The 71,305-nt window shown below is 40.0% G+C and overlaps 5 protein-coding genes across 7 annotated transcripts in view; all 5 read left to right on the forward strand.

Moving 5' to 3' along the window:
- The first annotated feature begins 7,455 nt into the window (after positions 1 to 7,455).
- kif11 (kinesin family member 11) lies at positions 7,456 to 37,167 on the forward strand. The gene is made up of 27 exons (XM_028603163.1): positions 7,456 to 7,624; positions 7,845 to 7,954; positions 9,593 to 9,722; positions 11,199 to 11,296; positions 11,455 to 11,533; positions 12,469 to 12,654; positions 13,850 to 13,974; positions 15,203 to 15,293; positions 15,686 to 15,831; positions 16,715 to 16,811; positions 16,912 to 17,007; positions 17,146 to 17,234; positions 18,267 to 18,354; positions 19,440 to 19,513; positions 19,624 to 19,738; positions 21,322 to 21,393; positions 23,223 to 23,358; positions 24,451 to 24,623; positions 25,638 to 25,763; positions 26,529 to 26,684; positions 28,338 to 28,477; positions 29,909 to 30,069; positions 32,149 to 32,267; positions 32,449 to 32,671; positions 33,442 to 33,602; positions 34,258 to 34,368; positions 36,863 to 37,167. Exons 2-27 carry the CDS (start codon positions 7,881 to 7,883, stop codon positions 36,971 to 36,973), a joined length of 3,177 nt encoding a protein of 1,058 aa, XP_028458964.1. The 5' UTR covers positions 7,456 to 7,624; positions 7,845 to 7,880; the 3' UTR covers positions 36,974 to 37,167.
- Positions 37,168 to 39,966: 2,799 nt separating this feature from the next.
- LOC114571942 (uncharacterized) lies at positions 39,967 to 41,701 on the forward strand. The gene has a single exon (XM_028603264.1). The coding sequence runs from the start codon at positions 40,113 to 40,115 to the stop codon at positions 41,043 to 41,045; it is 933 nt and encodes a 310-aa protein (XP_028459065.1). The 5' UTR covers positions 39,967 to 40,112; the 3' UTR covers positions 41,046 to 41,701.
- A 5,464-nt stretch (positions 41,702 to 47,165) lies between these two features.
- Positions 47,166 to 50,050, forward strand: LOC114572339 (SLAM family member 9). 2 transcript variants are annotated; one of them, XM_028603932.1, is made up of 2 exons: positions 47,166 to 48,114; positions 49,839 to 50,050. In XM_028603932.1, exon 1 carries the CDS (start codon positions 47,351 to 47,353, stop codon positions 48,104 to 48,106), a length of 756 nt encoding a protein of 251 aa, XP_028459733.1. In that variant the 5' UTR covers positions 47,166 to 47,350; the 3' UTR covers positions 48,107 to 48,114; positions 49,839 to 50,050. The 2 variants fall into 2 exon arrangements, with proteins under 2 accessions (XP_028459733.1, XP_028459732.1); XM_028603931.1 differs by having other exon boundaries at positions 47,167 to 48,114; positions 49,770 to 50,050.
- Positions 50,051 to 52,245: 2,195 nt separating this feature from the next.
- Positions 52,246 to 56,632, forward strand: LOC114572257 (CD48 antigen-like). Its single transcript, XM_028603791.1, has one exon. The coding sequence runs from the start codon at positions 52,402 to 52,404 to the stop codon at positions 53,290 to 53,292; it is 891 nt and encodes a 296-aa protein (XP_028459592.1). The 5' UTR covers positions 52,246 to 52,401; the 3' UTR covers positions 53,293 to 56,632.
- A 491-nt stretch (positions 56,633 to 57,123) lies between these two features.
- slc22a15 (solute carrier family 22 member 15) overlaps positions 57,124 to 71,305 on the forward strand; it is a 24,162-nt gene continuing 9,980 nt past the window's right edge. Inside the window, exons 1-10 of one of the 2 annotated variants that reach the window (XM_028603789.1) lie at positions 57,124 to 57,289; positions 59,052 to 59,204; positions 60,346 to 60,478; positions 61,441 to 61,605; positions 63,773 to 63,902; positions 64,813 to 64,873; positions 67,284 to 67,447; positions 68,529 to 68,669; positions 69,307 to 69,392; positions 70,302 to 70,410. In XM_028603789.1, the coding sequence (XP_028459590.1) occupies positions 57,206 to 57,289; positions 59,052 to 59,204; positions 60,346 to 60,478; positions 61,441 to 61,605; positions 63,773 to 63,902; positions 64,813 to 64,873; positions 67,284 to 67,447; positions 68,529 to 68,669; positions 69,307 to 69,392; positions 70,302 to 70,410 (1,226 nt within the window). In that variant the 5' untranslated portion in view covers positions 57,124 to 57,205. Of the gene's footprint in view, positions 57,290 to 57,338; positions 57,463 to 59,051; positions 59,205 to 60,345; positions 60,479 to 61,440; positions 61,606 to 63,772; positions 63,903 to 64,812; positions 64,874 to 67,283; positions 67,448 to 68,528; positions 68,670 to 69,306; positions 69,393 to 70,301; positions 70,411 to 71,305 lie in introns of those variants that run through there. The other variant, XM_028603790.1, reaches the window with a different exon arrangement.

Raw genomic sequence — 71,305 nt, forward strand, 5'->3', positions numbered from 1 at the left:
GGCTTTTAAAGGGAATGGGAGATGATCTCTGATTGGTTGTCACCCCACCCAATAATCAAAACTGGCCAGCGCAACCCCCCAAGAACCTATCATAAATCCTTTACATAAAAAGACATTTGCACTGTGAATTGTTGCAGAAAAATTCACCAAAATGCAGGAAATGAAGTGTTTAAAATGCTAAAAGTTTTAATTTTGCTCAAAAGTGGAGATGTCACCCCTGTATGTTAAATCCCAAGTTATGCCTTTGTGTGCTTGATATTATCAATTGAGACGCCATGATTGCATAACACACTATTATGTTTATATGACTATCACAATACAATAAATGATCAAATTGTTATGGCGAGGAAACCCTCAGACGGCGAGCCGTCAGTAGAAGCGATGGCATATTCATGGGAAACGTATGGACTGCTGAGTGGGGGATAATAGACAGGCGTGTCGCCGCACTGAAAGGCTCTAACTCTTTCATCTCGGGGACCCAGAGGGGTCCTCAGCTCCTCTCGAGGCCACTCCTAGCCTTCCTGTCGCTATTAGCTTTCTGAAGGGTTTCACTTCCACTGATCACGGAGCCAGAGAAAGAAACAAAGAATAGAAATGTGTTGAGCCTTTAAAACTGACAAACACACGCACACACACACACACACACACACACACACACACACACACACACACACACACACACACACAGACAGACACACACACACACACACACACACACACACACACAGACACACACACACACACACAGACAGACAGACACACACACACACACACACACACACACACACACACACACACACACACACACACACACACAGTCTCTTTTACCTCTACACACACACACACACACACACACACACACACACACACACACACACACACGCACACAGTCTCTTTTACCTCTACACAAAACACACACACACACACACACACACACACACACACACACACACACACACACACACAGACAGACAGACAGACAGACAGACAGACAGACAGACAGACAGACAGACAGACAGACAGACAGACAGACAGACAGACAGACACACACACACACACACGCGCACACAGTCTCTTTTACCTCTGAACACACACACACACAGTCTCTTTTACCTCTACACACAAACACACACATACACGTGTCCATAGTTACTCTCGGAGTTGACTCGTATCATAATTAGCACACACGCACACACACACACACACACACACACACACATACACACAAGCACCCGCACACACACACACACACACACACACACACACACACACACATTCTCTCTCACACATCATTTCCGTTTTTTTTATTCTTTTATTTAACCTTTATTTACACATTAACACCCACACACACACACACACACACACACACATTCTCTCTCACACATCATAATAAGTTAAGGTTTCTTTTCAATAGAGATTTGAGGAATTTCAAAAAGCAAACGTCAATGTTTCAGCTTTAGCGCCAAATGATCTCTCCTCACATCGCTGTAGAAATAATGTGGATGTCACTACGCGGAAAGCTGAGTTTGTTCTGAACATTTTGATATGAAACACACGGGGATCAGTTATATGAAAATGCCTTAAAAATATGAATCTAGGAAGAAATGTGAAGATGCCCTTAGACCTCAGAGGGTTAAAAAACTGAAATGTTTAACATGGCTGCTCTCAGAAATAAGATTCAATCGGAAGAAATGCACTCAATTTGAGCTATTAATTGACACAAAATCTCCAAATTTAGGTTCTTCATCCAACCATCAAATTAGGGACGCAACTGATGATAATTTTAATTCATTTTAAGGGCCAATTACTTGATTCTTTTCTCGATTAATCAATTCATCTTTTGCGTATAAAGTAAACATCAAAAGGTGGAGCTTGAGCTTGTTTTTTTTCTAAAAGATATTTAGTGGACTTCAACAAATCCTCACATTTAAGAAGCCGGAACCAGAGGATTTTTGTCAGTTTTGCTAGAAAAAAAATGGACTAAAATGATTAAAATAGATGCAGAATGAACGAGGATCGCCTCATGGACTTATCGTTTTTAGCTCGGCAGTAAATTAAATGTCTAGAACAGTGGTCTTCAACGTTTTTAGGCCAAGGACCCCTCGGCTGAAAAAAGAGACGGAGCAAGGACCCATTTACTAAATATAATGTATATAATTGAGTTGCATATTAAACTGGACCTACAGTAACGTGTAGGGTGGCCTAGAGCCTTTTTATACCTTTCTATGGTGCATAAAATACTAAGCTATTAACATAATTGTCATAATGCATCATGTTTTAACGTTAAAATGCTGAACAGTGAATCCATGAGCTTAACTCTCTATCTGTGGATGGCTACCTTACCTACAGGCCAGTAAGCCTATCATCAATGTTGTGTAAATTAAACAAAAAATGTAGCTTGACATATATGTTGGATTCATGTTAATGTATATTTTCAAACAACGATTTGCCCAGATATTTCAGCTGTTATTTGGACGTATTTAGATCTTTTTTTTTTTTTATCTTTAATCACACACAAACACATAAATCCTCTGACACTAATTGATTTCAACAGAACGCCCGTTGAGGATCAGGAGACACGTTTAAACAGCTATTTTGCATATATTTTGTTTCTGTTTCTGTATATATTTATTCTTGTTAATGTTTAATATGTGTGTCTGTGTATGTATGCAACAATCCCAGAGGCAAATCCCACGTATGGGGAACTTAGTGTGGCCATAAAATAGGGTTGTGCAATTAATCGAAATGTAATCGTGATTATGATTTTGGCTCCCAACGATCACAAAACCAGAATAATCGAGAATATTTAGCTCATTACGTTTTGCAAGTAAACTCTTCTTTTCTTTTGTGTTTTGAATGAAAAAATAAAGTTTAAATTGGAAAAGTGTTAAGGCAAATTTCACAGATGTGTGTTTTTTTTTACTGTTGATTTATTTGACTTTTTGACTTTTGTTTAAGTTCAGTAATTGCAACATCTTTCCTGAAGTTTACGAGTAATCGTGTCAAATTATCGTGATTTCAATATTGACCGAAATAATCGTGATTATGTTTTTTTCCCATAATCGAGCAGCCCTACCATAAAGTCCTTTCTGATTCACAGGACGACCGATATGGACAGATAATTAAACTCTAGAAGGAAGTTTTAGCGCTCGTGTGTCTCTATTTTCCTTCTTTTTTGATGCCGAATCGATATAAATTGTGCCAGAAATCCATTTCATAAAGCTGTGTATCAGCAAAGTCCCCCTAAATGTGGAGTAACGATCTCCCTGCTTCTACACCCGCACGTGACAAAGGAAGAAACTCACTTTAAAAGGTGCCGTGAGGGAGAAAATCCTCCGTCAGGGTGTCCTGGCGAGACGGCGTCCAGCGGGCGTCCTCCTGAGAGACGGTACGGACGGACTGGTGGAGAAAGAAAGAGAAAGAGAGAGAGAGAGAGAGAGAGAGGAAGAGGAAGAGAGAGGGATCAGCTTCTTGGGAGTGAATGAAGTCCAAATGTTTGTCGTTTCCTCGCTCCGACAAAAGTTAGCCGCTCTGGATTTCTGGCTCGCCCCCGCCGGAGAGGGTCATCATCACCCGGGGTCTGAGTGGGCTGCAAATGACAAAAAGACAGAGAGAGAGAGAGAGAGAGAGAGAGAGAGAGTGTGTAGGGGGGGTAGAAACAATGTGATTGTTCCCACCTCACTTTGCTTCCACCCTCGCAGTTAAAATTGTTATGCTAATTAAGTGGATTTGTTTTTTTGCCGGACAGCCGATTGTAACGGAGAGAAGTTTTCTGTGACTGGATGTGGAGGCCAGAGGAGTCTGAGGAGCAAAGCTGCTGCTCCCAACCATAGACAGTATATGGAGAGTCTTTTATCAACTCCTACATTAGGCCAATATGGTGGGATCGGGGGAGAACTTGCTCAGACGACGCGTGTTCTCCGTGCCAATAATCAATGTCGACAATTTGTCTGTATTTCGGTGTTGTGACCTATTTATTTTCAGTATAACGGCCTGCTTACCGTTGCACAAGCATAGAGTCCATTTCATTTCATTTCTGGTTCAGTTTCCTTGTCAAACAACTGAAACACTGCCCAAACTGACACGACTGACACGGTAAAAAGCTGTCTGCTTTCCCCGTTTTCCACACACCTGTGTACCTGTGGTTGATTAGCTTAATGCTAAGGCCATGCTCCACCCAGTGCTCAAACATAAAACTGCACCTTGACATAACCAACATACTAGCCTTTACAAACAAAGTGGTGAAATGGCTTCAACAGTATATATAAACTGGACCAACAGACCCCGTGTCACTGGACTGAGACCACTGAAGGATATTAGAAGTCTCTTTCCCGGTGCTGGCTGAGTCTTCTGGTAGCTGTGCCGAGAGAAATCTCAATCATTCCCAATCTTACAGAGACGGAGAGTGTAGGTATATGTAAGGAGATAACATAGACACAGGCTAATTACTGATCACTAACATGCTAGTTAACATTAGTAATTAAACCTAAACAGCTAATGGAAGTCCAAACTGCCTGTGAGCTTCTCCTGTACTATACGGTAATTCCTCTACTGTGTGACAGTAAGTCTCGTGGTTATGAGCCAATCGTTAGCCTATTGTTATAAAAGCGTCTGCTACGGAGCCATAACGTGAGCTACAAGGTAATGGAGCCTTTTATACATTGTCGTGTTTCTTTAGAAATAAACAACAGACAAATAGAGTCTTTAAACGCTTCAGATGTAAAGTTATTCGCTGTCAAAGTGACGTCAGAATGAATGGGAGTCAATGGGATGCTAACGGGAGGTGATGGATTGATAGCATCAAAATGGCGCCATAGGAGGTTCCAGTTCTGAAGCGAAGCTTACCCCCCTTGCTCCCAACACAAGGATGGTGATATGCTTTTACGTCCGTTTTGGTGAGCCCAGAGGGGAGAATATGGCATTTTAAAAGTAGCCTACATTTACGGTAGCTAGCTAACGTTAGACGACAGAGAAAGTGGGATATTTTGACGTCCGTTTCGGAGAGCGACAGAGGGAAAATATTTCAGTCGGCACATTAAGTGGAACCGAAATGACCCATTCTTGAAAAACTGAAAAATTACATCAAAGAAAGGCTCTTTTATAGAGTTTTTTAAATTGAAAATTATTTAAATTTAACAATATATTAACGTTTTAAAGTACTTAAATGTATAATAAGTAAACCTAAGTCACCTAACACACAACTTCAATCATTCAACAATACATAGTACTTACACTATTAACTGTTATAATTACGTTATTAAGTAATAACAAATAAATGTTGAGTTGTCATGCTAACTAAACCAGCTTCCAACTTTAGCCGTTCTGTAGCAGAATAACGAGCTGTGAAATAGAGCCACACTTTCCACCGCTCTGCTTCTAAATGCACTAAAAGCTAGCTAGTCTAGTCTGGTCTAATCTAGTCTAGTCTAGTCTAGGCTAGGCTAGGCTAGCTAACGATAGAGAGCAAGTGTAATGTGTTAACTAGCGATTACGTGCTACACCTGAGACAAAAGGAAATACTTTCTTGTGATATTAAAACACAAAAAGAATGAGTGAGTGAGTGAGCGTGTGTCTTTGTGTGTGTGTGTGAGTGATTGAGTGTGTGTGTGTGTGTGTGTCTCTGTGTGTGTGTGTGTGTGTGTGTGTGTGTGTGTGTGTGTGTGTGTGTGTGTGTGTGTGTGTGTGTGTGTGTTAAAGGGCAACCCCCTCTTCCTCCTTGGGGGGCTGAGTGGGCGGATGGTCCTCAGCAGATGGATTGCTGCTCGCCACTCTTCACTTCATAAACCTGAAACAGATAAATAAATTAAAAATATTAATATAATATTTTTGGTATGTGTTCTTTTTGATTTGAGTGAAATACTGCATTTTAAAAGTGCATTTTATGAAGAGAGAGGTAGTATTTCTATTAAATTCCTTCCATTCTTTCTTTTTATGCATTCATCTGTACAATGTGTGGTCCTTTGTGTGTCTCTGTATCATTATATGAATGAATATCAATTAAATCAATTCTTATTTTAATGAAAATGTTTTGATTGTTTGTTTGAATATTTAAGTGAATGTGGAGAGCAGCAACCAAAGTGTTTGTTTTTATGTTTTTAATATTTTTACATTAAAGTTTGTAATTATCAACATGTTATGCAATAAGGGAGTTTTGTGCATTTCCATGTATAATGTTGTATAGTTGTTCATAAACATGTGTCTCTGGGTCTCTCTGTGTGTGTGTCTATGTGTGTCTTTGTGTGTGTGTGTGTGTGTGTGTGTGTCTGTCTGTCTGTGTGTGTCTATGTGTCTGTGTGTGTGTGTGTGTGTGTGTGTGTGTGTGTGTGTGTGTGTGTGTGTGTGTGAATTAGCCTGAATACTTGTATTGATCAGTTCATTGATGAGCTAAATTCATCTTTTTTATATAGACATTATGTGGTCCTTCTTCTCTCCTAGAAAGCTTATTTTATCATAGTATTTATTTATCTTCGATGCAGGTGCCTTGGAGTTCCCGCACTCTTGACTTTTGACAAAGGTCCAGATGGGCCGAAATATACTTAGTTTCTTCAATAAAAGATCCTTCTGAAAGCTAAAAACAGGTTTCTGGAAAGAAATGGTTCTTTACTTTTGAACTATAAAGTTAAATTAGAAGTTTATAAACATTAAAACACTCTCATTGAGCACATTACCATGCGTACTGAATCACAGGGTCAGTCCCTGCCCTGTCACTGCAAGCCTCTCATGCTTATATGTACATCCCTTAGTACATTCATGGGGATTTTTTATTTACTGTAGTATCTTTTCTTTGTTGTCCATTTTATTCATGTGGATATGTTATTTTATTTCATCCTGTTTATTGTGTATGTTGTGTGTGATGTCTTTAAGCTACTGGGACCTTGAATTTCCCCTTGGGGATCAATAAAGTATGTCCATGTTTCCTCTTAAAATAACGCTATTTTGCAGAAATATGTACACTTATAAAGTAGAAGGCTATATATGAAAGTAAGAATAATGTACTTTTACATAATTGCACATAAATAGATTTTTTTCTGTTAGATTGACAGTCTCATCCATAGACTGTATAGTCTATGGATGTTTTTTAAGTAGAGGAAAGTTACTAAGCACATTTACTCAAGTACTATACTTCTGTATTTCTGCACTGCAGTATAACTACTTTTACTGAATTAAATGATCTGCATACGTCTTTGTTGATCATAGATGTATACATGTATATATCTATGTTTGTTGATAACAATATTTAAGATAAACAACGTTGTTACCTGCCCTCTGCGTCCATTTTAATGTAAATCCCGTTTTCAGTGCAATGTCGCCACCGAGTGGAAACATACTACAATAACCTCCCGTGATGCTCCGCGCCCAAGCCATCACGTGTGTCGTACTGACCAATGGCGTCGTTTGTTTAGCCGTTACTCCTCTCTTATTGGTTCGGCAAAATTTAAAAGTACTGTTTGAAATATTTCTTGTCGGTGAGCGCCAGAGAGGCTAAACTGTAAGGGCTGGACGGAGACTACGTTGTTGGAGGAGGCAGGAGACGATAAACATATACTTTACAAATCTTATTATCTAGTGGTGGAAGCGATAAGAGGATAATTCGTAAAGGGAGAGGAAGATATAGCGTGATTCGGTAAGTTGGGAGTAACGTCAACGCCAATTTAAATGTAAGCTAACGCTAGCTAACAAGCTCACAGCATTTCTCTTAGCTAAGCTATAGCTCTCAAGGTTAAATTGTAACGGTAACGACCAGCATTTGTGGTGTTCGACAGCAGCTGTTGTTTTATTTAATATCGTCTCGGCATTGTTGGTTTGTGTATGTTTTAATTTAAAGTGTGTAACGTCACTTATAGACCCATTTTTGCGGAGGAGAACATCTTTCTGCAGCCATGTCTTCACACAACCTGAGCGGATTGAAACGGGACGAAAAGGGGAGAAACATCCAGGTCGTTGTGAGATGCAGGTACGGAAAGAAACTCATAACGGTACTAAGAAGTACCTGTTCTTCAGCTAGCATACGTTGATCGATAATAGTGTCCAATTTCACTACTGTGCAATAGCTGTATACTGTGCAATATCATTACTCTTATTGTCCAATATCTATTACTCATTAGATATGATTACCACTATTGGGCATTATTCAAATAACTAGCAATACCCCACACTGTATAAAAAAACATTTTTATTTATTTTATATGTATATAGCGTCTCAGAACTCTGCACCTTACTTACCTTTTTTGCACTACTTATTTTATTATGTTTATTTAACGTACATGTTGGCACTGGGAAAGGAGTTTCTTTTAATCTCATTGTAGGTATTGTGTGTGTGTGTGTGTGTGTGTGTGTGTGTATATAGTGCCAATAAAAGGCATTCTAGTGTATACAATCGGAGGTGGAAAGAGTACAACAATAGTCTACTTCAGTAGAAGTGTCTGACAATCTTTAAAGATAACTCCTTGCTGATTTTTTCAAGGTAACGTTATTTCAGGAGTCTTAAAAAAACTCTTCTACACATATGGATGAAAGGATATTTTGTCTGCTGCACCATCAAAAGCCCTTGTATTGTTTTCCGATCAACCCAAAATTGACCTGGCTTGGTTTGCCTGTTTTATAAAGCATAAAGTAGCCTGTAAGGTCTCCCCCAGGTCTGTCTTAATCTTCTTAGCCGACTTATTACCCCTCGTTTTACACTTCTTTGGAATTTATTGTCACTGCACCTCATTTACATGAAATTATGCCTAATTTTTTTTTTATTTTGACTAATTAATAGTTAAGATCAAAGGAGCATATTTTTTATGTATTATCATAGATTTTGACCTGGGTAGACTATGAAAGTAGTGATTGTCAATTTTTATTTTAGTGTTGGGTGTTATTTTTGGGGAAATTTGTTTGAAAGAAACCCATATTTCTGATTATGAGAACTTCGAAAAAGGGGTTAAATTTGACCCGAGGACAACATGAGTTAAATAGTTTAATGTGACTCCAACATTACTACTACTTCATTAACCTACTAGTTTGTCTCATACAAATCAAACAAAAACATCATCTTTCTTTGGATTTGGAAATGGGTTAAAAATCGTTCTTATAAAAATATTTTTTTCATTTGAGTTTTTGAGGATTCTTGGAATAATTAGTGTGGGTGTTGTACCGCCTTTTGTCAGGTGCCTTATACCTAATTTGTAGAGTTAAAAAAAGCAGAAATTATGAATTATCTCGACTCATTAAATGAAGGATAATTACAGAAGGGTATAAGTCAATTTTTATTTAAATTTTTTTTTATAAAACTAAAAGTCAATGAAAGTAGAGATCTTATCTTTTGTTGTACTTGCAAAGCGCGATGTGTGGAATCATCCATGTTATTTTTGGGTAATTAATTTTAGGTAGTTATTGTCTGACATTTGCCTGCTGACCTTCAATAGGTCTACGCTGCAGATTAATTGACTAGTTGACAGTTAATCGGTTCATCTTTGCAGCTCTAGTTTTTTTTTGTATTGCTTATTTGTCCCAGCCTTTAGCCGTAACACACGTTCATCTGTTAGTTAATCTGTCTACCGGCCGACCAACAACATCACCAAAACCCTGTTTCTTGACGTGTTTTCAGGCCTTTCAACACGATGGAGCGCAAGTCGTCCTACGGGGTCATGGACTGCGAACCGAACAGGAAGGAGGTGAGCGTACGGACGGGAGGGATGAACGACAAGGCTGCGCGAAAGACCTACACGTTTGACATGGTGAGTGGTAGTGGGGAGTGATGTATTGATCCGATACAGAGTAAACACAGGGCCAGTACTTTTTAATAATTTGTGTGTGTGTGTAATATCAGCAGTTAGTTATATTTGTGCACGTTGCATAATAAGCTGTTTGTAGTCATTGAGGAAGTGATTTTAAGGAAATGTCACTGACCTTAAGCCGTTAACTATAGCTTATGGCTCTTTATGGCATAAGAATGCATTGTGTGCTAGACAGATGAGCAGAAACCGGAAAGGTAGTTACAGAACAGACGAGGAAGTTGCACCACAAGGTCCCGACCTTGTGTGTGTTTGTGAAGAAAACCATTTCTGTCTAGAAGCTAGGACAGTCGGGAGAAGAGCAAAAACATCTTTTCCTCCGAGAAAAGCCTCCGGTGCCGTTTTTTGCTCTTCTTTCAATGAAGGAATACTTTCTAATTCGGATAAAACTTGCTGCGATAGCTACGCTCATCTCATCCGTGTGAGCCGCCACGTTGTTTAGACTGAACAGTCGCTTCTCGTTGCGTCACACCTAAACCCGCCTCAAAACCAACGCTGATTGGTCGGTCGTTTGGCGAACGGCTCCAAATTTTCTCTCTCTCAAGATGCCAGACTGATCTGAGAGGAGAGAACTGGAGCTCGCCAGATCAGGACGATCTCACGAGGCTAAGGGAAACTTAGATGCTGTTTGTGAACCTACAATTGTGTTGTAACCTCTTCTGCCGGACTCGGTAAACTTTGCTTAACTGAACTCTTCGTCTCTGATTGATCCTTATGTTCTGGTAAACTTAAGTCGGACGTAAGAAGGCGCAGGAATTAATAAATTGGAGCCAGATTTGACAGGCCTTAGGGCCTTATTTTAGACACACATTCCCTCTACAACGGTACAACGTCAAATCAAAAGAGGGGGAAGGAGGAGCAAAGTGTGCCTGCTCCGCGCTGTGACAGGAGCGGCACTTACCTCCCCATAAAAGCTCTAAATGCGACAACTATTTTATGTTATTGGAGTACAAACGAACTTCACAAATGTCTTAAATTCAGGTAACGTTACCTGGTAAATATGTCTTTTCACTGGCTTAAAATCCACACTGATTTTTCCTTTTCGTGGCTGGAAAGTTGGCATTACATATCATCCTAGGTGGTATTTAAAAAAAAAAAAAAAAAAAAAAAAAAGTAAAATAGCTCTTTATTGTCATTGTTTTCAACAACGTTACCCATTTCAGCAGCTTTCTATTTGACAGTTCAATCACAAATATAAAATTTTAAATAGTAATGTTTAAAACCACAACAACCAAATGGGAAATTTTAAAGGGTAAAATTTAACAATAGAGATAAATAAACACAATAAGGTGGCACTATATATGTGATGTTATATATAATATTTTAAAGTCTTGAATTAAACTTTGAGAACCCTACGGCTACTCCTGCTCACTTATCATTTTTTTTATTTCTTTTGTTAAAATATATTTTCTTCTGCAGGTCTTTGGCCAAGCTGCCAAGCAGATCGATGTGTACAGGAGTGTTGTTTGCCCCATTCTGGATGAAGTCATTATGGGATACAACTGCACTGTTTTTGCGTGAGTGATCTGCTGCTCAGAACGACTTTTTTTAATGCTTCTGTAAATTAACGTGCATTTCTGTTCTGAACTGTACTGGAATTATTATTATTATTATTTTTAAAGCTTTATTTATTTTTATGGACGTGAAATAATAACGTGTCTGCGTTGTTGTTCAGCTACGGTCAGACGGGAACAGGAAAGACGTTCACCATGGAGGGAGAGAGGAGTCCGGACGGAGAGTTCACCTGGGAGGAGGTAAAGAAGGAGCCATAAATCACTCGTTTACGTCATCAAATCAGACTGTAACCAGCGGTGGAAGAAGTATTCAGGTCCTTTACCGCAGTAAAAGTACTAATACCACACTGTAAAAATGCATTGATAATGTTACTTCAGTAAAAGTCTGTAAGTATCATCAGGAAAATGTAGTTATTACGTATTAAAAGTAAAGAAGAATCCTCCCGTTGTAGAAAGAATAAAGGATCCAACCAGCTGTGTGTTTAATGGTCTCATCATCTCAGCTGGACTTGTAGTCTGTTATATTGTCGGCTAGTTTACTTTAGAATCAAATCAGGTTTTAGAAACTACATGTATTCTGTGTGCAGTAATCTTAATGTGTAAAGTAACTAAAGTAACTAGTAACTAAAGCTGGAACAGATGAATTTAGTGGAGTAACTAAAGCTGTAACAGATGAATGTAGCGGAGTAACTAAAGTAACTAGTAACTAAAGCTGTAAGATGAATGTAGCAGAGTAACTAAAGTAACTAGTAACTAAAGCTGTAACAGATGAATGTAGCGGGGTAACTAAAGTAACTAGTAACTAAAGCTGGAACACATGAATTTAGTGGAGTAACTAAAGTAACTAGTAACTAAAGCTGGAACACATGAATGTAGTGGAGTAACAAAAGCTGGAACACATGAATGCAGTGGAGTAACTAAAGTAACGAGTAACTAAAGCTGTAACAGATGAATGTAGTGGAGTAAAAAGTCCAATATTTCTCTCTGAAATGTAGCGGAGTGGAAGTAGAAAGTGGCATGAAGAGAAAAGACTCAAGTACCTCAACATTTGGACTTGAGTAAATGTACTTAGTTACATTCCACCGCTGACAGTAACAGAGCTATAAGAAGCAGAAAATGAGCCGATTTTTAGCTCTTAGGTTTGTGTTGTTTTTTTTTGTTGTTGTTGTTTTTAGGACCCTCTGGCAGGCATCATCCCCAGAACGCTGCACCAGATCTTCGAGAAGCTTTCTGAGAACGGCACTGAGTTCTCGGTCAAAGTGTCTCTGCTGGAGATCTACAACGAGGAGCTGTTCGACCTGCTCAGCCCCTCGGACGACGTCAACGAGCGGCTGCAGCTCTTCGACGACCCGCGGAACAAGGTGATGATGATTAGCATCGGAAGTCATGATTCCAGTAGGGCTGTCCTCGACTAAAGATATTCTTAGTCGACTAACACTTATACGATTTTGTCGACTAATCGATTAGTTGATTTAATTGACAGAGCTGTGCGCTTTGAGAGGTGGTTAAGACTAGAAAAGCACAATATAAATGTAGTTAATTAACCATCTGTAAAACTGAGTTTCTCCATAATTAATCCTGCAAAAGCACCACTTTAAATCTTGTGTTTACCATAAATGTGCTCAGAAATTTCTTGGAAATAAATAAGTAAGCATGAATAAGCATAAAAAATGACTAATCGACTAAAGAAATCTTAGTCGACTAAGACCAAAACGACCGATTAGTCCACTAAGAGGTTGCAGCCCTAGTGTCAATACAATATTTACTTTTCTTTTTTAAATTGGCTTATTTTGCTTTCCCATCGGAACGATAGCAATAAAAATGCATTTCCCAAAATGTTAAACTATTCCTTTAACGGTGGAGGTGTTTCTGACAGCTCACACAAATCCGTTAAAGGTATAGTGGAGAATTTTCTTTTTCCGGGTGGATCATCAAGACTATTGGTCCTCCTAGTTGTCAGTCATTTTGGTGATATGTTTACGTAAGGCCGTGGTACGTGCTCGTCCCGAGCTTTCGGGTGTATGTGTGTGGTGAGCTTGAGCTACGGTTTCAGCCATTCATTGGAGCTTTTGGGAGGATATTTCACACACTAGCGTGCGCTAAAAGCACAGGTTGGGCTTCCCACTGATGCCTCAGTCGTGAAGTTTCTACTCCACAGGTAAAGTTTGGCTATTTGGAGGAATCCATTTAAAATCACTGCAAGTTTGGCTATTTGGAGAAATCCTTTTAAAATCACTGCTAGTAAAAGTTGATGTAAGCTATGATTAGCGATGCTAGCCCTGGCACAAGCCACGCACCGCGCACACACGGTGAACATCTCAATTTGTGAAAAAGTGCAAATCTTCTTTTGGAAAGTAGGCTTGTATAAGCCACGCTGACAGCAACTTGTGAACAGTGCACTCTCGTGCACACGTTTTAATAGGCGTTCCCTCTCGGGAGCAGGCAGAGTGTTGCGCATGTGCAGAATAAATGGCGACGTTGCTGCTAATTACAATTGACATTGTTCCGTTTTCGGTAAACCTCTTATACCTCTTTGTTCGTGTGTGTGTGTGTCAGCGCGGCGTGGTGGTGAAGGGTCTGGAGGAGGTGACCGTGCACAACAAAGACGAAGTCTATCAGATCCTGGAGAGAGGATCGGCCAAGAGGAGGACGGCCTCCACGCTCATGAACGCCTACTCCAGGTACTCGCCGAAAGTTAAACTCCATCGCACACTTCTGGATGATTTCTGGCCAACCTGGCCATTTTTACTAGGGGTCGACCAAACAGATAACCGATATGCATTTTCATTGAAAATGAAAATCTTTTAGTCAAAATTAACATTTTGGAATGTTACAAAACTCCCAACACACAAGTTTGTTTCAATGCTTTAAGCATTTATTACTGTTTGATTGCAAGTGTTGCCGACTGCTTAAGATAAGATGGACTTTATTGATCCAACAAAGGTGAAATTCACAGCTCATTGCTGCCCAACAAATAACAAAAATTCACATTAAATATGAATAGGATAGAAAAAAGAATAAACAAAGTAAAGAATATGAAATGGAAGGAAAAAAATGAGGAGAGCGCCTTAGCAGAACTACACTATTACACTTTTTAATTCATTAAAGTGCTCATATTATGCTCATTTTCAGGTTCATAATTGTATTTTGAGGTTATATCAGAATAGGTTTACATGGTTTAATTTTCAAAACCTTTTTGTTGCACTGCACATTGCTGCAGCTCCTCTTTTCACCCTGTGTTGAGCTCTCTGTTTTAGCTACAGAGTGAGACATCTCAACTTCTGTTCCATCTTTGTTAGGAGTCAAACATGCGAAGTACCTAAGTAAGGACTACTAGCCAGTCAGAAGCAGAGTATGAGGGCGTGTCCTGACAGTACCTAGGTAAGGACTACTAGCCAGTCAGAAGCAGAGTATGAGGGTGTGCCATGCTAGCAGCTAGGCGAGCATTATAACGTGTGTTCCAAAGTGACCACGTTGGTCTCTGAAGTAAAGGCTGGACTACAATAGAGCTGTTTGGAGCAGTTGGTGAACAGAGTTTTCTGTTGGAGATGGTAAGTCCCTTTGGGGGGGGACTTTGGGCTTTTTCACTTTGTAAACCTATAACGTGCACAAAAAAAGATATATAACACAATAAAGTAAAGGGGAAGAGCCAAAAAGCATAATATGAGCACTTTAACTTTACAGGTTATCAGTAAAATAAAAACCAGATACAGATAATCTGCAAACTGCCAAATATCAGCCCCAATGATTGGTCGATCCCTAACAGTAAAGCAAATTATATGACCGTATCACCGTAGCAGCTCCCCTATGTCTTCTTCTTGTTTTACAATCTGGTCTAATGGCCTCCAGGTTTTCTCATACTACTGTTTACCACCTCTGCCAACTTTGTCGTGTTGTTTCTCTGTGTAGTCGCTCCCACTCGGTGTTCTCCGTCACCATTCACATGAAGGAGATCACCATGGACGGAGAGGAACTGGTGAAGATCGGAAAACTCAATCTGGTAATCTTTCAGCATATACATGATCAGTTTAAAGTAGTTCATGTACTCAACGAGCCTCTCCTGATTTTTAATTGAGCTTAAACCTCCTTTTGAGTTGTCTTTTATATCTATACAAAATGTTTTTTTTTTTTCCCTATTCTTGCCTACGTTGTAGAGGTTTCTATACACCAAGTAGTCTTCCTTTGTTTTTAAAAAAACTTATAAATAAACTCTTCTTTTTTTGTGACGCACTGTCAATTTTTAAAAAGTGTGTGTGTGTGTGTGTGTTTCCTGAGAAAAGTCTGCTCATTTTGTTTAGTTTATAAAGTAGAAACTCTGCAGCACGAGATTTTTACATATTTATTTGGAGTTAGTAGGACATAAAGTACAAGTTTCCATCCTCCCCTCTCCAGGTGGATCTCGCCGGCAGTGAGAACATCGGGCGTTCAGGTGCGGTGGACAAGCGAGCTCGCGAGGCGGGAAACATCAACCAGTCGCTGCTGACGCTGGGCCGTGTGATCACCGCGCTGGTGGAGAAAAGGCCTCACATCCCGTACAGGTAGAGTCACGCTCACTAGTGAAGTCACGCTGCAGTCCTGCACTGTGAACTAGAGTCTAATTTGTTGTTGTTGGGTCAGATCAATCGGCTGGTAGCTTCGGAGCGAGTAGTGAGTCTAGAGTCCTAGTGAGAGAACCAAAGTGTCTCTCCTGTTCTTTCTGACCACGGTGGGAGATCTGGAGCAGGAGAAGTTAACCCTCTCCTTGATCTCGTGTTGTTGAAGGGGAAACTAGAGATGTGTCACTAGCCTGTACACTCTGGTACATTTCATTAGTACAGCCACAACGGACCGAATGGCTTCGCTCGCATCTTTCTCTGCCTAGCGCACGACCTCGACGTCATCGTTCTCAGCCACTCCCTCTTGTACGCTGATTGGACCTACAAAGATTAGGCTGGGGAAACCCCAAGAATATACCGCAAACCCAGACTGAGTACTGAAGGGAAATGAAAATTGTAGGCAAGGCAACAGGGCAATTCCAAGTGCTTTGCATAAAACATTAAAGAGCAGTTAGAAAATTGTAAAAAAACAAATTAAAACCTTAAAGTCCAGGTAAAAATGATTAATAATAATGAATAAATAAAACATACAAATTTCTCCGCCCACAGGTCATTTTGGCTCAGGTGACTTGGTGTTTTCGTTACCCATTACGAGATTGCAGTAGTTCTACTTTTCACTACGATGTAGCAGTTGCTACAAAGCTTAGTTTAATCTCGGTAAACCTTGCTATATCCGGGACAGTTCATGGTCTGTCTCTTGATAAGTTGTAGCGGAAGTATGTAGGAGCGCGGAGGCCCGGCTAATGTAATTTTCGGCCGAATAATTGCGGTGGTTGATCATTCTGTGCCCCCCACCCCTCTAAATGATGTATATGTTTCCCCACAGAGAGTCTAAACTGACCAGAATCCTGCAGGACTCCCTCGGAGGTCGAACAAAAACCTCCATCATCGCCACCGTGTCACCTTCCTCCAGCAACCTGGAAGTACGTCCTGTGGCTTCTGTGACTACGTTGTCGTCTATATGCACTTTGCTCCTCTGATTCGGTGCGTGCGACTGACGACGTGATATTTCTGTCTGTGCAGGAGACTCTGAGCACGCTGGAGTACGCCAGCAGAGCCAAGAACATCATGAACAAGCCCGAGGTCAACCAGAAACTCACCAAGAGGACACTCATCAAGGTAGACGGGTCTTAAAGGGAATGGCCAAATTACTTGCTGCATGTCGGGGGAAGTGTCTTTGAGTCGAGCTGTGAAGCCGAACAACAAATTTCAACATCTTTTGAAGCTAAATACTGACCTTTGTGTCTGTCCTGTCAGGAATACACGGAGGAGATCGAGCGTCTGAAGCGCGATCTGGCCGCCACTCGGGACAAGAACGGAGTTTATCTGTCTGCAGAGAACTACGAGTAGGTCGCATCGAAGCACCACAGACCCCAACACAAAGGTTTAGTGGTTTTACTGGGTATCAACCTTTAGTTGATTAAGACATGGTGCATCAGCTAAAAGGGTTCTTAAATACTCTTTTTGCCGGTCAGTCAGGCAATAGGGCATAGTGAACACAGTGGTGCCTGCCTGCAACGGAGGAAGTCTAACGTTAACCAATACCGTGACAGCTTTCACCTCGCTGTTACACTGTCTGCATGGAGTTTCGAAAAGTGTAAACGCAACCGCTTTACGTGTGTGTGTGTGTCTCGTGTGTGTGTGTTTCTGTGTGTGTGTGTGTGTGTGTCTGTGTGTGTGTGTGTGTGTGTCTGTGTGTGTGTGTGTGTGTGTGTGTGTGTGTGTGTGTGTGTGTGTGTGTGTGTGTGTGTGTGTGTGTGTGTGTGTGTGTGTGTGTGTGTGTGTGTGTGTGTGTGTGTGTGTGTGTGTGTGTGTGTGTGTGTGTGTGTGTGTGTGTGTGTGTGTGTGTGTGTGTGTGTGTGTGTGTGTGTGTGTGTGTGGTCAGAGCTCCACTCTCTGTCAAGATGCAGAGACGTCCGATATGCTCGCGCTTATGTGCTCTCAGGTACCAAAATATGGCAACGTTTGATTTAAAGTGAATCCGTCCTCGGTAGTACCGACGTTATTTGTGCGGTACCCAACCCTAGTAATGAGTGGCACATAATGTGTGTAAGGTTTGAGTTTTAACTCAAGTGTCCAGTGGGGCAAGTACATTTATCTTCCACTTGCCCTAGAGAAAACTCCACTTGTCCCAGGCAAGCCTTAATGTCGAGCCCTGTCACAGAATAACATGGTGGATATCGTTCATATACATTTTTATTGTTTTTATATATATACCTTTCAAAACCCAGCAGAAGTTTATGCAGCTGTGGAACATACAGTATGTATATTTATTTGGAATGTTTTTTTTTTTTTTTTTTTTTTTAAAGCTGGATGCTGCTTGTATGTTCTGCTGTAACAGATACAAATCAAACCTTTTCTGTGTGTGTGTTTCTCAGGAGTATGATGGGTCAGATCACCTCTCATGAGGAGCACACGTCTGAGTACACGGACAGGATCGCTGCCATGGAGGAGGAGATCAAGAAGGTATGTGAGCCCTAACTTCAACGTGGGCTTGGTTTGGTCATGGAGTGTGGAAAAAGACGGAATCCGTCAGCAAGTTAGTTGTTCACTCTCGACCCTGTTTGTAACCGGTAAGCTAACGTTACGGACAACGTTTCAACTGATGTAGCTGTTACAGACGTTAACTAGCAGCACCAGGACTAAGACCGGTGCCTCGATTGTGGACTTACTGCAGTGTGTTGCTGCAGAATGAATATAGTAGAAGAAAACCCTTGGATATTTGGCGTTATTTATCCCTTTGAAGAATTTGGCCCATCCATCAGTGAGAGAGAGACATCATGGCTTTTAAACAAGCAAAGTGGCAGTTGGTCAAGGCCCCACCCCCACTCTCCACCTTGCCCCCCCTCTCTCCTCCTCAATAGCTTCAGACACAGAAATGGCACATCCTAAGGAAAGCTCATTGTGGGACTGGCTCTAGTGGCTGTAATTCTGCACCAAGGCTGAATTTCAGGAAAGAGACTTCAGATACAGTATTAGGGGACCACTAAGGTCTATATAAAAGAGACTTCAGATACAGTATTAGGGGACCACTAAGGCCTATATAAAAGAGACTTCAGATACAGTATTAGGGGACCACTAAGGTCTATATAAAAGAGACTTCAGATACAGTATTAGGGGACCACTAAGGCCTATATAAAAGAGACTTCAGATACAGTATTAGGGGACCACTAAGGTCTATATAAAAGAGACTTCAGATACAGTATTAGGGGACCACTAAGGCCTATATAAAAGAGACTTCAGATACAGTATTAGGGGACCACTAAGGTCTATATAAAAGAGACTTCAGATACAGTATTAGGGGACCACTAAGGTCTATATAAAAGAGACCCCCTCCACCCCCTGGTTCTGATGTCTCTTCATTGGCCTCCAATTCAATTTAGGATTCAATACAAGAGCCTCATCTAGAAGAGTTGCCTCTTATTGTTCTGTTGTAATGTTTGTTTGTCTTTTGCTCTTTTAACCTTTTTTTTATCTTTTGTAAAGCACTTTTGTAACCAAGGTTTTAAGGAGGCCATAAAAACGAGACTTGACTTAGTTCCTGTGTGCAGGTGACGGAGCTGTTCATGGACAGTAAAACCCGGCTGGAGCAGTGCACCGTAGACCTGGACGAGAAGCAGCAGATGTGAGGGATTGTTTTTGCATGCTGGTTGAAATGAGACTGCAGGAGTTTGTGTTTTTTTTTTTTTTAAAGCCCCCAGTTAACAATGTTGCGTGTTTCTGTTTCGATGTCAGACTGGAGGAGACGAGCAAAGACCTGCAGCAGACAAAAGAGAAGCTGAGTCAGGAGGAGTTTGTTTGCTCGGAGCTCGCTGTCGTCCAGGAAACTCTCTATAACACAGCAGGACAGGTACAGACCAGCTCTACGGATGCTAACCTGACCCTTTAATATACATTACCCTGAATTTGTGAGTGTGTTCATGTTTCTGGGAAAACCCTGACAAACTTCTGCAAGTCAGTCTGGACAAGAGCCCATTCAAGCCCATTTCCAATTTTTCCAAATCGAGGCACCAATGACGATAGCGCAGCAACGGCGAGCAGATTTTTGTTTACATTTGTCATGGCGGCCACCGAAGAGCAGGAACCTGTTGATGCCGCTGTCGCTGCTACGTCACCCTGATCGTTCGGGCTGCTCCCTCTTAGTCGATTAGTCGACTAATCGATCGTTTTGTTCTTAGTCAACTTAGATCTCTTTAGTCCATTAGTCATGTTTGATGCCTTTTTCATGCTGAATGACTTATTTCCAAGAAACGTACGAGCACATCTCTGGTAAACACAAGAATTAAAGTGGTGCTTTAGCACGACTCTTTGCGGAGAAACTCAGATTTACAGATCTGACGATTTAAATCAACTAATCGATTAGTTGATACAATTGAATGAGCGTCAGTCGACTAAGAATTTCTTTAATCAAGCACAGCCCTACTTTTCGTTGGTCTGATTGGTTAAAGGACTATCCAATTGCACCCAAAAGCATTTGAGCGGCGTCTGTTGGTGACGCCCCTTTGGAGATGTGCTGTGAATGAAGGTTGCCCACTCCCACTCTGTTACAACTGAGAAGCGTCTGATGTCAACCAGGCTAGTTCCGATTGACTTTATTTAGATATTGGCTAGTTTGATTTAGCTTTTTATCTCCCCTCTTCTCTTTTTCAGTTCCCTTTTCTCAGTGTACTTTCCCTACTATTATTATCTCTTGAAGCACAAAACTTCTTACAGTAAAAGATTTGCATCTTGTTTGCAATCGTCTGTGTGATTAGTTCTAGGGGTTTAATACGTCGATCCAGATCGCTGTATCGATTCAGTGATCCACAATCCAATATTATTGATGCAGGGTGAAACTAAAATTGTCAAATAATTTTTGAGTTGCTATAAATGTAACTTCTAAATAGGCCTATGATATGGTCTGCTGTCGGTCGCAGGACCCTGAGTTGGTTCAGAATCGTATCGTGAGACTTCTAGATATCAGCAAATATCAAATTGATCTAATATTGTGATAAAACTAGGGATTTACACACCTTATCGGTACTATCAATCTGAAAGTTCACCGATTCTTTTATTGCTCTCAAAAGCTGTATCTTGTCTTATCTTTGCACTCTATGCTCTGTTGTTTTATCTTGTAATCTATTTTGTTTTGCTGATAATCCTTTTGCTTTTGTTTTGTGCCGAGTTCTGCTTTGCTTGTGTTGTCTTTCTTGTTCCTTAAACCCTTTTTAACAACAAGGCCACTGGACTACAGTTGAAAACAGCCGTTTGGCTCATTCCCGCCTTTTGAACCCATGTATAATCATGCGTTTTATTTATTTACGCTGTCCCCTTTCTTAAATAAACTGAATATATTCATTTTCAGATTGTATGTTTTTGTTTGTGAGGAGCATGCTCTGAATATTGTTGAACTTTTGTCCTTTTTGTGTGTTTGTTTGTGTCGTCGTCCTGCAGCTGCTGAGCACCGTGGACGCCAGCACCAGTGATGTGATGGGTCTGCACGACAAGCTGGACCGGAAGAAAAAGGTCAGAAACACATTTCCAACAGGGCACCACACAGTCGCTGTCATGTGCAAACGATGCATCTCCACATTAGGTGTCTTTCAGATCAACTGAAGAAATAACTTCCCTAAGCAAAACATTTATATTTCTTTGTATTTGTTTTTTGAGATGCAGTGTTTTCACAGGACTGCTCACATGTTTTATTCTATAAAGGTCAGCTTCGCTATAGACCTTTTTCACGGCAGATATGTTGACATGTCATAGTAGGAAAAGTACAGGTGTATTCAAAACCATTACTGATGGCTGCATTCCACTTAGGAGAGGTCCTGGTATTAAACCATTACTGATGGCTGCATTCCACTTAGGAGAGGTCCTGGTATTAAACCATTAATGATGGCTGCATTACACTTAGGAGAGGTCCTGGTATTGTGCATGCTGACTCACTGAAATCGCTTACTGGGACACTTGAAGGAATTGAGCCATCTTTAAGGTTATCAATTTCAGCTGTGCTTTTCCTACTATGACAAGTCAAAATGCCTGCTGTGAAAAAGGTCCATTGCCCAGCCCTACGTCAGACTGAACCACAGAGTTTGGGCTCTCAGTAGGCCCGGGGTAATGTTGGGACACTGAAGATCTCCTGTAATAACTTAACCAACTTCCCTTGCTTAGGGAAGTTACTTTTGCCAGAAAGCTGAAAACTGCTTTCTTAGCTCATGGAAAGTTTAAGTTTTGAAGACGCATGTTTTCCACAGGACTCCTCACATGCTTTCTTTGATAAATGTCAGCTTTTGACTCAAAAGGATGATCATGTTAGATTTAATCAGCGTGTGGGCTCTCGGTAGGCTCGGTGTAATGCTGTGACACTGAGGATCTGATGTAATGTGTTTAAAGACCTCTGTATCGAAATGTCGAAGCACGTTTTGAAAATTAACACACTGCAGCTGTGTGTTTTTGTAATATTCTATTGCAAGGCAATTTTTACAGGAGTCTGACATTTAAGTAAGTTGAGTTAAAACAAAGGATTGGTTTCATTTAAAGGGACAGTTCAGATGTTTTCAAGTGTGGTTGTATGAGCTACTTCTTCGTAGTCAGTGTGTTAGCTACAGAAATCTACATCTGTTTAAGTGGGCGCTATATTTAGGGTTATTTCCAGCGCTTTACTTTGCTGTCAGACGGCCCTTTACAACGGGGAACTGAAGGTATTATCTCTGCTTTCAAGCATTGAGAACTTTGTAAGTGTACAGGCAGTTTATAAAAAGACTATAAAGACGGTAGCGTTCATGTTTACTTACGGGTGGACACACCTTCTCATTCAATGCGTTTCCTTTTTATTTTCATGACTATTTACATTGTAGATTCTCACTGAAGGCATCAAAACTATGAATGAACACATATGGAATTATGTACTTAACAAAAAAAGTGTGAAATAACTGAAAACATGTCTTATATTTTAGATTCTTCAAAGTAGCCACCCTTTGCTTTTTTTTATTAATAAGGGAAATAATTCCACTAATGAACCCTGACAAAGCACACCTGTGAAGGTAAAAAGGAGTTATCAAAAAAAGCAAAGGGTGGCTACTTTGAAGAATCTAAAATATAAGACATGTTTTCAGTTATTTCACACTTTTTGCGCCAGAATTGTCCTTTTTAATGTTGTCTCTTATATTCAATTCAATGTTTGTTCAAAAATATGTTTGGAAATGATTTCCTTTCATTTGTTTTAAATTTAACAAGCAATTTTTTGAATTTTAGCCAAATACTGAAAGCAGCAGAACTGAGAACACTTCAATATCGGTTTATTTATCGCACGTAATGTCGTTATCGCCATATTCAATGTTTGTTTTAACTTGCAGGTGGAGCAGCACAACAGTCAGATCCAGCAGAGTTTCTCCCAGCGGATGGAGGGAGCGCTGAGCAACATGCAGCGCTGCGTTCAGCAGCACGGAGACAAACACCACGACATGCTGAGCAGCTACTCGCAGGCCATCGGTGAGACCACGCCGCGATCGTAAACCACTAGTGTCCTGCTAGAGGAGCAATTGACAGGGTCAATAAATCTAAATGGTTCATCCTCTGAAGACCAGGGATGTGCTCAGGAAAGGCCATTGCAATCTTGCATATTCAGATTCTTAAATAAAATAAGTTAAGATGGACTTTATTGATCCCAGAATGGGGAAATTAATTTGTCACAGCAGCTCAATGCAGCCCAACAAATAACAAAAATACACAAGGAATAAAATGGGAAATGGAACACATAAGAAGAGTTATAACAGTAATATGTACACTATAGACACTTGTATTTACAAGTGGGGAGTATATATATAATACATATACACACACCAATGAATATACAGATTAAACGATCATTTTCAGGAGACAAATGGCTGTTAATTTGAACTGCGGAAATATGTTAAATTTGGCAAACGTGTTTATTTCTGTTGTCATTTTCAGCCGTAACTCTAGCGTTTTAAAGAGGTATATTTAAACATGGAAGTCCGACCTGTCTGTCGTTTCTGCTGTGCTTATTGTCTGTCCCGTGTTGCTTTGCTAGCATCTTTAATAAACCAACTCTAGCGTTAGGAACAGCAACTGACTGCTAGTTTGGGTGGTGACGAAATAAAACTATTTGGTAGGGCTGTCCTCAACTAAAGAAATTCTTAGTCGACTAACACTTATACGATTTTATCGACTAATCGATTAGTTGATTTAATTGACAGAGCTGTGCGCTTTGAGAGGTGGTTAAGACTAGAAAAGCACAATATAAATGTAGTTCATTAACCATCTGTAAAACTGAGTTTCTCCACAATTAATCCTGCAAAAGCACCACTTTAAATCTTGTGTTTACCATAAATGTGCTCATAAGTTTCTTGGAAATGAGTAATTAAGCATGAATAAGCATAAAAAATTACTTATCAACTAAAGAAATCTTAGTCGACTAAGACCAAAACAACCGATTAGTCGACTAAGAGGTGGCAGCCCTACTATTTGGGACCAGAGAAACTGCCGGGAAGAACATTTAGCAAAGTGTTTTAATTTCCTTCGTGGGTAAATATTTCCACCCTCCTCTGCTTCTCTGTATAGACGGCGTGCGCGTGATGAACGAGGCGGCCCTGAAAGGAGCTCTGACCACCGTGGAGGCCTTCGTGGGCGGCATCGGGACGCTGGTGGCTGATGGCGTGTCTCGCTGTCGGGACCGAGTGCAGCAACAGGAGGCGCTGTGTCTGCAGGACAAGGAGAGCCTGCTGCAGCTGCTGGTGAGGACAGGGATAGTCTCGCATTGGCCAGCTCCATCTCCACAGCGCTGTGGAGGAAGGTCTGGCTGCACCACAGATGCATTTGGGATTGGTAGAAAAAAAAAAACTCTGGGTTGTTTGCATTTCTTTAAACCAATCACAATGGTAGCGCTAAGCTCTGCTAAATAGTCTCAGGATGGAACTTGTTTTGGTGGAACATTTGCACTCCTCAAAAGATAACTCCACATACAATATGAGATGAAGTTAACTGTTGACACAACACAGTAACGTGAGCTATTTAAATGAGCTGATACATAGTTAAACCTCATTGGCTCTTACCAGTGTATCTCTGTGTGTACTTCGTCCACAGCAATCCCACCAATCAGTCCCAAAACCTCACAGTTAGAGGAAATGCCCTAAACATATTCTTAGTAAATCCGAAAGAACCAAGCAGACCTGCCTTGATGCACCGTCTAAATCTTCAAAACTTCAAGACATTTTCAGCACATAACCTTAGCTTGGTGGTAGAGCTGCCACCTCTTAGTCGACTAATCGGTCGTTTTGGTCTTAGTCGACTAAGATTTCTTTAGTCGATTAGTCATTTTTTGATGCTTATTCATGCTTAATTACTTATTATCAAGAAACTTCTGAGCACATTTATGGTAAACACAAGATTTAAAGTGGTGCTTTTGCAGGATTAATTGTGGAGAAACTCAGTTTTACAGATGGTTAATTAACTACATTTATATTGTGCTTTTCTAGTCTTAACCACCTCTCAAAGCGCACAGCTCTGTCAATTAAATCAACTAATCGATTAGTCGACAAAATCCTATAAGTGTTAGTCGACTAAGAATTTTTTTAGTCGAGGACAGCCCTACTTGGCAGCCTTTTGTTTCGCAAGTTCTCCTCAGACTTTTCTTCTTATCAGGTTGGGCTAATCCCTTTTTTTTTTTTTTTTTAAAACAGGACTAGGGTCATTGTTGGACACAAACCATATTTGACCGTTTCCTTTTGAATGTGTGTGTGTGTGTGTAGGAAGAGCATCGGCAGGACATGGAGGATGTGTTGGTGGCTCGGACTCTGATGGGTCTGTCGGCTGTGAAGGAGCTCAACGACACTCTGAGAGCCACCGTGGAGACGCAGCGCGCTCTGGCCGACAAGGTGACTCCATATCTGCGTTCTGTCTTTGGTTTATACTAGGCCTGTCAACAAATATTCCAAATTTGAATATTAAAATGTATATTCAAATATTATAAGAGTAAGAAAAGGGAACTACCGTGGCTATGTGCCTGCCGCCATTGTTGGTGGGTCTCTGCTGTCTAAATGTTCAGCCTCCGGTCTGATGGAGGGCCGGTCGGACAGAGAAGTCACAGCGAGCGAGTGGGCGTGTTGATGACGTTCTACCGTGCGGCTGTAAACAACAAATAAATAAACAAACGAGCAAAGAAGAAGACTGCAAAACGACACTAACGTAAATCTTTAACTGCAGAGACAACGAGAATATATCATCGGACATATTCATGGAACAGCTAGAGACTCGTTTATGGCCAAATTACGAATTGCTCCGTGGCGGGGGTGTAATCTGCTGACTCATGTCCTGTCTCCTGCACGCTCCAGAGAGCGAGGGAGGACTAAAGTTACACAAGAAGTTATATCTCCCGTTGTATCAGTTTGCCCTCTTATGGACATAATGCACAAAAATAGATATTCAGTATATTCCAATCTGTGTGTTTTTATTTGGAACAAATATTCAAATGTCATTTTTGGCCCATTTGACAGCCCTAGTTATTACCAAAGAATCAATGAAATTGTATTTTATGATGTCTTAGTGGTGTCACTTTGATTTGAATCCTTTTTTTACACACTCAAACACTCATTTGTGCTAAACCCTTTTCCTCCTCTCCTCTTCCCTCCCGTGTCCCTCAGGTGGAGGCTATGAAGGAGGTGGGCGTGGTGTTCGGAGGCTTGGTTCGGGAGCTGGCCGGCCTGCGAGAGGAAGCTGTGCGAGGCCTGAGCTCGCTGCAGGCCGAACACGGCAAGCTGGAGGACGAGATCAGACGGGCGCAGGACAGACACCAAACGGTAAGACAGTGTTTCCTCTATGTTGATTTTGTAGTGGCGGCCCGCCATGGCAAAACTTCTGCCGCCACAGTATCAGAAATAGGGCAGACGCACAATGGAGTCACGGTTGCCTTTTTAAAATTATCCTGCCGACATAATGCACGCTCACATTGTAATTTAACAATTGGAACTATAGTTTGACTCCACATTGTGTTGTGTTGATGGAGTTTATTGTCGAAACTAGGGCTGTCCACGACTAAAGAAATTCTTAGTCGACTAACACTTATAGGATTTTGTCGACTAATCGATTAGTTGATTTAATTGACAGAGCTGTGAGCTTTGAGAGGTGGTTAAGACTAGAAAAGCACAATATAAATGTAGTTAATTAACCATCTGTAAAACTGAGTTTCTCCACAATTAATCCTGCAAAAGCACCACTTTAAATCTTGTGTTTGCCATAAATGTGCTTATAAGTTTCTTGCAAATGAGTAATTAAGCATGAATAAGCATAAAAAAATTAGTAATCGACTAATCAACTGTGAGAGCTTGTTCAGACTGGCTGCGTCATCCGTCCCGCAGTCCAGCAAAAACTCAAGTTTTTCCGTTCATTTTGAATGGGTTAGTGTGTTTAGGCAGTGGCAGGGAGTGACGCAGGGGGGGACACACAAAAAATCACTGCGGGCCTTCGTCAAAGTTGAGACGGATTCAACTTTTGGAGAAATGCAACCCGACCTCACACTGCGTTGGCCAATCACGTAACCGGCAATCAGACTTGTTGGTGTGTTTTTGATGCGGTGCGTCCTGTACAAGAAACAGGAAAGAGAGAGAGTTTTGAAACGTTTCCTGCAACAACAAAGCACTTTCTATGTCTCGCTCGTCTCTTTTCTTTCTCTCTACACTGGGAAATAAAGCTGCCTTTAGGGCGGTCGGAATTGTCAAAATCTATAAACTATCTGACGGAAAACTAGTATTTGTGAAATATATAAAGATTACATGTGCTTTGTTGTGGGGTTTAAGAACCCAATAGGACGTCACACAAATGGGCCCCACTGCACAACCCAGCAGAAAATCGCCAGATTTTAGATAGATAGATGTGAATGCCCCTGCAAGCTGTGATGCAGATTGACTCTTCAGTAGCTCCTGTCACGCTTGAGTTTAAAGTGCCAAGTCATTTTAAGGGCTTAAAGTTCCCAGGCGAGCAGTTTTAAATGTGTATTATACCTAATTCAATACATTGTACACATTTCCTCCAAGGCAGCAATTCAGGCTCACAAATGGTTTCTTTATTTAACCCCTGGATTTTTATTTAACACTGTTAACACTAAGCTGGTTAAATGTGTAAACTCATCAGTTTCCAGCGGTTTCACCCCCCAAAAAAAATGCATGTCATCAGTTTCAGTGCAAAATGGAAATAACATAACTACAGGAACCAAATCTTTTTCTACTTTAGAAATAAACCAAAGCATAAAAAGTGCTCCGATAAATGTCATTATGTCACTTTGTCCACAAACTTGACTTTAGGTTTCTTTTAATACTTTTATCTTATGTTTTACGTATGCAAACCAAACTAGCATTCTTCAGTTTTTCATGTTAGCCCCTGCTTTATAAATAGGTCGTTATCTCAGTCAGTTATTTTGGTAAATGCTTAATGAGAAATGTGCTTCCTGCTGTCAGGGTATGAAGCAGACCATGCAGTTGCTGCAGGAACAGCTCAACCTGCTGACCATGGAGTCCCAGAAGGACTACAGCGACCTGCGCTCCGCCTCCAAAGCTCTCCAGAAACCTCTACAGACCGTCCAGGAGAACATCAGCAGGTCAGTCCCAAGACCGGGGGCCATAAAAAAAAAAAACACCTGCAAGGTTTTTCCTTTTGTACTTCAAAAGCTACAAAGTCAAATTTTACGCGCTATTATCGGCAACTTTTAAAGGTGCCGTAGGTAGGGTTGTAAAGATCCAGGACTTGGCCAAAAAACTTTAACATAAACAACTTCTCAGTCCCACCCCTCCCCTTTCCGTTAAAGCCCAAAACGGTTTCCCAAGCCCCTCCCCCCACATGGGAGAATGAATGCGTGTGCATGAGCAGTGATTGAAACGCCGTTAGACACCCTTCTGGCCCTGATTGGTGCATCTGAACAGGGAGCGGTGGATTTATGCAAATCGCACTACAGGCTGTAGGTGGTGCTATTTTATTTTTTTTAATACCTGCTTCATGTAGTTCTACTGGAACATAGAGTCATTTTCAGCAAATATGACAGTTAGTTTTATAAGTCTTACCTACTGCACCTTTTTTTAATTGTTTAGAACATAAGACTGTAAAAATAATGGCCGAAGCTTCCGGGTGTGAAAATTGAAGCTAATGCTGAAGCTCCTTTTTAAAGCTGCATTATTTCTAACTTCCAGTAGGGGGCGACTCTACTGGCTCCAAAAAGAAGTCTATAGAAATCTCTGAGAAAATGAGCCTACTTCTCACTTAATTTTTATGTTCTGCTTGTTCAACGATTGTCCGGTAAATTTCTACTAAACTCATTCAGAGACGATGATTTTGGCACTGATAATTTTCCTCTGGTGCTGGCTAAAAGCCTCTTTGTGGGGCACCAAAAATTCCTCTGTTTTTAGAATGGCTTTTAATACGTAATAGTGGTGTGACAATTTCCTCTTCCTCTTTCTATGTAACCTTTTCTGATTTTTACTATTTTCTATGTTTCATTCATTTTATTGTATGTGTTTTATTCTTGGTTTCTGATGTGAAGCACTTTGCAGGGCTGGGCAATATATCGATATTATATCTATTGTGATATGAGACTAGATATCATCTTAGATTTTGGATATCTTAATATCGTGACATGACATAAGTGTCAGTAAAGTGATGTACTTTTCTGAACTTACCAGACTGTTCTAGCTGTTCTATGATTTGCCTTTTCCCCACTTAGACATTATGTCCACATTACTGATGATTATTTATCTAAAATCGAAGTGTGAAGATATTTTGTTAAAGCCCCAATTGTCAACCCTAGAATATTGCCGCAATATCGAGGTATTTAGTCAATAATATCGTGATATCTGATTTTTCTCCCTATCGCCCAGCCCTAGCACTTTGGATACCTGCTGGTGGTTGTGAAGCGCTATATAAATAAATGTTGATTGATTTGTAGGAGAAACCCTGGTGTCCATTATTTATTTTTTATAGTTTCTGGCTTATGTGTGATTGTTCCCGTTGTCACCATGTTGTGTCTCCCTGTGTGCAGCGGTTGCAGTGCAGTAGAGCATCAGGCCTCGGCCCAGGCAGACCTCCTCTCCTCCACCTCCGCCTTTCTCGCCTCCTCCCTGCGTCTGAGTGCCGACGAAAGCCAGCAGGCGCTGGACGAGATGACGGGGTGCTGCTCGCACCTCCACAGCTCCGTGTCCGGTACGTCCTCTCCTCCACTTACCATTTAAAGAGCCCCTTTTATGCTTTTAGCTTTGACTTTTTTCCCCCTGTAATTTTAGTGTGTTATATAGTATTTTGTGTATGTAAATAGATGTGTAAAGTACAAAAAAAACCACCCTTCACTGCAAATTGAGCTTTCTCTCACACAAACGGCACTTTTTCTCAACTGCCCGAAAACACTCCGCCCACATTCCTGTTTGAAATTCCTCAATTAGTGATGTCACAGATTCAGAAAGCTAGCCCCAGGGTTCATACGTTTTGAAAAAACCTGGAAAAAAAGTTATGGAATTTTTGAAAAATGCAAATTCCAGGCCTGGAAAGGTTTTTGAATTATTTTTTTTAACACCGCATAATAATATGTGATTAATAAATGTATTTTCATGACGTCTTAACTTCAACGTTGTATTCGGGGAGCGATATTATGAATCTCACTATGAACCACATACATTATCATTCATTTTATAGTTAAACCTCTGAGGGTGAACTTCAACACTAGGGCTGGGCGATATATCGATATTATATCGATATCGTGATATGAGACTACATATCGTCTTAGATTTTGGATATCGTGATGTCACATAAGTGTCTTTTCCTGGTTTTAAAGGCTACATTACAGTAAAGTGATGTCATTTTCTGAACTTGGCCTGTTTTATTTTATAGGCTATTTTTATTTAAGATATTTTTTTTATTTAAATGTAAACATGCTTTGATTTAAAAAAAAAAAAAAAAAAGGTACTCCTGTTATACAGTATTTATGTTTACATTATATTGTTATTTGAACAGCTGAGCATTTAAAAGGTGAAGAAACCTGTTATTCATTTGATTTTGCAACTGTTCACTGAAATAGCCGGTTTCTATGAAACTACTTGTGACATGTCATATTGGGCTTTGACTTTGACTGAACAGCTCTCACTTTGCGGAAAAAAAATATCGGGATATATATCGTATATCGATATTCAGCCAAAATATATCGGGATATGACTTTTGGTCCATATCGCCCAGCCCTATTCAACACAGAATTTTTATTGCATAATGTCGACTGACATTTTCAGGAACACATAGTCATGGAAATTTGCCAAAAAGTATTGGTTAAAATGCTTATGAACCCTGCAGTCCAGATTTTCACATCGATAGGTGCTGCCCGAGCAAGCAATCTCGGTTTGAATTTGGTTGACCAATCACAACAGAGTGGGTCAGCTGACCAATCGGAGCGAACTGGGCTTTTCACAAAGGCCACAGAGGTCAGGCAGAGTATACTCCTTCGAGATGAGCCAGGCCTGCGCAGAATCAATTCCCGCCCAATGCATGCTGGGAAGATTTGTGTATGTCTTGATCCCGACTTTCTCTGACGTCATGCACACGTGGGCAACGATGACCAAGATCAAGGTGGCCGCAGGTTTGACACCCAGGGGCATGCTGGGAATGCCTGGCTCTCAATTGATCTAACTGCTGATTGGTTCAGAATCGACTCAACATGATATTTTTATATACATTTTTTTTGTTTTTGAATCTGAGGGATTTTAATTGCCATTTGTCTGGTTTATGCTTATTCTGTACAGAACACATGTTGTGTGGCTAATTATGTTTAAGTCAGAGACTAAATCTGTTCAGATTACAGATCATCTACAGTCTGTTTAACATCAGCAGCAGATCACATGTAGAGCATTTTAACAGCAACTCTGCCTTAATATAAACAACTAGAGACTGTGTAGGAGCTGATATATGGGTCTGATAAAATATTTTCAAATCAGGCCTAACAGGATCTGAGTGTTTCTTTGACTTCCTGTTCAGCTTCCGAAGGCTGCTGGAAATGTCTGTAAACGGTGCGACTTGAGCGTGGCTTTTTGTCACTCACCCCACCCCCTCTGTTTCAGGCAGAGTAGCTGCAGCAGTGGGCAGTATGAGAAACCTAAAACACAAAGCATGTAAACCTATTGCAGTAGAGCCTACGAGTACAAATGTGATGCTGAAAAGGAGCATAATAGGGGCTCTTTAAACCCACATCTGCAGAACATTTGGTGTGCGTTTAGTGCTGATTCTGTGGATTGGTGTCTGCAGGTCTGGTGCAGCGGGACCTCCAGTGGACCTCCAGAGCCAGGGAGCATGCAGAGACTCAAGCCCAGGAACACCTCTCACTGTCGGGGAAGATTTGCACTGAAGCTCAGACCCTCTGTCAGGTAAAAACTACCCTCTGACCTCTGCAGGTTTCTATCTTGTTAGTTTTAATTTATTAAAAATAATAATAAAAAGCTGATTGAGACATCCCTTAGTGATACTGCTATTTAAGGTTTCACTGTATCGCAACAAACTCTTCACCTGGGAGATTAACAAGACTCTAACCCTCCATCTTCTGCCCAGAGCGTGGAGACGCGCTGCGCTGAACAGCTCCGGGCGGCCGAGGAGGAGCTTTCCAGTCGGCAGGCCGAGGTGGAGCGCTCTCTGGTGGCCGTGCAGGACCAGACCTCCGCAGACCGGACCGTCCTGGACCAGCAGCAGGCCGAGCTGCGGGACCACGTGGAGACCAGCCAGGAGCTGGTCCAGGGCTTCCTGCAGGAAGAGCTGCAGCAGGACCTTCCCACCGGTAACTTATTTAATCTGGGCGCCTTTTTCTGTTTTAAAGGTGCTGTAGGGAGGATTGGGAAGATCCAGGACTTAGCCAAAGAATGTGAACATCAACAACTTCTCAGTCCCTTTCCCCTTTCTGCTAAAGTCCAAGATGGTCTCCTAAGCCCCTCCCTATGAGCAGTGATTGACACGCAGTTAGACACCCCCCTTAGCCCTGATTGGTGCATCTGAATGGGGAGCTGTGGATTTTTGCAAATCTTACTACAGGCTGTAGGTGGAGCCAGAGGAGCTGGATTTATTTAAATGACCTGCTTCATGTAGTTCTATTGGAACATAAGGTCAGTTTCAGCAAATATGACAAAGTTAGTTTTATAAGTGTTACCTACTGCACCTTTTTAGTACATTTTCATTTTTAATAGGGATACACCGATTATCGGGCTGTTTTTGGCAGTTTGCAGATGATCTGTATCTGCGTTTTATTTGCCTTATAACCGATAAAGTTAACTTATTAAATAGTGTTCTACTTTGGCTCGGCTACAGCTCTGTGTCTGTCCCTCTGCTTCGGTTTCACTCACCACTGAGTCTCCCCCACACCACTATCTGACTCTCTGTTAGTGGGTAGCACGTTGAAAGTTTCTCATTTATTAAGTAATTGCTTAAAGCGTTTAAACAGGTTTTTTTTTGTTGGAGTTTGTAACATTCCAAAACCTTCATTGTGACTCAAAGATTTTCATTGTCCCTGTAAATGCGTAGCTGTTCCTAAAACGGTTCTGCTGTTGCCTTCAGGTGCGACCCCTCAGCGTCGGGAGTTTGTGTATCCCCGGCAGCTGGAGAAGTCGCGGAGCCGCAGCGAGCTGCTGGAGAGCCTGCGGAGGCGGCAGGAGGAGCTGCAGGCCGCCATGGAGAAGGAGCATCATCAGGAGGAAGAGGAGGAGGAGGTCGATCACGTACGTTCACCTTTTCTCTTTCTCTTCTAGAGGCAGAGACACTCAGCATCACTCAGGCACTTATTTAAGACTCAATTAGTTATGTTTTGATTGAATTCATTTTGAATGTTTTCACAATGTCGATTAATTTCTTACACTAACTCTACTTTAGATATTGTTCTGGGTTTCTCGGCCATCATAAGGTTTAGGAGCAGCACCCGAGCAGTTTTAGGCAGCGCCTAAACCCAATGAATGTCACATTTTCTTGAAAATTGGCACCTAAACCCCTCTGCCAAATACGCACATCTAAGTCTAACTATACTCTATTATGATTCAAAATGCTAATCCGATTTTGGCTTTGTATTTAATTTGGATGTGCACTTTTTTTCTTTAACCTTAGTTTTTATCTATCTGTCTGTCTTCCCACTTTGTTTTGACACTGCAAAGCAATTTCACTTGGCATTAATAACGTTTTATCTCAGTTTAATTATTTGGCGTGCTACTCTGGACATTTGGCTCATACACTTCAACGTTGTTGGTTTGATTTCTCTTTCAGGTCATTTTGTCAACACATGCAGAATTTGTTGAGCTAAACTCAAAAGAACTGCTACCTGTTTCCTGGAATAATGAGTTTTGCTCCATTTTCACCTTCCACGTTCCCCTCTGTGGCGTCTAGGACTCTCTGGAGGACGAGATCAGTACTTGCAACGAAAGCGTGGCCACAGAGCCGTCCTTCATCGACGAGAACCTCGTCTTCAACGAGAGCAAACGGGTTCCTTTCTTCAAGGTGAGCAGTACAAATGAAACCTTTTTTATTTGAAGTAACGCTGATGTTCCCACTGGGTGTGCGTCTGCTGCGTCCCCACCGCGCCGCTGTTTTATCCCTTTTTTATAGTTATACGTTTTTATATAGTTTTATATTTTCTGACTCGCAGATTTTATTGTCTCTACAAATACTTTACAGCAGGAGTCTCCAATGTTTTTTAAGCCAAGGACCCCTTAATTGAAATAGATGGATCAGGGACCCCCCTACTACATATATTGTATAAAATGAAGTTGCATATTAATCTGGTCCTTCAATAACTTTTAGGGCAGCCTAAAGCATTTATAGATACCTTTTTTTTACATAGAATACTAAGCTATTCAAATGCCTAATAATTGTTGCCATGATTTTATGTCATGTTTTAATTAGTGACTACATTATTGGCCAGTAAGCCTATCATCAGTGGGGATTTATATTTGCTAATAATATGTTGGAATCATGTAAAGACGTTTTAAATCTTGAAAAAACTTTCAAAAATGAACAATAATTTGGAGGCCTCCCTGCAGTGACTCGGAGGACCCCCTAGGGGTCCCAGACCCCCTGTTGAAGATCCCTGCTTTCCAGAACAATCCCGTGTTTGTTAAGCCAGTATCTACCTTCCACTCCAAACACTCCTGTAGTTAAACTCCATGCTTTCTCTTTTCCTGCGTTGATCTGTGATGTCGTATTATGCTCATCAACCTCCAGGATGAATCTCTTGTTGTCCGTGGTGTTGTAGAGGAGACACAAACGATATTTTGGGGGGTGTGGTGTCTTTTGGTAAATTGACTGGATGCTCACTTCACTTCCTGCCCCTGACAAGCCAGACCCACATTAAGATGTTGGTCTTGGAACTCCCCATTGGTCAGGGCTCAATCTGAGGGGCGGGATCAACGGTTGTCTGTCAAATTCCCTCTGCACGCTATAGGATAGCACTACAACCAACCAGAGCAACGAAGAAGGTAGCGGAGCTAGTTGATAGATTAAACTTTTGCCGTATCCGGTCGGCAAAACTCCGAACAAATCTTCCTTTTTTAAGAATGACTTCAGTGCTTAACTCAATTCCAAAGACTACTGTTCGCCAGCAGCAACGGCAGCCATCTTTGTTTTCAAGTAGCAGGGAATTCACCATAGACAGTATATAATGGACCAATAGACCCCGTTGCTCTGGACGGAGACCAGTGAAGGCTATTAGAAGCACTTTTCCGGTGATGGCCAGCTTTACTGCGCAGCCTCCAACTGAGAGAATGTGACGTGAGCAACGTGTCTGAAAGTGTGAAGTCTTCTGGTAGCTGTGCCGAGAGAAATCTCAATCATTCCCAATCTTACAGAGACGGAGAGCGTAGGTATATGTAAGGAGATAACATAGACACAGGCTAATTACTGATCACTAACATGCTAGTTAACATTAGTAATTAAACCTAAACAGCTCATGTAAGTCCAAACTGCCTGTGAGCTTCTCCTGTACTATACGGTAATTCCTCTACTGTGTGACAGTAAGTCTCGTGGTTATGACCCAATCGTTAGCCTATTGTTATAAAAGCGTCTGCTACGGAGCCATAACGTGAGCTACAAGGTAATGGAGCCTTTTATACATTGTTGTGTTTCTTTAGAAATAAACAACGGACAAATAGTCTTCAAACATTTCTGATGTAAAGTTATTCGCAGTCAGGTGACGTAAAAAAAAAATGGCGGTCAGTGTAATGCTAACAGGAGGTGATGGCCTGTTAGCAACAAAATGGCGCCATAGATGGCTCGAGTTCTGAAGCGAAGCTCACCCCCTTGGAATTTACGCAGTGAACAGTCACTTATGTTAAGCCCCGCCCACCGACTCCTATACACGATATGATTGGCCTGACTAGAGTTTGGTTTTTCCAGCTCGGAGAGTTGCTAGACTGACCCTGGCTGCAAAATGACATTTGCTGCCACTAGGGTGCGTCTAGATTTCTAGGCTAATGTGTGGTTATATAGAGGAGGTGATGCATCGTGATATCGATTTGAGTCGTTGACATGATAATCGGATCGAATCATGAGACCAGTAAAGAGTCGCACCCCTATTGGCGACGCCTCCAGAACGCAGCGCGGTGGGAGATGGTGGTAAAGATGGACCTAAAATCGTTGAAAGAATTTACGTTTTTAATGCTTACCCACGTTTCAGATAATTCTATCAGGGTTCATACGTTTTGAGAAAACCCGGGAAAGTTTTGGAATTTGAAAAAATGCAAATTCCAGGCCTGGAAAGGTTTTGGAAAAATACAAAGACCCCGAAAGTTTTGGAAAAGTCATGGAATTTTTAACAAAGCATAATAATGTGTTCAATTTACAAATCCCACTATGAACCACATAGACCTCCTGAGGGTAAACTTTAACGCAGATATTTATTCTTATTGTATAATGTCGACTGACATTTTCAGGAACACAGTCATGGAAATTTGCCAAAAAGTAATCTGTTCTTGTCATTTTTTTTCCTTTTTTCCAGCAAAAGAAGAGCAGTAAGAAGGAGGCGAAGCTGCTCGCCAAGTATAAAGCGTCAGAAAACGAAGCCTCCACGCCTCAGAAATCCAAACTGCCCCTCCGCTGTCAGAACTAAAACAAGTTTTTAAATGTGTTATTCTATGAACTATGTTCTTACTTTTCAACTATCTCCATATTTTTTTTAATCTTTTTGTCTTCTACGTGTCAGGATGATGTCTCGTGAAGTGTCTCTTGTTTTTAGTAAACCATTATTGTCTCGACGTTTTCAAGTTGATTGTAAAATTAAAGAGATTTTATACTTGTTTTTTATACTTCCGTTATTTGTGAATTCGTACACACTTTGTTTATTCTGAGAAATGGAACAGGATATATATCGAGTTTGTCCAAAATGATGAACTAAAGATTGGGTGATGCACTTCTTTTAAAAAGGGAAGCAACAGGATCTGTCCCAATAACCACTCTTGCTAAAGCTGTAACCGATGAATGTCGTGGAGTAACTAGTAACTAATGCTGGAACAGATGAATGTAGTGGAGTAACTAAAGTAACTAGTAACTAAAGCTGGAACAGATGAATGTAGTGGAGTAACTAAAGTAACTAGTAACTAAAGCTGGAACAGATGAATGTAGCGGAGTAACTAAAGTAACTAGTAACTAAAGCTGGAACAGAGGAATGTAGCGGAGTAACTAAAGTAACTAAAGCTGGAACAGATGAATGTAGTGGAGTAACTAAAGTAACTAAAGCTGGAACAGATGAATGTAGTGGAGTAACTAAAGTAACTAGTAACTAAAGCTGTAACAGATGAATGTAGCGGAGTAACTAGTAACTAAAGCTGTAACAGATGAATGTAGCGGAGTAACTAAAGTAACTAGTAACTAAAGCTGGAACAGATGAATGTAGCGGAGTAACTAAAGCTGGAACAGATGAATGTAGCGGAGTAACTAAAGTAACTAGTAACTAAAGCTGGAACAGATGAATGTAGCGGAGTAACTAAAGTAACTAGTAACTAAAGATGTAACATGAATGTAGCGGAGTAACTAAAGTAACTAGTAACTAAAGATGTAACAGATGAATGTAGCGGAGTAACTAAAGTAACTAGTAACTAAAGCTGGAACAGATGAATGTAGCGGAGTAACTAAAGTAACTAGTAACTAAAGCTGTAACAGATGAATGTAGAGGAGTAACTAAAGTAACTAGTAACTAAAGCTGGAACAGATGAATGTAGCGGAGTAACTAAAGTAACTAGTAACTAAAGCTGGAACAGATGAATGTAGCGGAGTAACTAAAGTAACTAGTAACTAAAGCTGTAACAGATGAATGTAGTGGAGTAACTAAAGTAACTAGTAACTAAAGCTGGAACAGATGAATGTAGCGGAGTAACTAAAGTAACTAGTAACTAAAGCTGGAACAGATGAATGTAGTGGAGTAACTAAAGTAACTAGTAACTAAAGCTGGAACAGATGAATGTAGTGGAGTAAAAAGTCCAATATTTCTTTCTGAACTGTAGTGGAGTAGAAGTAGAAAGTGGCACTTGAGAAAAGACTCAAGTTAAGTACAAGTTCCTCAACATTTGGACTTAAGTGCAGTACTGGAGTAAATGTATGTTATGTATCTACAGTACTGGAGTAAATGTACTTAGTTACATTCCACCAATGGGTGTGCTTTCAAATACTGAACAGAGCCAGTGAAGGACGGGCCATCTGGAATCTGGGCAAATGCCAGAAGGTCCACCCCATATGGGCCACTACTGATTATAGATCTTATTTATTTTATGCATGCAGCCACAAATATTCCAGCTTGTACTGCAGTGAGGGGCGTGTGAAGAGTCCCTCAGAAGGCTGAGTTACTAATTTATTATTGACAACAATGGGGCAAATACCAGGGCTGTTCTCTGCTGCCAGTCTGTCACTGAACAGAGCCAAACTGGCTGTCCCCAAAATTGGACTTTGTGATAAAGACAAAAAGTAAATAGTAGATGCACGCAATCGCCATTCATTAAAGATAGAATATACTTTATTAATCCCACACCAGGGAAATTCCTGTACTACAGCAGCTCAAAAGAAGAAAAAATGTACACACATCACAATAACACAAATACACATTAAGTAGACAGGAGAAAAATTATACATAAAGTATAAGAAATAGAAAAAATAGAATAGTTATAATGTATTATATATATATATATATATATATATATATATATATATATATATATATATATATATATATATAGTAATAAAACAAACCTATTTACACAATAAACACCCTTATATAAACAGACAGTATATAAACAGATATACAGATGAATAGATAAGACATTGCATAGTTGGAGATAACAGAGTGGTAACTAAATATGTATAGTGCAGAATATTGTCCAGTGATGGCTCATATAGCAGAAACAGCTAGCAGTGCTACACTATTACATTAAATTAAATTATGTTTTGGATGAACTAGTTTAGGATTGTTGTACTAAAGAATAAGTTTTGTTTGATTTTAGCAAATTAACAGCCTAGAACTCAGTCACATGGATAAATATACACCTTTTTTTGTCACAACCATAGTTATGAGAACCTTTTCATTTTGAATAGGCTAATTTAAGTTTTTGCAAATGTGTTTCTCCAAACGTTTGGTTTGTGTAATACATGTATGTCACCAACGCGGAATGTTACATGGGTGTTACTCTATCTACACCCTGTATTACACCACACCCTGTATTAAATTACATACTTAGGGAGTTTTAACACATGCTCATCTTTACTTTCGGTTTCTCCTGGTGTAACGGTTAATAACGTCTCCCCAAATCATGGACGTATAAGAGATTCGATTACGTTCCCCTGTGGTGTCCGAAAAACTCAGTTAATACCAAAATGTATAATGTTAAACATATGTAGTGTCTCTTTGTAAGACTGTTTCTATTTTTCGGATTTCTCCTTTTTATTTTTTTAAAACGAGGGACTTGCTAAGGGAACCATGGCGGCGCAAAGCATGACCCGCCCTAATCTGCCTCTGATTGGCTAGAACTCGTTGCCTCGGTATTTGGATTGGTTATGATAAGATAGGTTAGCCAATCGGAGGCAGAGTAGGGCGGGTCTTAGAGTGAGGTTTTTTTTCTTCCATTACATCAGCAGAAACGCCTCACACAGAACAAGGAAGGAAGGAAGGGTGTTGCCTCTTGTCGACGAGTGGCGAGCTAAAAACTCGACGTTTTGAGGTAATGAAGGTCGATATTCTTCCTCTCGTGTGTTGACCTGAGAACATGGAGAAACTGACCGGGTGTTGGCTACTGATGGCGGCGCTGAACTTCGCTCTAGCCCAGGACAAGGTAACCCCGACATACTTCAAGGATGGCGGGGAGCTAACGATGGTCGTGAGGCCTACTTCTTCTGAACGTCTCTACAACATCCTGTGGAAGATTAACGGTGACCTGTTGGCTGAGTGGATCAAAGATCAAGTCACAGGTGAAGATTTGGTTCCTTTGACTTATTACAGAACCTTTATTGGCCGCACAGCCCTGAATTTAACCACTGGACGTTTGGTAATCAGCAAAATGACTAAAGCTGACATGGGGGTGTATTCAGTGGAAGTCAACAACAAGGTCCAGAATGAGAAATATAACGCTGTATTGATCAAAGAAGTCCCCCAGCCTGATATATGGATCAGACCGTTGACCTGTTCCCCCGATTCGGACCGTTGTACGCTGGTCTGTCACGGAGAGGTCAAAGACGCTGGACCGGTCATCTACAGCTGGAAGAAGGATGGAGGAGAGTGGAAGGAGTCAGGAAAGGACTTGGACATCACCAAGAGTGGGACATCAGATGTGAAGACCTTCACCTGCCGGATACAGAACCCAGTCAGCGAGAGAGAGAGTAAACCCAAAGATAACCCGTTCTTAGAGAAGGAGGTAGGTGGCTCTGGAGTTGGGGCTGGCATCATAGTGACCGTCCTTTTGGCTGTGGCTGTGGCTGTGGGTGCGGCTGTTACTGGTACGTTATGGCATTTCAAGAAAGGCCCCTTCAAGAATAAAGGTGACAATGGACAGTCCTCAACAGACAAGTCAAGAGAACTAGATAAATTAAACGCGAAGCCAGACGGCACTGATGCTACAGATGAAAATGGACAGCCACCTGCTACTTCTGGTAACAATGCAGATGATCGACTACATAAAGACCCCCCGAATCCAGACGCCTAAGGAACTGATTGAAGTGTGGAACTGTGTCTCATGGAAATATGATCTGATACAGACTCAGACTGCTTTTGCTGGCTGCACACATTTTTTTTTAAAGCATTCAGCTGTGTTCATCATCGATTGTTACGTGACGCAGAGACGTTAACAAACTGGATCCCCAAAACAGTAAGACCTTGGCTGAGAAGAGCATGAACACATCATTGTTATATCTTCTGGTTGAACAACAGACACGAGCCTTTTTACAAATTATACAGCTTGCTGCTGTTTCATTTTCGGCCTGAAAATATAGCCACATGGCGCTCCTTCGTGTGTGTGTGTGTCTGTGTGTGTGTGTGTGTGTGTGTGTGTGTGTTTGTACAGTATGTATTTAGGGGTGTGTGTGTGTGTGTGTGTGTGTGTGTGTGTGTGTGTGTGTGTATATACAGTAGGTTGTTGCTAATAAGGGCTGGTTGATATGTGCTGCAATTATACAGATTATTCTCATTGTGGATTATTTTCTAGATGAATGGATTAGTTGTCTGGTCTCTAAAATGTCTGAAATGATGATTAGTGTTTCCCCAAAGTCCCAAGATGGCGTCCTCAAATGTCTAATTTTGTCCACAACTCAAAGATATTCAGTTTCCTGTCAGAGAGGAGAGAAGGAACTAGAACAATATTCACATTTAACAAGCTGACATCAGAGAATATTGTCTTTTTTTCATAAAAGAAATGACTCAAAACAATTGCTCGATTACCAAAATAGTTGTTGATTAGTTTAATAATTGAACACTAATTGATTAATCTTTGCAGCTCTACATTCACCGTTGATTTAAACATTTCAGCTGGAATTCATAGTATTACGACAATTGCACATGATCCAAAGATAGGGCTGCCATATTAAAGGCTGAGATATTAATTTCCACCTAGCTCTGAAGAAGCCAAAAGACAATGTCACCTCTGACTCATCAGTGACTCATGGGAATAATGTCTCTAGAAACATTTAGAGGAACTGTGTCTAAGTTTGGATGAACTTGACTAAAACACAGAAGCACTTATTTAACAGTCCCTCCAGAAAAATATGATTATGCAATCGCATAATTCAATGCATAATCAGCCAAAGTCTGCATATTTATATTATGCATTTTTTTCAGATACGCTGCATTTTCGCTGCATAAATTGACGATTTCCGGCACTTTTTTAAAATCTTTTTCATCAAACAGAAGTTTTTGCAAGTTCCTGCAATTTCATGGCATAAAATTGCATAAATATCATATAGCATATTCCATCGCATTTTTTTAAGAAAACGTGCCGCATAATCTAGGATTTTTTGCCCGCAACAATCACAAAAAAACTTTTCTGGAAGGACTGAATTAAACCATGGCTCATACTTACACTTAAGGAATGTTCTACCTGTCAATGTTTTCCATCTTTCTCTTAAAGGGGACATGAGTTGAATGTACATAGTGTAAACATATCATATTACACATGCTGTTATGACCAGATAAAAAGATGATGTGATTTTTTATTTTTTTAAGTGTATGTTAAAGGTAGATGTCAAAGCATTTGGACCATCCATATACAGCATGCTACATATGATATGAATCAACCTGGACTATCATCTTTTTCTAAGCACTGTCTACGGCTGCACGATATGAGGAAAATGTCTAATTATGATTATTGTGACTACTGTTGTGATTCAAGATATTGATGGGAATACGATCTACGATCTATAGTCCAGAACGTCTCTGCAGCACCACAGTACTTCATTCAGGATGGTTTGACACATTTTGCCTTTAACAAATATTGCACCCCCTGCAACATTAGTCCATATTGCGATTTTGATAAAATTGTGATTCATTGTGCAGCCCTCGCCCTGTCTCTTGTATTCTACATGGTGTGTTTTGCTTTTATTGTCGTCCTCATTTAGTCACATGTCCTCTTGGTGACGAGGCAGAGATCAGAAAAAAACCACTTAATGCCATTTTTTTAATTTATTATAGTTAGCACTTGTTTTAATTTGCTGTTTATACAATGTGCCTTATCAATAAATCTATGACCCTGCTATACTGACTACTATTTTTATTTATTTTTTTATTCAATGGTTTCACTTAATATTTTACAAATAATTCTAAGCAGCATACAAATAAAATACAACATAGCTAATTAAATAATAAGAAAACCATACCAAAACAATAATAAAAAAAAAGATAAAATACATTCTGATAAATTAACTAAATTAATTTGAGTTCATTTATAATTTTATTTTAATTTAGGAAGTGGTGGGCTTTAATCAATATATACTTTAAGTAACTCAACAAGTCTCAAGGCACTTCTTTTTCCCACCTTTTTTAAAGTTTGAAAACAACATTTTAACAAACATTTATCATATATATATTATTTCATATGATGGACGAAGGAGGGAAGCGAAGCCGGAAGTGAGTGCAGATAACTCTCTCACGTTCTCTTTCCTCTCTGGTGCTAATACATCCATGGTTGTTCTCCAATATTGGAAAATGATATTTACCCATAACTTTTCTCCACATGGATCCACCTTATGGAACAATAGGGACATTATAATCAATAGGAAATCATTGTTCAGGTATGATTGGTATAGAAAGGGCATTGTATTTGTGAATGATATTGTAGATGATAATGGTAACTTTTTGGAATCTAAAGCTTTCTTAGACAAATATAATTTAAACTGTACATGTAGAGAATGCAGTAAGATATGTAAAGCAATACCTGTATCATTATGACAGTTAATTCAAAACATGCAAGAACAAGACCCTTACCAGCTTTATCAAATTTAGTCATTAATGATTGTACTTTATTCGACAATAAATGTAATAATAAATATATTAGTGATGCTTTGAAATCTAAATGATGTTTTGGTTATGACAGAGGATTGTGTGTACAGGTTCCGAACATGCACGCATTGTCCATGTGTGAAAAAGCACATTTTAAATTCATTAAATGGCCCATTTCCCCAAAAGTCAAAGAGACTCACTTTAAAATAATCTATAAGATATATCCGGTCGCTGACTTTCTTAGAAGAAGATTCAACTTTGGTGTAGACTCTTGTGTATTTTGTGCGATGGCTGATGAGATGATTTTTTTTGCCCAGTGTCCAACAACTTCTGGTCTGAGATACATAATAATAATAATAGGATAATATCACCTACTCTCACCTTGCCACACATCCTCTTTTATATGGATAATATAGATTCATAAGTATCAGATTTAGTCAACATGATTATTCTAATGGGTAAATATATTCATTGCAGTAAGTGGAGATGTTCTAAGCCTTCCTTTGTTTGGTTTATAAATGATTTAAAAAAGAAAAATGTGTAGTGACATATCTAGGAAACTACTGTTTTGATTAATCTCCCCTTGTGTGCCGCTCTAAATGTTAATTTTACTTTCTCTAGCCATTTTGCTTTTGACTTAAGTATTTTTAAGTAGCTCCCCCTTTTTGGTTTGTTCTTCTTTTTCTCCGGTAATTCTTTCTTCTAAATTGACAACATGTGCATTGTATATACGCATGTCCTTTTCCCAAACGAGAGTTTTGTATGTTGGTGTTTTTTTTGTGTCAATAAAAAACAAAAAAAACAAAGTTGCTCTCCACCGACTGCAGGACCCAGGCGGACCCAGGAGCATGCTGGGAAACGCCAGCCTCTCAGCTGATCGAACAGCTGATTGGTTCAGAATCGACTCAACAGGACCTCAGGAAGAATAGCACCTGCAATGCAGGAGCTAATGAGGATCCTAAATAAACAAACATGATGACATTTTATATAAACTTTTTATTGATTTTGATTTGGAGGGATTTTAACTGCTATTTGTCTGATTTAAAGGCTTACTCTGTACAGAACACCTGTTGTGAGGCTGATAGTGATGTTTAGAAGTCAGAGAGACTAAATCTGATCAGATTACAGATCATCTACAGTCTGTTTATTAACATCAGCAAGAGATCACATGTAGAGCATTTTAACAGCTACTCTGTCATAATATAAACATCTGGAGAGCTGATATATGGGTCTGATAACATTTTATTAAATCAGAATCGGACCACAGTGTTCCTGTGACTCCTGTTCAGCCTGAAGGCTGCTGGAAACCAGCCAAGGAGGGTGAGCTTCGCTTCAGAACTCAAACCTCCTATGGCGCCATTTTGATGCTACAAAGACATCACCTCCCGTTAGCATCCCATTGACTCCCATTCAAATTTTACATTTGTGTCGCCTTCTTTGGACCTATTCTTCCTATACTGTCCTACTTTTTACAAATTTCTCACTTTTTTCTTCTTATGTCACTGTTTTTGACCTATTCGTGCCTTACTTCCTTCCTTCTTTCTACCATCTTTTTCCAAGTTTTTGTCTCTTTTTCTCATCAGCATCCAAATGTTTTTTCAGTTACAAGGCTGTTTAGTGAATCTATCGCTGACGTCGCTGTACTGTACTGTCCTCCTTCCTCCAGAAATCAGAACGAACACGTCTTTTAGAGATTCTTAACATTATGAAGGTCGATACTCTTCCTCTCGGGTGTTGGCTGCTTTTTGCGGGGCTGAACTTCGCTCTAGCCCAGGAGACACTGAAATACTTCAAGGATGGTGGGGAGCTAAAGACAACCCGAAGCGAGACGGCGAAGGAAAGGGTGAAGTGTGAAACTGTGTCTCATGGAAATATGATCTGATACAGACTCTGATTGCTTTTGCTGGCTTTTTTATTTTTTATTCAACTGTGTTCATCATCGATTGTTACATGACGCAGAGACGTTAACATACTGGATCCCCAAAACAGTAAGACCTTGGCTGAGAAGAGCATTAACACATCATTATTATATCTTCTGGTTGTACAACAGACACGTGTGTGTGTGTGTGTGTGTGTGTGTGTGTGTGTGTGTGTGTGTGTGTGTTTGTTTGTGTGGAATGTATTTAGGGGTGTGTGTAATGTATGTGTCTATGTGTATATACAGTAGGTTGTTGCCAGTAAGGGCTGGTTGATATGTGCTGCAATTATACAGATTATTCTCATTGTGGATGATTTTCTGAATTATTATGGAAGATGACGTCATCAAATGTCTTGTTCTGTCCACAACTCAAAGATATTCAGTTTCCTGTCTCAGAGGAGAGAAGCAACTAGAACAATATTTACATTTAACAAGCTGACATCTGAGAATATTGACATTTTTTCATAAAAAAAAGACTCCAATTAATTCCCCGATTACATGTCATTTAGCTGACGCTTTTATCCAAATCGACTTACAATTGCTACATATGTCATAAGTCGTACTCCTCTGGAGCAACTAGGGGTTAAGTGTCTTGACGGACAGACAAATTTTTAAGACTGAGATTCAATTTTGATACTAATAACTGTGTTTTTTTGTGAAAAAATAAATTGAACATGAAATTGAAATTTTTCTATGTGAGTCGGTGCAATCCTTCTGGAGAGATCTGCAGAGCTGGTCCCAGACCAGAGCTGGTCCCAGACTAGAGCTGGTCCCAGACCAGGGAAATTGAGGTACCACCTCTGACAGTAAAGAATATAAAGTTTGGTGTTTTTTTATTGAAGATAAGAAGGTAGATTTTGTTCTCAATAACTTGATGCTGCTAGGAAAACATTTGATACATAAATGTAGATTCTTTAAGACCAAACCCTCCCTGATCCATTGGAAGAATGAGTTTAATCTTTTGTGCAAGTCATTGAAACGAGTTAAAGATTTAAAAAAAAAGCCCTTGAATTGATCTATTTATTTGAAATTCTTAATTTAATTTGAGATAGCCCCTTCTCTTTATTTATTTTTTATTTATTTTCTTTTATATCATTCCTTATGTTGTTTTGTAAAGTATAAGCTCCTAGGTTTTGTTTTAAATGCTCGATCCGAGGGCAATAGCCCTGTTTTTTTAGATGGATTTGTGATTGTGCCTTGTTTGTTTTTATATCTATGTTCTGAATAAATGAACAATAAAAAAAAAAAAACCGTTGAAAAAGTTTCCTGTTTCCGAGCTCTACTCTGCCTCTGATTGGCTAGAACTCACTGCCTTCGTTGTTTGGATTGGTTAGGTTAAGGTACGAGGAGTATGATTGGTCAGGGTTAGCCAATCAGAGGCAGAGGAGGGCGCGACATTCCTTCGCCATTTAGACTACCCATAAAAATCTTTCGTGTTCAAGCCTTCAAGCGGGTTCAGGTCTCGATGTTATTCAGTAATTTTTTAATACATTTTAAGTTATCCTTTTAACCCGGTGTTCCCTGTATATGGGTTGAGGTGCGAGCTAAAAACCGACGTTTTTGTTAGGTCGATATTCTTCCTCTCGTGTGTTGATCTGGGAACCATGGAGAAGCTGACCGGGTGTTGGCTGCTGATGGCGGCGCTGAACTTCGCTCTAGCCCGGGACATCCCGACATACTTCAGGGATGGCGGGGTGCTAACGATGGACGTGGGGTCTACTTCTTCTGAACGTCTCTACAACATCCTGTGGAAGATTAACGGTGACCTGTTGGCTGAGTGGATCAAAGATCAAGTCACAGGTGAAGATTTAGTACCTTTGACTTATTACAGATCCTTTAGAGGACGCACAACCCTGGATGTAACCACTGGACGTTTGGTAATCAACAACATGGCTAAAGCTGACATGGGGGTGTATTCAGTGGAAGTCAACAACAAGGTCCAGAATGAGAAATATAACGCTGTATTGATCAAAGTAGTCCCCCAGCCTGCGGTATGGATCAGACCGTTGACATGTTCCCCCGCTTCGGACAATTGTACGCTGATCTGTGACGGGAACATCAAAGACGCTGGACCGGTCACCTACAGCTGGAAGATGGGAGACGGAGAGTGGAAGGAGTCGGTAAAGGACTTGGACATCACCAAGAGTGGGACATCAGATGTGAAGACCTTCACCTGCCGGATACAGAACCCAGTCAGCGTGAGAGACAGTGAACCCAAACATAATCCGCTTTTAAAGGAGGCAGCAGAAAGCTCAGCAGTTGGGTGGATTGTGGCTGGCGTCATTGTGACCGTGGTTGGGGCTGGGGTTGCGGCTGCGTTATGGGGTTTAAAGAAAGGCCCCTTCAAGACCCAAGGCTAATGCTACAGGTATAAATGCACTGACAACAATACCTCCTACTCATTGGCTGCTTGTTAATAAAGGGCGCTAGGGTACAAAAATAAATGTATACTTAAAACACAAAAATAATATAAAAATAAAATAGTTTACTCTAGGGCTGCCACCTCTTAGTCGATTAGTCGACTAATCGGTCGTTTTGGTCTTAGTCGACTAAGATTTCTTTAGTCCATTAGTCATTTTTTATGCTTATTCATGCTTAATTACTTATTTCCAAGAAACTTCTGAGCACATTTATGGTAAACACAAGATTTAAAGTGGTGCTTTTACAGGATTAATTGTGGAGAAACTCAGTTTTACAGATGGTTAATTAACTACATTTATATTGTGCTTTTCTAGTCTTAACCACCTCTCAAAGCTCACAGCTCTGTCAATTAAATCAACTAATCGATTAGTCGACAAAATTGTATAAGTGTTAGTCGACTAAGAAGTTCTTTAGTCGAGGACAGCCCTAGTTTACTCATATGATGTGCTGGCTGTAGTAACCGCCTCAGCATTTAATAAAAAAAGGATTTTAATCAGTTAACTATTTTCTATGTAAATACTAGGGCTGCTCCATAGTCGATTAGTCCAGGGATCTTCAACAGGGGCTCCGGGACCCCTAGGGGGTCCTCAGAGTCACTGCAGGGGGGCCTCCAAATTATTGTTAATTTTTGAAAGTTTTTTTCAAAATTTAAACTTCTTAACATGATTACAACATATTATTAGCAAATATAAATCGCCACTGATGATAGGCTTACTGGCCAATAATGTAGTCACTAATTAAAACCATGCCAACAATTTAAAGGCTATATAGTCAGCTATATAGTCAGCTTAGTATTTTATGCAAAAAAGGTATCTATAAATGCTTTAGGCTGCCCTAAAAGTTATTGTAGGACCAGATTAATATGCAACTTCATTTTATACAATATATGTAGTAGGGGGGTCCCTGATCCGTCTCTCTTTCAGTTAAGGGGTCCTTGGCTTAAAAAACGTTGAAGACCTCTGGATTAGTCGACTAATCGGTGGTTTTGGTCTTAGTCAACTTAGATCTCGTTAGTCCATTAGTCATGTTTGATGCTTTTTTTCATGCTGAATGACTTATTTCCAAGAAACGTACAAGCATATCTCTGGTAAACACAAGAATTGGAAAAAAGTGGTGCTTTTGCATGACTCTTTGCGGAGAAACTCAGATTTACAGATCTGACGATTAAATCAACTAATTGATTAATCGGTGCAATTGAATGAGTGTTAGTTGACTAAGAAGTTCTTCAATCGAGCGCAGCCCTAGCAAATACAAGATGTTTCACACGCTGGATAAATGAATGTCTGTGTTAGTCAGATGTCCTGCCCACATATCATATTCTACAGACTCAAGAATTTTTTTTTTTGATTGGTATAAATCCTTACCAAAATCATAATTTTAATATTATATAAAACAGCATCCTGAAAAGAATAAATTGGCAACATAAAAATAAGTGATCAAATGAAATGTGAAGTCCTAAACTACCCACAACAAAAACTACTGTCTTCTATGGGACAAAAAACTCAAATGGCTCTGTTGTTCTTTTGAAAGTCATTGCAACAGTGACAACTAGTCAGGCTACTACCTTACATTTACATATATGTTTTTTAATTATCTCTATAGGTCTGTGACACCACCGTGGGACACACTTTCTCCTTCACACACCACCTTGTCTGTTCCACATTGTTGCAGGGGGACATCTTTGAGGAGTACAAGGACACCTTTCCTGAAGATGAATCGAGCAGCACCATGAAAGCATACCCGATGCTCAGTGGAAGCAAGCTGAAGACAGTGCTCACGTATTTCATGACGTTGTGGTAATATCTGAAATTCTACCATGGACTCTGTTACTTTTTTTGTGTTGAAAAAATGCCTTGGTTACCTTGTTTCAATCCATTCTAGCGCGGTATAGAAAGCCTGCAGGAAGACTCCGCTCGATTTCTGCCAGTTCTCCTTGATATTCAACGAGCTAAGCTGTTTGAATCTGATTGGCTAACAGCTAGCCAATGATATCCTGGCTGTCAGTAATCCTTTACCCAGCCCAACTGGGTGAGCTCATGAATAGTAATGAGCTCAGGCAGCATGATGTCAGACTGACCAGCTGTTGTGATTGGTCTGATTTCTCTGCTGATTTCTGTCCAGTGACTAGAGCTGACCGAGGAGGTAGCAGTTCATTTTCACATTCACCACATAACACAAACACATATGGACCTGATATATTTCAAAAAAATACAAGTAAAAACGGTTTTGTGTGGCAGGACACCTTTTAAATCGAGGCTGAAGACCTTTCTTTTTGATGTAGCCTCTAGTTTCTTAAACTGCACTGCGAATTTTATTCACGTATTTTATCTGTTTTTAATTTCTTTTTTATTCATTTTTAACTGCTCTTTAATGTTTTATGTAAAGCACTTTTGAATTGCGCTGTTGCTGAAATGTGCTATAGCAGGGGTGTCAAACTCAACTTCACTAAGGGCCAGACTGGAAACTAAGAATCACATCAAGGCCCAAACATGTAGAGTTTATTGACATGCTTTATTTAATAGAAAAAGTTTTTAAAAAAGTTTACTGTATTATTGCATGTCCCATATAATCTTTTCACTTACAGCTTGGTCGACATAAAGCCCCCAAAAAGTAACTTAGCCATCAAAGAAAAAAGCAACAAAAAAGGTAAAAAAAAAAACAGAGAAAAAAAGCTTATGAAAACTTGCTAAAAAACAACTTAAAATGTGACAAAAACCTTCAGAACAAGCAGCTCGGTTTACACCTATCACCATTTCTAACCACTGGGGGGTCATAGGCAGGCTGGGGGAACTCATATTAATGTTAAAAAACCTCATAAAGGGAAATGTTCATGCCATGGGACCTTTTAACATGCTTCTTGGTAGTGGGTGGGAGGATACAGTTTACAAAAAAAAACTCCGTCAGAGTCTCTATCTTGAATTTTGTATGGTATCGTCTTGTTTTGTTTACTGCTTTCTGTTTATTTGCACTCGACTGAAACGCAAAAGCACTTCCAGTATTTAATGCTTGGCTTATACCAACGCTTATGGAATGCTAAGCTGTGAATGTTTTTTTTTGTCTCGCTTCAATTACTAGTTAAAGAAGAGATGAGTTGATTGTACGTTGTGTAAATGTGCCATCCTCATTAAAGAGGCAGAGATCAGGAAAAAAACACCTTGATACCAGTATTTGTTTAATTTATTAACACCTGTGTTTTAATTGTCTGTTTATACAATGTGCCAATAATCTGTCAATAAATCTGTGACATTGCTATACTGACTGTACTATTTTTTTATTGAATAGTTTCAAATATAAAAGACATTTTTATATCACTTAACATTTTATAAATAATTCTAAGCAGCATACAAATAAAATACAAGCCTGAAGGCACTTCTTTTTCCCACCTTTTTTAAAGTTTGAAAACACATATTATTTAACATGATGGACGCATGGATGTACTAAGACATGGAAGCGGGAGTGAAGCGAAGCCGGAAGTGAGCACAAATAACTCTCGTACGTCTCTTTCCCGTGCCGAGCGTAGACAGTATATAAGAACATAATATAAATATCATATATCATATATATGTTTGTGTCCACTAGAGTGCCAACCTGTGAGGCACTAAGACAACTGTTGTTTAGTTTCATGTGTCGCCTGGACAAGTCCGAGAACCACATAACTGAAGCTCTAGTCAGCCCTGTGAAAGGCTGTTATAGATACACTTCTAGGTTAAGACAGCATTGGTGCCAGCATAGCCTGTATATTCTATAGGTTAATATGCAATTTTTATGTATTATTGTATATCCTATAGGCTAATATGCAATTATTATGTATTTTTGTATCTCTTTTTTATACTATGTATATTGTATTATGTGTTATGTGGACCTGTGTCTGCAATAAAGTTTATATATATATATATATAATAATATTCGAGCCATCGGGTTATCCTAGAACGGTGAAGGCATCACCCGCCCTACTCTGCCTCTGATTGGCTAGAACTCTTTGCCAGTCGTTGGTTGGATTGGTTAGGTTAAAGTATGAGGCGTATGATTGGTCAGGTTTAGCCAATCAGAGGCAGAGTACAGCGGGACATTCCTTCGCCATTTTAGACTACCCATAACAATCTTTCGGGTAGTAATGATATGATACTTTCGGTATGATTCGTTACATTTTATTTGTTTATACAATTTAAGTTATCCTTTTATTCAGTGTTCACTGTATGTGGGTTGATGTGCGAGCTAAAAAAAAAATGTTGTTATGAAGGTCGATATTCTTCCTCTCCGGTGTTGGCTGCTGATGACGGCGCTGAACTTCGCTCTAGCCCGGCACAAGTTAACCCCATTAACCCCGATATACTACCAGGATGGCGGGGAGCTAACGCTGGACGTGAGGCCTCCTCCTCCTGAACCTCTCACCAACATCCTGTGGATCTTTCAGAGTAACACGGTAGCTGAGTGGGTCAAAGATGACTTTCTGACTTATTACGGAACTTTTATTGGCCGCACAGCCCTGGATTTATTCACTGGACGTTTGGTAATCAACAAAATAACTAAAGCTGACATGGGGGTGTATTCAGTGACAGTCAACAACAAGGTCCAGAATGAGAAATATAACGCTGTATGGATCAAAGTAGTCCCCCAGCCTGAGGTATGGATCAGACCGTTCATATGTTCCCCCGCTTTTGACAGCTGTACGCTGAGCTGTTACGCGGACACCACAGACGCTGGACCGGTCACCTACAGCTGGAAGATGGGAGACGGAGAGTGGAAGGAGTCGGGAAAGGACTTGGACATCACCAAGAGTGGGACATCAGATGTGAAGACCTTCACCTGCCGGATACAGAACCCAGTGAGCGAGAGAGACAGTGAACCCAAAAGAAATCCGCTCTTAAAAGAGCCAGAAAGCTCTGGAGTTTATTGGTGGATTGTGGCTGCCATTATTGTGGTCCTCGCTGTTGTGGTTGTTGCGTTATGGTGTTTCAACATTCGAGGCGACACTAGCCTTGATGCTACGGATGAATATAGACCGCCAACACCTGCTGGGGGTACGGGATCCGACAATTTCGTTGATACATCCCATAGCAATGAATTGCAAAGAGGACTGTGGAGGGATCTGAAGCTTTGCTGTGACAGAAAGACTCAGATTTAATTCCACATGTAACCAATATGCTGTATGTTCATGTAACATATTCATGTAAGAATATCCTTTATTATTTTGGATTGGCAACCACGTAAACACCTCGTAATGCATAGCGTATAGCTACATTTAAAAACATCACAACATCCCCACACTCGCCTACATGGCACAAAAATACCAATGTGACAAGAAGTACTTAATTGACCAGCATAATGAATAACATAAACCGTCAAGTGTTTCAACGCATGCTTGATACAAATAGTGTAGGGAAACCGTCACGTTATTTCTACTACACATTTGTGCGCATGCGCATATCGAATCGTGCAGGCAACACGGATGCATACTACTCAGTGCGTGGCTGCTTGTTAATAAAGGGCGCTTGGGCGAGAAATAGAAATAAATAGACATAAATAGGCAACATAAAGTCATTCCGCACGTTGTAATCAAAACAATACACATACGATTGTGTACTACTGCAGGTTATGTTTGTTAAATGAAGCCCAAAATATATGGTTAACATTAACCATAGCTAACGTCAATGGTAGTTAGCAGCTAGCTAACGCTAGCTAGAAGGGTTTGTCGTGACTTTGCCTGGAACGCTACCTGGTCGTGAGTCGTGACTTGGAAGTCGTAACTTACGGGATAAAAATTCTGTCTGCGACGCAGCATAAAACACAAAGATAATATAAAAATAAAAATATTTAATAGTTTACTCATACGATGTGCTGGCTGATAGTAATCGCCTCAGCGTTGACTAAAAATAGGTTTTAATTAGTTAACTATTTTCTATGTAAATACAAGATGTTTATTGCGGTTTTATGGGCAATGGACCCCGATAAATGATTTTTTGGTGACCTAAAGCTGGTCTCTAATTGGTTTCTTGAAGAGTCTCCTCTGCGTCCCTGGTGAATCAGATTTGGATACATGTTATTTTATGCAATCTGATTGATTCTCGACACCTGTCATTGAACTTCACGCTCTTGGCCGTTAAACGACAAGACGATACCGTAACTCCGCCAAAACCTTGCAAGCTGACGATCACACAAATCACTTTCGTGGAGATGATGGCAAAAGTTAAATCAAATTCTGTCATTTATATACAAAAAAGACCTTTCTCCATGCCTGGGTCTCGACCTCCAGGCTCACCAGCCTCCCTTCCAAGCCCAGCTAAGTGCCTCCAAGCCTGGGTCTCGACCTCCAGGCCCACCAGCCTCCCACCTAACACCCAACTAAGTGCCTCCAGGTCTGGGTTTTGACTTCCAGGCCCACCAGCCTCCCACCTAACCCCAACTAAGTGCCTCCAGGTCTGGGTTTTGACCTCCAGGCCCACCAGCCTCCCACCTAACCCCAACTAAGTGCCTCCAGGTCTGGGTCTTGATCTCCAGGCCTACCACCCCAATCTCCTAACCCCATCCCACGTTCGCTGGATGAAAAAAAGAGGATAGAGGATCTCGGACCGGACCAACCCGATTTACAAATCCAGCAGCAGGCCAGTGCAGTGACTGAGGATGAAGCTACACCGGGGGCTTTACCCACTCTTGTTATGCGAAACAGAGTTGGCTAGGTGGATGTGGTGTTAGTAGCCGCGGCCATCTTGATAATAGCATGTATACGTGCAGTTTAGTGTCCCAAGTAACCCCATTTGTATAGGTCCTATCCCATGACCAATCAACTATCCTAACCACTCAAGGTGAAATGCCTAACCACAACCAATCGAGCTTCCTCGTAGGGCGGGTCTTGGCCTGGCCCTAATGGGATTTGGGACGCTATAAACTGCACGTAAACTGCATGAAGCTAACGTTTTTTGGCAGAGTTAGCATTGCTGAACAACTAGATGAAGGCTACAGGATTGGCATTAGAAGGCACTACGGAGAGGTGGCAACAAATCAACACATACTTTTCCTTGATAACCCAAATACCCACTACATCCACTATTACGCACATCAGCTCAACCTGATAATGCAACAGGCCACCTCTACCATATCCAAGGTGAGAATTATTTTTTCTAACATTGGTGGATTTGCCAGCTTTTAAGTCACCCAAGCGGACATGTTTTCTGGATAAAGTTGTTGCCCATAGACTGCCAAGATCCAGCCACCGCTGTTTTGAGAGCATACAAGACTCAGATGACTTTGACCCCAGTACTGTCAGAGAAGCAGTAGCCCACGCCATGCTACTGGAGGATCAGGATTTTAAGTTCTTTCTGGAACTTTATCACCACATCATGCCACATGTAGACTTCCTCTATGCCAAGCTCCAGAAGAAGAACATTGATTCAGTCCATATCAAAGGGAGCATCCGACAGTTCCAACAGGAAAAACAAACGATCAGGTAACTGTATTCCTGTAATATTGATCAGTATTTGCTTTCTCTTTCATTGTGAACTCTCTTTGTCTTTTGCCAATATTATAATAAATTATTTTCTTTGCAAAAACTCTCTCCATTCCATTGGTGAGCAATTGATTTTGAATCGAATCTTGAGCCCAAAAATCGATATTGAATCGGGACATTTTCTGAATTATGCACCCCTAGAAATCAAAAAGTCAGAATACCAATTTACATTATTGTCGTGCTGCAGAGATGTCCTGCCCACGCTCTATTGTTCTTTTGAAAGTCATTGCAGAAGTTACAACTACTACCTTACCTTTACATAGAGGTGTGTATATATATATATATATATATATATATATATATATATATATATTATTAAGCAAATAATGTCCCTGTCTGAAATTGGGCGGTGCTATACCTGTCAATGTTTTTTTTTTTTTATCTTGCTTCAATTACTAGTTAAAGAAGAGATGAGTTGAATGTACATCATATAAACAGATCACAGGGTGAAAAGATGAGGTCTTTAAAGTTACTGGACTATTATGTTTTTTATGCACTGTCTCTTATGCATGTCTCTCTCTTGCTTAAGGAATGTTATACCTGTCAGTGTTTTTTTTTTTATCTTTCTTCAGTTAAAGAAGAGATGAGTTGAATGTAAATATTGTAAACGTATCATATTACACACGCTGTTATGGCAAAGTAAAAAGATGACGTGACTTTTTAAGTAAAGGTGTGTAAAGGTAGATGTCAAAGCATTTGGACCATCTAGATATGCTATATATGATATGAATCAACCTGGCCTAACATCTTTTTTTAAGCACTGTCTCTTGTATTCTACATGGTGTGTTTTGCTTTTATTGTCGTCCTCATTTAGTCACATGTCATCTTGTTGATGAGGCAGAGATCAGAGAAAAAAACCACTTGATGCCACTATTTTTTTATTTATTTACAATAGTTAGCACTTGTTTTTTGATTTGCTGTTTATACAATGTGCCTTATCAATAAATCTGTGACACTGCTATACTGACTGTACTTGTCAATATTTTTTATTGAATGGTTTCAAATATAAAAACAGGCATTTTTATATCCCTTAACATTTTAAAAATAATTCTAAGCAGCATACACATAAAATACAACATTACTAATTAAATAACAATAACAAAACCATACCAAAACAATACAAAAAAAATAAGATAAAATACATTCTGATAAATTAAAATGAATTATAAATGAACTAAATTAATTTTACTTCATTTATAATTTTATTTTAATTTAGGAAAGTGGGGGCTTTAATCAATATATACTTCAAGTAATTCAACAAGTCTCAACGCACTTCTTTTTCCAACCTTTTTTAAAGTTTGAAAACAACATTTTAACAATAATTGTCATATATATTATTTCACATGATGGAAGCAGGAGTGAAGCGAAGCCGGAAGTGAGTGCAGATAACTCTCGCACGTCTCTTTCCTCTCTGGCGGTGATGGAGTAGAGCGAAGCCGGAAGTGAGCGCAGATAACTCTCTGACGTCTCTTTCCTCTCTGGCGGTGATGCCAGCAGTGAAGCAGAGAGCCGCCGCCAGGCTGCCATACCTGGGATGGATTTAGAAGAAGCTTTTCAAGTTGTCGGCGAGTTTGGACCCTACCAGAAGCGGGCCGTGGCTGTCCTCGTTCTGACACAGGTTAGCGAATATGAAAAAACTATGTTTTTATGTACTAGAAACGAGAACAGCAGGAAGTGTCCGTGCAATAACAGTCAGTTTAAGCTAACAGCGGGAGCGCTACGTGGCTTAAAAGGCTCCACCGGAGGGCTTTTTAAGCGTTGGACCTTGGACCAACAAAACAGTATTTAGAGGTAAAACATTTTAAAGTTTGAGCTGTCACCACTTGGTCACAATTTAGCTAGGTACGAGCGCAGCAGGTGCACTCTACGGTGCAGAGAACTTTACACCAGACTTCCTTGAAAAACACTGGGATATTATTGTTGCCTTATTTATTGCCAAGTTTACAAACAAAGCAGTCAATAACTCAATACCGGTTACATATCTACACGAGCTACTCTTTAATTCGGCACACCATACAAAGCTCGTTAATACATTAATGTATTGTTTCGAACCTCTTATTTTCGCATCGCTTATTAGCTAAGTTAAAAGGGCATCAATGCGCCGGATACCTACATTGACACGCACTGCGAAACATATCGACATTGTTTACATTTATTAAAAGGAAATGGCTCATATGCATGCCAAATGTATGCCGAATTTACCCCACTACCCCACTCCTCAATTTATTTTAAGTAATGTCCTAATTCATCTTTATTGTCTCTAATATCAAATGCAATTGCAAATGTCGTCATATGTAAATGAAGTTGTCAAAGAACAAAGTTTACACTTACTGGAAGGAAATAGCTCATAGGGTTGGCACACGTATGCCGAATTTATCGCAACACCCTATGTATTCCTAAAATATTTTAAGAAATTCCCGACTTGGTCTGTATTGTCACCTATATCAAATTTAATCTCAGATATTGGCATATTCGAATGAAGCTTGTCAAAGCTTCCTGTATGGTTAAAATAACCCTCCCTATAATGCTGCTTTTTACTTATTAACTTTACAAACTTGAAAACTCGTTAAACCAGACAGCTTTCATTTGAAGCCTGGGGCCAGTGGGTGGTTACCAAGGGTGTAAGTGTGGTTTGAGTAGTCCCTCCCATTTGAATCCTATTTCATGTATTTCTACAAACATTTATCGGGACTATGGTGATACAAAATCCGGAAAATAATTAGGGCTGCACCACGATTCAGAAAATGTCACGATTCAATATCGATTTTTAGGCTCAAGATTCGATTCAAAATCGATTTTCGATTCAAAAATTCACAGTAAGTAAATGTTGTTACTTTTCCCATGTGATTGCAGTAGACATACAATAAAAATAAAATAAAAAAATATATGAATCAATTTTTGGAATTCTATGAATCGATTTTGAATCGGTAGAGCTTGAATTGTGATACGAATGTGAATCGTTTTTTTTTTTGCACACTCCTAGAAATAATTAGGTTAATCATAATGATAAATTCTTCTAGAAAAAGTACTACTAAATTATTTATAAGAAAAAGATGTCTCACTTTCTTTATTGTTTCAATATAGCCAGTCCTTCCAGAAATTTTTTTGTGATTGTTGCGGGGCAAAAATCCTTGATTTTGCGGCACGTTTTCTAAAAAATTCGATGGAATATGCGGGATATTTATGCAATGAAATTGCGGGAACTTGCAAAAACTGCGGTTTGATGAAAAAAGAGTGATAAATTGTACATCCGGAGGAACTCGTGGATGTAAACTACGTGTAGTAGAAGAGTCTCTGAGCAGGTTGGTACTGTCCTAGGGTTACTTATATTGAGTCGATATATCATGCACCCCTATGCTGTGGTGGTCTGTGTGTTTCAGGTGTACATGGCCTGTCAGTCGATGCTGATCGTTCTGGTTGGATCTACGCCCGAGTACCGCATCGATCAGCAGGACGTTGGTGTCCCCTCCAGCCAGCAGGAGCTCATCCAGCGCGTCACCTTTACCGAGGACATCGACTCCATCGTGACCGAGGTGAGGCGGCTGAGGTGTATACTGTATGCTGGGGCTGCATAATCCATAACGATACAACTTGCGATAAATAAAGGGATATTAAAGTGTACGCAGTTCTGCTGCTTTCAGTATTCTGCTAAAACACAACAAAGTGCTCGTTGAATTTAAAACAAATGAAAGGAAATCATTTCCAAACATTATTTTTAGTGATACACCGATGTGAAAATTGTGGCGGATACCGATAACCGATATTAATATTGCTGTTATGGCCGATACCGATATTTACAGATGTCTGTATAGAAAACATTTTGTGATTTCTTTTCCGAAATGACTGATATTGGGCACCTTTACCTGTGTGCAAAAATATGACTGTCAGATTTTCAGAAGAAAAAATTAATATTGATCGAACCGATACCGATGTGTTAAAAAAATGACCATATCTGCCGATATATCGTGCACCACTAATTATTTTATTGAACAATGAATTGAAAATAAAAGGCATCACTCGGGTCAAATTTGACCCATATTCAAGAAGTTTCTTTATCAGAAATTTGGGTTTTCTTTCAACCAAATTGTCAAAACAATAACATATGGTTCCCTACAACCATTACTCTTCACAAGTAAAATAAAAGATTAGCTCAGTACTTTCTTTGAATTTGGGTGTTTTTATGCCATTTTATAGCATTTGGAGGAAAAAAATGACAAAATAATATTGAAAAGAGTGACAAAATTATCAGAAATAGCTGCAAAAACGCAAAAAAACGTCCAGAAAAGTGCAGGAAAAATGTGACAAAAACATTGGTAACAAATGACAAAAAAACTTTGGGGAAAAGCGACAGAAGTGTCGAAGAAGACGACCACAATGTTTGTCAATTTTGACCAGGAAATATAAAAAATTGCACGGTCAACAGGAAGACAACACAAGGGTTACCTAACACAGAAATTAGTGTTTTTCGATTTATGTCGCAGCCTTTCACGATGTGTTTATTGCGCCAGTTGATATCGCGACGACGTTAAAAAACCCAGATCTATTGTGCAGCCGTGCGGTGTGCATGAACGCGTTTACCCAGCGAAGGCTTCCGATTCAACATCTGGGCTCGATTGTCCAGAAATAAAGCTTCCAATGACTGTAAGTTTCCACCTTTCTCTCCGTGTTCCCCAGTGGTTCCTCATCAAGCATCAGGCCTATAAGGTCAGTCTGGCCGGGTCGCTGTTCTTCGCCGGGCTTCTGATCGGGAACGTTGTCTTTGGGCCGCTCTCCGACAGGATCGGAAGGAGACCCGTTTACTTGACAGGTGAGGAAAACCACAGACGGATCTGTCTCCGTGAGGATGCATGCAGAAACACCAGACTACCTTTTTAAAATCCTTCAGATCACATGTGTTAAACTCAAGGCCCGTGGCAGGTTTTGATCCGGACCGCATATCATATTGTTGTGCACCAAAACAGAAAGACAGGAAACTGTTTTTCGAATGGCAACGACACCACACTTAGAGCAGTATTTGGTAGATTTGCCGACTTTGAGAGTCCCAGAAATCCCCCCAGAAGCAGAGAGCTTTCTAAATTAAAGCTGGGAAACAGGTTGCTCTTGTGAGTCGACTTTTAAAATTCTGCCTTTTTAGGGCTTTATGTGGACCAAACTGTAAGTGAGCAGACCATATGAGACATGGAATAATACAGTCAAAAGTAGGGCTGCTCCCTCTTAGTCGACTAATCGGTCGTTTTGGTCTTAACTAACTTAGATTAGATTAGTAATGTTTGATGCTTTTTTTTTTCATGCTGAATGACTGACTTATTTCCAAGAAACGTACGAGCACATCTCTGGTAAACACGAGAATTAAAGGTTGACATTTTACCTCATAGATATCACCGTGAAACCTACTTTCATTAAGGCAATTTTTTGTATTACACGTTTTCTGAAAGGTGTTTAAATATGCAAAGGAGGCGTTATCTTATTCAATATATGCATCCTTTTGCATGACTCTTTGCGGAGAAACTCAGATTTACAGATTTGTCGATTAAATCAACTAATCGATTAGTCGGTACAGTTGAATGAGTGTTTGTCGACTAAGAACATCTTCAATCGAACGCAGCCCTAGTCAAAAGATATATTTGACTTTTTCAAAAATAAAAATTGATGCGATTCTCCTTTTCCAGTGTGGCCCTCTGGGAAGTTGAGTTTGACCCCCCTGCTTTAGATTCTCAGGGAGGACCCTGCACCTTCCTCGTTCTCCTCATCTGTTTCTCTTTCTTCCAGGTCTGTTTTTTGAGGTGATTTTTGGTTACTTGACCGCGGTGGCGCCCAGCTATGAGGTCTTCGCTGTGTCTCGTCTCCTGGTCGGCCTGATGAACGGCGGCATCGGCCTCGTCTGCTTCGTTCTCACTCAGGAGTACGTGGGCAAGTCCTACTGGGCCATGACCGGTACGGAAACGCCAAAATAATCCCATCATACAGCACTCTATGCAATGTCTTGGTTTTTACCTGTTTCCTATCTATGCTGACCACACACAGTCTGACTCCATCTCGCATCTGAAGACAATCTGTTTTAACCCTCCTGTTGTCCTCGGGTCAAATTTGACCCATTTAAAAACTGTTTCAGAATCAGAAATTTTCTTTCCACCAAATTGTCAAGGAAAATAACGTGGATGGTTCCATACAACCATTACTCTTCACAGGTAAAATAAATGATCAGTTCACCAATTTTATTGAATTTGGGTGTGTTATTTAATTTTATAGCATTTGAAAAAAAATGACAAATGTTGAAAAAATTTGACATAAATTTTGGAAAAAGCTTAAAAAAACCTGGGAAGAAATCAACAAAAACATCAAAGAAAATCGCTGAAAAAAAGTTGTAAATAGTGACAAAAATCGCTGAAAAATCTACATAAACATAAGAAAAAACACTGAAAAAAATCTACAAAAATGTCAGAAATTTTAACAAAATCTACAAAAACTTTAAAAAAAAATGTAAATAGTGACAAAAAATTTACAAAACAATCGACAAAAACATCAAGAAATCACTGAAAAAAATCGACAACAACATCAAATAGTGACAAAAAAAACTTAAGGCTGCTTGTCAACGGGAAGACAACACGAGGGATAATGTCACAAGACGAGGCCCCTCGAATGGTCACAATTCTCAAGACTACAACTGGTTTATTTTTGAAAAACTTAACCAAGCTAGCTCGCTGCTGCTGCTAGCGTTAGCTGGTAACTTAAGGGACAGTCTGCAGATGTTCTGTTGTGCCGTACATGCAGATGAATGCCAGTATCCAGAGGTCTGTGTTGTTCACCAGTCGGTAAAACTCTGTTGGATGATTTGCTTGAGCATTGAAAACCTGCAACCTTAGCGGTTAGCTTAGCACATGCGCCATTGCAACCATAAACAACACTGGCTCTAGCCATTTTGCTGCTTCCTGTTTGTTTATAGAATAGAATAGAAAACACTTTATTGTCCCCGAGCGTAGTGCTACAATCTGTTGCTTCACAACACAAACATTTAACAGATAAAAACACTCTATCGACATAAAATAAAAATAAAAACATGAGATCATCAAAGTGTTTTTGGACATAAAAGGAAGAACACACATGACTTTACAGACAATATGACAGCTTAATAAGTGAGTGTAATAACTAAAGTGCAGAATGTGCTGTGGTAATTATAGCACTTTTCTCTCTGTTGTGCTAAGATTTCCTCTTTGAGTTCAGCAGCTTGATGTGTACGTTGGGATAAACGAGAACTTAAGTCTGTTTGTTTTACATCTCGCCACGCGGACTCTTCTCCCTGATGGCAGAAGTTCATATTGAGGAAAGAGAGGGTGTTGAGAGTCTGCAGTAAGGCCTCCTGCACACTGGCTGCATGGCGTGAGTGTGTCAGCTGCATGGCGTATCCGTTTTTATTTCAGCTCCCATGTTAACAGGTTAGAGCTTGCACACTGCCTGCGTGACACGAAAACGCATGCATGCTAGAAATAGGACCGACGCCTATTTTTCACGCGACACGCTAGCGTGTTCCAGACAAAATAGAATAGGAAAAGATGTTTAAATGTCATTGTGACACAAATACATGTTAATAAATGACCTTTTGATGTTTGAAGTCTCTAGGTTTTGACATAAATGCAGATATATAAATGTAATTAAAAAAATAAAAATAAAATTATTTTTCTAATATTGCACCTGTCAATACAGACGAAATATTTTGTAGCCTATTTAGCCGTCAATACTGCCGACGTTGTCTTTGCTGTAATCAGATCGGTATATATTTATGTTTTAACGTGAAGTATACTACTGCTTGAGTGCAGTAAATTTCCACAACATACATGTGTACAAACAAGGCTAGCAGCTGCAGCGCCTCGTCAGACACGTTTCTGGTGTGCCAAGACGTAGAAAACGCCACGCTTACGCCACGCAGCCAGTGTGCAGGAGGCCCTAATATTTTACAGACTCTGTGTGGGCTTGTATTGTCTCCTCGTAGCTGTCTTGTATGTTGTTGACGATGTTCATGTGATGTAACTTCACTACCAAGACTTTAAAGCTGTTCCTTCACTGTTGGATATCTGTTTATTTATTTATTTATTTCCTCCTTCAGGGACGTTGACCAGCATGAGTTTTGCGATCGGCATCGCCCTGTTCGGAGCTCTGGGATACTTCGTCCGGCCGTGGAGGAACCTGGCAACCGTGGCTAACTCGTCCGGCGTCCTGTTCTTCCTGATGTCTGTGTGAGTTACAAACCTTCAGAGACACGAGTCAACGCCTGCTGCCACATACAACCAAACCCAATAACCGCATCTCACCTCAGGGTTAAACTCCTAGAACACGCAGAATGGGATGGATAAGGGCACAGGTTCATCACCCGGACTTTGCCCCATATTAAAATAAATGGATAGATTGATAGATAGAGTAGCTTAAAGACATCACACACAACATACACATACATCATAAACAGGATGATAAAATGACAAATCCACATGAATAATATGGACAATAAGAGAAAAGATACTAATTAAAAAATCCACATGAATGTACTATAAGGGAGGTATATGCATGAGAGGCTTACAGTGATGTGTGTGTGTGTGTGTGGGTGAGTCATGGTGGTGGTGCAAATAAGTCCAATAGTGCAAGATAAAGTCTAGAAACCAGCATTAAATATGGACAATATAAGAGAATAATGTAGACTTAGTAATATAAAATACTATAGCAGTGCAAGGATAAAGTAAAAAAAACAAAAGACAGCATTATAAGGGAATAAAGTGGATAGTAGGATAGACACAAATCAACAGTCAATATTAGAGGTTTAGAGGAAGTAATAGGGTTACTGCCATCGTTCAAGTATTAAGTTAGACGATGTGTGTAGCTACAGTTAAAATACACAACATTTTCTGTTAGGCCTGTTATATACAATTCTCTCATACAAAGCTGCTCCGGTAGTAAACTTCTGAAAACATAGAAAATAACTTCAGAAATGTTGAAATAAGCGACAAAAACATTGGGGGGCGGAAAGCGACAAAAAAAATGACGTACAACGCGACAAACGTCAAAAAGTTAGTGACCCGTTAACTGTGAACTTTAAACTCAATATCCAGGAAATCATATCTAATAATCTCTCTTGTCGTCTTTCTTTTCCTCCAGAAGTCTTCCAGAGTCTCCTCGCTGGCTGTATTCTCAGGGTCAGACGGAGCGAGCTGAAGAGGTAAAATATATTAATACGCTTAAAAAGTCTGATATTTTCCAACACACCTGCACAGAAAGAAGAATTGTTTCTTTGAAAGTATATTAAAGTGCTCATATTATGCTCATTTTCAGGTTCATAATTGTATTTAGAGGTTGTACCAGAATAGGTTTACATATAATAGTTTTACTATTATATTTATTATATAGTAGGTTTACATATAATAGTAAATAGAATAGGTTTATAATTTTCAAAAAGCACCATATTTTTGTTGTACTGCACATTGCTGCAGCTCCTCTTTTCACCCTGTGTGTTGAGCTCTCTGTTTTGGCTACCGAGCGAGACATCTCATCTTCTGTAACATCTTTGTTGGGAGTAGAGCTGGGCAATATATCGATATTATATCAATATTGTGATATGAGACCAGATACTGTCTTAGATTTTGGATATTGTAATATCGTAATATAGCATAAGTGTCTTCTCCTGGTTTTAAAGGCTGCATTACAGTAAAGTGATGTCATTGTCTGAACTTACCAGACTTTTGTAACTGTTCTATTATTTCCCTTTACCCACTTAGTCATTATATCCACATTACAGATGATTATTTATCAAAAATCTGATTTTGTGAAAGCACCAATAGTCAACACTACAATATCGTCTCTGTATCGATATCAAGATGTTTGGTCAAAAATCTTGTGATATTTGATTTTCTCCATATTGCCCAGTACAGCCCTAGTTGGGAGTTGCACATGCTCAGTAGCTAGGTAAGGACTACTAGCCAGTCAGGAGCAGAGTATGAGGGTCCTGACAGTACCTAGGTAAGGACTACTAGCCAGTCAGAAGCAGAGTATGAGGGTGTACCATGCTAGCAGCTAGGTGAGCATTATAACGGTAAGGACTGTTCCAAAGTGACCACAGTACCTAGGTAAGGACTACTAGCCAGTCTGAAGCAGTAGAGGAGGTGGGCGTGTCCTGAGGCTGGACTACAATAGAGCTGTTTGGAGCAGTTGGTGAACAGAGTTTTCTGTTGGAGATGGTAAGTCCCTTTTTCTGGGGACTTTTTGGGCTTTTTCACTTTGTAAACCTATAACGATATATAACACAAAAAAAAGATGTGAAAAAGTTGAAATGTTTTACTAATGCGATGTCTGGGTACAGTACAGGCCAAAAGTTTGGACACACCTTCCTTCAATGTGTTTCTTTACCTCTATAAAATTCTCACTGAGCACTTTAATAACTAATTATGTACTTAACAAAAAGTGGGAAATAACGTCTTAGTTTGTCTAAAGTTGGTTTCTTTTTTTTTTTGCTAACCCAGGCCCTTGGAACAGCCTCCCTATCCCTGAAATTGGTTTTACCTTCACAGGTGTGCCTTTCAGGGTTAATTAGTGGAATTGATTAATAAAAAAAGCAAAGGGTGGCTACTTTAAAATATAAGACATTTTTCAGTTACCAAAATAATTCCAATTGTTCATTCATAGTTTTGATGCCTTTGAATGAGAAGGTGTGTCCAAACTTTTGGCCTTTTTTGTCTAGTTGGTTTCTGCTCCCAGGCTTTGGAACAGCCTCCCATCCCACATTAAGGCCTGTTCTACGATTGAACGTTTTAAATCTTTATTACCAAAATAATGAATTGCTTTTAGCTCCTTTTTACCGCTTGATTTATCCTTTAATTCCATATACTGCTTTTTAACCTATTGTTGATTTCATTCACGCTCCTAACCTTTATTGTCTCCTATCGGAGAAGTTCCTCACACTCAGAGCAGAAAAAAAGAGAACCCACAACACATCCTCCCCCTCATATTGCACTTAATCCTGCCCAGATTGCACATTTCCCAAATTAATTGCTGGATAGGGATGTATACGCTCAACTCACGATTCAATACAATTCAGGATTTTGAATTCAGGATTATTTATTTTTTTACAGAAAGAACTGCAGACAAATGCCTCAAAAATATTCCTTTATTTCTATAAACTGTGCAAAACAACAGATGTGTGCTCTTAATAAAAGTTACACTGTAATTGTATTTTTATCTTTAAATAACAAAAGTTTAATAAAAAAATTACTGGATTTTAAAACAAATCCCACAACAAAATAACTAAATAAATAGAAAACAAATCTCTTGAAATAAATAAACTAAGAAGACGTAATCCCGTTTGAAGTCAGACAAGTGAAATCTAAAGTAGATTACGCCGTAGCACGTTTAAAAACTGCATTGAAATTCAGTTTTTATCTCCGTTGAATGTCATTTTTACACATTTACATCCATTTTTAACCGATCCACGATGCATTGTTACATCCCTAGTGACTACCAGAAGTTTTTACCCAGTTACAACCCATTACTAAAACCTTTTTTGGGGGGTGCCAAAAATTAGTCTATGCAGGAAAAACCCTGATATAGTCCGTCTTGTGTTCGTCTTGTGTTTATAGGTTATGCGCTACATGGCGCTGAGGAACGGCAACGCTGTCAACAACCTGACGTTGCAACGCGTGGGTTCTGCTAAAGGCGGGAGCCGTACCAACCGAGCGGGCGTCCTGCAGCTGGTGATCCATCCGGTCCTGCGTCTGAGGACCATGGTGCTCATGTATGTCTGGTGAGTGTGCCACGACGAATTCTGACGGATTTTAGGTGCAACTATTATGTCTGTTTTTGTTTTATTCTCAGGGGGGGACAGCCAGGAAATATTCTGGCAAAGTTTTAAAGTCAACAACACACTCTAATGTCAGCCAACACACAGGATGTACACCTTTTTTAAAAGTAAAACTAATTGCTCATACAACCGTAAAGGAAAATTTCGACGTTTGAACTTAAAGGGTAACTACCGTTTTTTTTTTTTTTTTTTTTTTTTTTCAACATGGATCCTATTTTCCTATGTTTTTGTGTCTAAGTGACTGATGGGAACAATAATCTGTGACATTGGTCCAGTATTAAGCGAGATCGCTGTAGTCGGCAGCGGAGAAACAAGCTACAATCTAAGTTAATAGAGCATTTGTGCAGCTTGTATTTACCTTCAAAAAAGTGCTCGTTTTGCCGCTGACAGACTCAGATTAATATTCTAAGTGTCTGACAACATTATGGAAAGGATTTCTAAGGAGGTCGACCTTTCTGTTAAAGAGTAAGATCCTTTTTTTTTAAACATAAATACATCCGCGAAATTGCGTTCTTTTAAACCCACCAGACTCCATGTAAATAATCAGTGATTTTAGCATCGTAGAACACACTTCATTCAAAGTCGAGAGAAACAAAATAAAACTACAAAAAGCCGTTTTGGGTCGTCTTTCCACTTTTCCAACCATCACAACTCTAGTTTTGGTTGAAATAACCACATAGTTTACTAATTTACACGTGAAAATATGTTGGCTCTATAGCTCTAAAAGTATTGCTTTTTTAAATGGAGTCTGGTGGGTTTAGCGCTAGCGACTTCAGAGCTGTTTCTGGTTAAACAGAAAGGTCTTAAAGAGGTTTTAAAGGTCTATCTCTGTAGGGATCTTTTCCGCGGCACAGTTTACACAAAACAAGCTCCTCAGCGGGGAAATGACGGGGCCGGATGTGCTTCTAGAAACCGATAAAACAAGAGAAATATCAAGGTGCAGCTGAGCATGCTTCACATCTAAGTTGTACAAAAAAAAACAAATAAGATATTACCAATAAAACCAAAGGGCTGTGTGTTGCAGGTATGCATGCAGTCTGGTGTACTACGGTCTGACCCTGGGGGCCAGTGAGACGTCCGGTAGCCGTTATCTTAACGTAGCGATGTACGGCCTGGTGGAGCTGCCCGCCTACCCGCTCTGCATGTACTTCATCAACAAAGACTGGTAAAACACAACTTTTATAAAAATCTCTTAAATGCAGTTATTTAAGGTCTTAACTTTCTGCAGTACTTCTTCTTTATTGGCTAATTTGTTCTTTTTCATCAGCTGTGTTTAATTTGTCTTTTTTTGTCAGCTTAGTTTTTTAGTTTTTTCGCTTAAAGAAAGGTGTTAAAAGCAAAAAGCTGTTAAATGTTTTTTAAAAAAACTCCTCCCACCCAGCCAATCACCTTTTCACTCTGCTGCCCTCTGGGAAGCGATACAGGTCCATCAAGGCCCACACATCCAGACTTATAAAGAGTTTCTACCCACATGCCATAAAAGAACTGAACATTAACAAATAATGGTGCAGTAGCAATCTTTCTGTAAATCCAAATGTGCAATATCTGACTTTTATTATTGTATTTACTATACTTACTATTTGTTTTTATTCTGTGTCTTTTGCCTTTTTATAAGGGTACTTGTCATTTTATTTGTGCATCACTGAAGCTGAGTTGCGGAAAAATGGCGTTGGACAGCTGCTGTCCAATGACAATAAAACTTATTCTATTCTAAAAGCCAGACAAAAAGGCAGACAGCGTTGTGAGGTGTCCTGGTTAAAGCCTCCACTGAGTTGAGTTGCTGTGTGTGTCTTTTGTTGCAGGGCTGGCAGGAGGAAAAGCATGGCCAGTTTCCTGTGTTTGGCTGGCTCTGCCTGCCTCTGCACCATGTTCATCCCCGAAAACTCAGGTGAGACCGGGACATCCGTCCGCGTGTGCAGAGGAATCCACTAGGCTTCGAGGCTTGTGTCGAGGCTCGTATCGTTTTAGACAAATGACGTCATTGATCACATCCGAAGCCTCGCTGCCCGTCCGTGCGACCGTCCTCCACAGCGCTACTGAGGAAGGTCTGGCTAGTCCACACAGCATTCCTAAAAAAAAAAAAGGAGAAAAAATGTGCTCTGGTTCCATTTCTTTAAACCAATCACAATTGTCTTGGGCGGGGCTAAGCCCCGGACGGAGCCACGGTGCCTCTGCTAAATAGTCTCGGGAAGGAACTTGTTTTGGTGGAACATGTGTACGTTCAAAAGTAGTTTTTAGTTGTGCGACAGAAAACTCAGATTGGACAGATAGTCTAGCTAGCTGTCTGGATTTACCCTGCAGAGATCTGAGGAGCAGTTAACCATAGTCCTCACAAATCAGCCGGAGGTTAGAACGCCAACACAGAGACAGAGGAAGGGGACGGACATCCGGAGCAAACCCTGAAGTGGAACATTGTGGATTTAGACTAGTGTGACCATTATTAGACTTAGACTTCTCTTTATTGATCCCTTTGGGATGACTCCCGCAAGGAAATTAGATTTCCAGCAGCAGATTTTAGCATCTTATAAAAACACTCTTTAAATAGAAAAAAGATAGAAAAAATACAGTATAAGAATAACAATAATATTTTTTACAAAAAATTAACAAACAGTAAAACAACAATGAACTACAGATAAATAAAGATAGGTATATAGGACTGTGTATGGTATTGTGTTATTATAGTGTAGGTATATAGTGTCCAGATATGTATGTGAGTAGATTATTAATAATTTATTATGGTCATGAAGTTCCTTGTGAGTTCTCCGAAACACGTTACATCTTTCTTTTGTGTTTGCAGGCACCGTGCTGAGCGTGACGTCGTTTGCACTAGTGGGGAAGCTGATGGTCAGCGCAGCGTTCAACATCGCCTACGTCTACACCTCTGAACTCTACCCAACAGTTGTCAGGTGAAACTACCAACACACAGTCTGCATGTTGGTCTATTCACACACACACACACATCACACTGGAGGACTGCATTGGGATTGGGATCCCGCGGGACCCAACGCAAATCTCGCGAGAGCGGGCGGTTTTAAGGGGGGCTGGGATTTGGGAGTGCTGTAACTGATCTGACTGTTAGGTTTCATAAGAAAATCAGCAACGAACACGGTGCATCCAGTTAAACACCAGCCGGGGTGGCCTCTAGCTCACCCAGTAAGAGCGTGCGACCCATGTAGGCTGAGTCCTTTGCAGCGGCCCAGGGTTCGAGTCCAACCTGCGGCCCTTTGCTGCGTGTCTTTCCCCATCTCTCTCTGTCCCACCTTTCCTGTCTATCCACTGTCACTATCAAATAAAGGGAAAAGCCCCAAAAAACAAAACAACAGCCAAACGCTTTATTAATTCAATTTTATTTATAGTATCAAATCCTAACAAGAGTTATCTCGAGACACTTTACAGACAGAGTAGATCTAGACCACACTCTATAGTTTACAAAGCCCCAACAATTCCAGTAATTCCCCCAAGAGCGAGCATTGTGGATGAAAAACTCACTTTTAGGCAGAAACCTCGGCAGACCCAGGCTCTTGGTAGGCGGTGTCTGACGGTGCCGGTTGGGGGTGTATTATTTGTTTATTTGTTGTTTATTTGAATAGGGACAGATACAAAAAACATAGATTATTACATAAAGAACAATCCGATGCCTGTATCACAGTGTTTATAGCCATGGCTAATTTGCAACACCTGTCCCTAGAAGGGCTTTTAACAGTTAAAATAATAAAAGAGTCACATTTTTACAGTGAATACAATAAAAAGTCCAGAAACCAGTTAACAGCAATAAAAATAAGTGTAGTAAATAAACACATT

Source organism: Perca flavescens, chromosome 17 (assembly GCF_004354835.1).
Source record: "Perca flavescens isolate YP-PL-M2 chromosome 17, PFLA_1.0, whole genome shotgun sequence".
In the NCBI taxonomy this organism is placed as follows: Eukaryota; Metazoa; Chordata; class Actinopteri; order Perciformes; family Percidae; genus Perca; species Perca flavescens.

What these genes read in the sequence shown, in the direction of transcription:
- kif11 (XM_028603163.1), top strand. Translation starts at nt 7,881, where the DNA reads ATGTCTTCACACAACCTGAGCGGATTGAAACGGGACGAAAAGGGGAGA. An exon ending in CTTCCTCCAGCAACCTGGAA is followed by an intron (nt 16,812 to 16,911) that starts GTACGTCCTGTG and finishes CTGTCTGTGCAG; the next exon opens with GAGACTCTGAGCACGCTGGA. An exon ending in CTGTCTGCAGAGAACTACGA is followed by an intron (nt 17,235 to 18,266) that starts GTAGGTCGCATC and finishes TGTGTTTCTCAG; the next exon opens with GAGTATGATGGGTCAGATCA.
- LOC114571942 (XM_028603264.1), top strand. Translation starts at nt 40,113, where the DNA reads ATGGAGAAACTGACCGGGTGTTGGCTACTGATGGCGGCGCTGAACTTC.
- LOC114572339 (XM_028603932.1), top strand. Translation starts at nt 47,351, where the DNA reads ATGGAGAAGCTGACCGGGTGTTGGCTGCTGATGGCGGCGCTGAACTTC.
- LOC114572257 (XM_028603791.1), top strand. Translation starts at nt 52,402, where the DNA reads ATGAAGGTCGATATTCTTCCTCTCCGGTGTTGGCTGCTGATGACGGCG.